This window comes from Hemitrygon akajei, chromosome 27 (assembly GCF_048418815.1).
Source record: "Hemitrygon akajei chromosome 27, sHemAka1.3, whole genome shotgun sequence".
NCBI classification, from domain to species: domain Eukaryota; kingdom Metazoa; phylum Chordata; class Chondrichthyes; order Myliobatiformes; family Dasyatidae; genus Hemitrygon; species Hemitrygon akajei.
The window spans coordinates 31,739,462-31,811,550 of record NC_133150.1 but is presented as its reverse complement, the minus strand read 5'-3'; the positions used below and the strand labels follow the sequence as shown (position 1 = coordinate 31,811,550).

The 72,089-nt window shown below is 42.3% G+C and overlaps 1 protein-coding gene across 1 annotated transcript; it reads right to left on the bottom strand.

The window, feature by feature from the left end:
• Positions 1 to 14,954: 14,954 nt before the first annotated feature.
• LOC140717230 (protein phosphatase 1H-like) lies at positions 14,955 to 65,658 on the bottom strand. Its single transcript, XM_073030572.1, has 10 exons — positions 65,347 to 65,658; positions 47,334 to 47,457; positions 44,953 to 45,279; positions 38,509 to 38,621; positions 31,893 to 31,977; positions 30,189 to 30,307; positions 29,384 to 29,447; positions 25,050 to 25,157; positions 19,941 to 20,092; positions 14,955 to 16,095 (listed from the first exon to the last, which is right to left on the bottom strand). Exons 1-10 carry the CDS (start codon positions 65,655 to 65,657, stop codon positions 15,957 to 15,959), a joined length of 1,542 nt encoding a protein of 513 aa, XP_072886673.1. The 5' UTR covers position 65,658; the 3' UTR covers positions 14,955 to 15,956.
• Between the last annotated feature and the right edge of the window lie 6,431 nt (positions 65,659 to 72,089).

Genomic DNA, 72,089 nt, shown 5'->3' with positions numbered 1-72,089 from the left:
CATGATTCCCCTCTCCCTGCCCCCTTCCCACTCTCCGCTCACAGTAGAGACCCGTATCAAAATCAGGTTTGCCATCACTCACAGCAGAGTGGCAGGGTAGCGTAGTGGTTAGCACAACGCTTTACTATACAGTGATCCGGGTTCAATTCCCATCACTGACTGGAAGGAGTCTGTACATTCTCCCCGTGACCGTGTGGGTTTCCTCTGAGTGCTCCAGTTTCCTCCCACACTCTAAAGACATACCGGTTGGTAGGCTAATTTGTCATTATATATTGTCCCGTGCTGGGCTAAGATTAAATTGGGGGATTGCTGAGTGGCGTGGCTTGAAGGGCCTAATTCATGCTGTATCTCAATAAATAAATATGTCATGAAATTTGTTTTTCTTTGCGGCAGCAGTACAGTGCAATACATAAAATTACTGCAGTACTGTGCAAAGATCTTAGGCACCCTAGAGAGAGATATATATATACGCCTAAGACTTTTGCACAGTACTGTATACTCGTACTATGTAAACACATCTATAACTGAAGCACCCAGATGCAATCGTAAAATAGTACCACTTCAAATGTATAAGCACCAGCTCAAAGAGAATGTTTTATAGATATCCAGATTTGATGGACGCAATTCCTGCCCTCCAACTAACTTCGATGCTTCTTGATACACTTAGGTGCCAACAATAGCTCAAAGGATAGATCTCGCACTTGATTCATAAGGTTGATTGTCAGAGAATGACACTCCAGAGACTTGAACATATATTCTAATCTGATAAGCCAAGGTGTACTCCATAGTTAAACTGCACATTTTTGGTTGTGGCATTAAATTATTCAATTTGTCTCCTATCAATTCCTAGGTGGAAGTAAAAACCCAAATAAGTTTTGAGGATCTACTTTTAATAATAGTGCATACAAGATGTCAAGTATGTTTTCAAAATTCTTCTTATTGATTACTACCTTCAGGGAAGAGAACCGACCATCCTTACACCAGGTCCTCCAATATAGTTGATTCTTATTTGCCTCAGCAGTTCAATTAGAGATAAATAATAAATGCTTATGTTGCCAGTAATGTTCACATCCCATAAAAGATATAAAAAATAACCTTTTTGGTAATATCTATCCACCAAAGGGCGTTAACTCTAAAGACTTATCTCTATCACAATGCTTTACAAAGTACAATGATGTTGTGGTTCTTTCATTGCAACTATTTCACCTCTGGCTGTAAAATGTAAGATGTTGTGAGATGTTTATGAAAAGCAAATTATAAGAGCATTTTCTGCCTCTTAAGTTATATGACTATTGATAGCAATAGTTATTTATGTTGAAATAACAACTAGTGGATATAGGTGTGTGATCATTATGATTTATATAAGACTACAATCCAGGATTGCCAAATACCAATTTCCATTTGTGATGGGAACCCATTGTAACATCTGCAAAATAGATATCTCCCATTCCCGTTCTGACGTGATGATCCATGGCCTCCTCTTGTACCTAGATGAGGTCACCCACAAGATGGAGGAGCCACACCTTATATTCAGTCTTGGTACCCTCCAACCTGATGGAACGAATATTGATTTCCCCTTCTGGTAAACAAATTCCCCTGCACCTTCCTTTATTCCCCACTCTGACCTTTTACTTTTCTCCACCTCTGATTACTTCCCCCCGGGTCCCCTCCTTCCCTTTCCCTTACGGTCCACTCCCCTCTCCTATCAGATTCTTTCTTCTGCAGCCCACCTGGCTTCACCTATCACCTTCCAGCTAGCCTCTTTCTCCTCCCCCCCCCCCCACCTTTTTATTCTGACATCTTCCCCCTTCCTTCTCAGTCCTGAAGAAGGATCTCGGCCCGAAACGCTGACTGCTTATTGTTTTCCAGGGGTGCTGCCTGACCTGCAGAGTTCCTCCAGTGTTTTGTGTCTGATAGTTTGGATTTCCAGCTTCCGCAGAGTTTCTCCAGTTTGAGGTATCTCCCACTCTCTCATTTGTACAAAATACCCCAGATGTTACCAATCCAAAGCACTGAGACAGTCGAGCTGAATCCGTGAAGCTCAGAATACGATGCAGAATAGGACTGATTTTGTGTGATCTGGCAAACAAATAAATGGAGTGATATCATAGATTGGGTCCCTTCGATGCTGAAAACGCATGAACAGTAGCACAGGTGGTCCGTGAATCCATGTCTGTGGCTGCGCAGACTGGATTCTGTTGGTTGCAGTAATTTCATGGTTGAGAGTGTCCAGCATTTCGATGGAGTGATGCGCTGGCATGACTATAGTCAGTTGACCCCCTTATATGTATGTTCCTGATTAACACTATTGAATGGTATTCATTTGTGGCTTTAATAATAAGCAAGCATCACTTCCTCAGGTCTGTGTACATTTCCCATTTTTTTAATTGTTCCACCATTGACAGGTGAAGCTTCTGTTGCCTGCAATTAATCTGATGTATGCAAAAGTTGGGTGCAGATTTCTAGGAAGAACACAATGTTCAAGGACTTTGAAAAGTCTGGACATGAGGAAATATTTTGCAAGGACAAAGAAAGGTAATGACAGCAGATGGAAGGGGAAGAGAGATCCTATATAATAAGAATGATTTTAAAAAAATTGTCACGAACAACATCATTAAGTTGTATGTCAGTTCATCTTATCTCATTTTTTTTTGGCTAAATTTCCCTATCCTTCTATAGCTCTTGATAGCTGCATCCCTTCAGTTCTGATAACATTCTCATGATTCTTATCTCCATACATTTTAATGCTTCACTGACCTTGCATTTTAAGTTGAAGATCAGAACTGCATGATCTAGACAAAGCTCTATGTATATTCATTGGTGTTGCATTCCTTTTGAAATCAGCGAGTGATTAGGAAAGTAAATAGTATGTTGGCCTTTATCACAAATGGATGTGAGTGCAGGACTAAAGACATCTCACCTCGGCGATGTATTACTGTAACGAGACTGCACCCACTGGTGAGAGTTTTCTTCTCCTTACCTTCAAAGTAATATCTTTGCCATAAAGTGTGTACAGCGAAGTTTCTCAGGTCTGCTTCAAAAATGGTGAGTTTGCCTTATGAGCCTGAAGTTGCTTTCTCTAAAATTCAAAGTAAAATTATTATCCAAGTAGGTGTATGTCATCATATACCAAAGTAGGTGTATCTTGCCGGTATTCAGAGTAGAAGACAGAAATACAACAGAATTAATGAAAAATACACGCAAAGTCTGGCAAACAAACTGTGCAAAAGAAGGCAATCTGTAAAAATATAAAAACAAAGAATAACTAATAAACAAGTGATGAGATCATGAGTGGTTAAATCCTTGAAAGTGAGTCCATAGATTGTGGAATCAGTACAGTGTTGAGATGAGCGAAGCTATCCACACTGGTTCAGGAGCCTGATGGTTGAAGAGTAGTATCTGTTCCTGAACCTGGTGGTGTGGGGGCCTCAGGCTCTTGTACCTCCTTCCAGACAGTGGTGGTAAGAAAAGATTAAGGGCTGGATGCTGAGGGTACTTGATAGGGATGCTGCTTTCTCGTGCCAGCACTGTATAGAGGGCTTTTCCTGTGATGGACTGGGGGCTATATCTGGTGTGAAGAATTTTGAAGAGATCACATTAAAACCTACAAAAATTTAAAAGGGTTTGGCAATGTGTTTCTCCTGGCTTAAGCTGGACCCAGTAAAGGGATGGGCCATTTGTTGCTGAGAAGTTGAATTCCTTCATACAGATGCTGGTGAATGTTTTGAATTCTTTACTATGGAGAGTTGCAGAAGTTCAGTCATCAAATTCAATCATCACAATGACTGATAGATTTCTGAATTTTTCAAGAGTCAAGCAATATGGGAATATCACTGGATAATGGTGGTGCGGTAGAAGAACAACTTAATTCTGCTACTATTTCTTAAGCAGAAGTTACTGTTGGGACTTTTTCACAGATTGATCATTTTTGCATTGATATTTGGAAATTGACTGTCAAATTTTCTAAACTACAAAGGCAACAATATTCAAATGTACTGTACTGGCTATAAAACATATAGGAAATTGGGGTTGCAGAAGTCGTATATAAGCATGGGTTCTTTCTTTATTCTTTCTTTATGGCTTCATTAGATGATATAATTTTTCAGTAATTTATTATAATCATGGTGCACTATAGCCTAGAAACAGGCCCTATAGTCCATCTTGTCTGTACCAAACCATTACTCTGCCTAGTCCCATCGATTGGCAGGCATATGGACCAGAGCCTCCGTGTCCCTCCCATCCATGTTCTTATCTAACCTCTCTTAAATGTTGTACTGAAATCCGCATCAATCATTTCTGTCAGCTTTTCTAACACTTAACTGCTGAAGGGTCTCAGCCCGAAACGTCGACTGTACTTTTTTCCGTAGATGCTGCCCGGCCTGCTGAGTTCCTCCAGCATTTTGTGTGTGTGGCTTAGATTGCCAGCATCTGCAGATTTCCTCTTGATCCCGAGTTCCTCCTCAGAAAAGGAGTTTCCCCTTTCCCTCTACATCTAGTTCTAATCTCACCCAATCTCAGTGGAAAAAGCCTGCTCGTATTTACCCTATTGATACCCCTCGTAATTTTGTATATCTCCATCAAATCCCCCCTCACTCCCCTACACTCCAGGGATTAAAGTCCTAACCTATTCAATGTTTCCATATAAATCAGATCCTTATGTCCCAACAACATCCTTGTAAAATTTATCTGTACTCTTTCAATCCTATATAATTTGCTCCTTTATTTCATCTTGAAGAACACTTAATTGGAAAAAACTAATTAAGTTATTGCATCTTTTAAAGGTTGCAAGCTCCTCACTTTTCATCTGCCACAGATCTTTACACAACCAATGTTTCCTGTTGAAAGTTAAATTTTGACTATAGTTACTCCCCTGCTTTACAAAACCATTGGATGATAGTGTGTCTCGGAATGATATATAACCTATTATGGTTGAAATGAGTTGCTATGGGCTGGTTAATTTTTATCCCTGGTAGGTTGCCCTGACCCTGGCGAAAATGCATTGCAAAGAAGTGAGAAAGGCACTACAATTTTAAGGGAGAAAGGAGGGGAAAGTTACCAAGTTGCAGGCCAGTGATTCCCACATACAACAAAATATGAGCCCGTTGAAAAACTTATACAGCATTGCTTCCTCAACTCTCTCCGAACCTGGGTGTGCCTGGTGCAACATAGCTAGTGCTCCGTCAAGCAAGCTGTGCACAAATATCAGTATAAGGCGCAATTTAAACTCGTGTTCCCAATTCAAATTCATAACCCGTTTGTCGCCAGAGTGCAGTACCCACATCCACATTAAAACTTTAACGCCTTATTTTAGAAATATCCGCAACACCTCTGCACACATGCAGGAAAGGACCCGCGTTACTCTCATTCTACAATCCTATTGGCTTGTCATTGCTGATTGACAGCAGCCAACCGGATCTATTGGTGTGGCGGCTGGTGGAGACGCTAGGTTATTGGAGCTGCTGCAGACCGATTGCTTGGGATAACTAGTTCTGCAACATTCTTTCCAGATGAGTCACTTTGTTTTGCTTGGCTTTATTTGGAAAACATGCAGCCTTATATAAATATAATTCTGATTCTGAAAAATTGATTTCTTCTCGAGGGCCTGTCGTCCAGTGAAAACAAGGAACTAAAACGAAACAGTTTAAGAAAAGGTATTTAAGAGATTGGTGAAACCGAAAGCCATTAGCTCCAAGAATCTGATGACCTACATCCGGTTTTGAGTGAGGTTTTTTCTCATAAAGTTCTAGTTTTTGCAGGCTGGAGTGTAGCATATGTGATTGGACTATGCAAGAAAGCAGAGGCAACGTCAGCAATAGGTAATGCTGGAATCTATAGAAACATAGAAAACCTACAGCAAAATACAGGCCCTTCGGCCCACAAAGCTGTGCCAGACATGTCCTCACCTTAGAAATTACCTAGTGTTACCCATAGCCCTCTACTTTTCTAAGCTCCATGTATCTATCCAGGAGTCTCTTAAAAGACCCTATTGTATCCGCCTCCACCACCATCACCAGCAGCCTATTCCACGCACTCACCACTCTCTGAGTAAAAAAACTTACCCCTGATATCTCCTCCGTACCTACTTGCAAGCACCTTAACACTGTGCCCTCTCGTGCTAGCCATTTCAGCCCTGGGAAAAAGCCTCTGACCATCCACACGCTCAATGCCTCTCATCATCTTATACACCTCTGTCAGGTCACCTCTCATCCTCCGTCGCTCCAAGGAAAAAAGGCCGAGTTCGCTCAACCTATTCTCATTTAATGGAAGGAATCCATAACAGAACATCAAGAGAAGAGCAATGGCACTGAGCACGTCTGACCAATCTAATGAATGTGCCAAAGAAAAGATTTAACGATTCAAACTAATAATGAAGAACCAGTGGATGTTGTATATTTTCAGAAGGCTTTTGACAGATTCCATGAAAGTGGTTGGTCAGCAAGAATGGACACTTGGAAATGGGCATAACACACTGGTGTGGATAACAAATTGCCAGAGAAACAGAAAGGCAAATGGGGTAACCTGTGACTAGAGATTGGTGCTTGGGCCTATTTTTCACAAGTTATATCAACGATCTGGCTAGGACCAAATGTCATATTTCTAGGTTTGCTGATGATGCTAAATTGGGTGTGATTGTGAATAGGAGCTAGGGTGTAAAGGGGTTTTGGGGCATGTAAGCAACACAAGTGTGCAACTGAGAAATTAGTTGATGGAATGTAATTGGGAAAAATGGAAGATAAAGAGCTTTGATCCAAATAGAAAGTACTTTAAAATGCTGATTTATTAGAGGTGTAAGGCGCTCCTTCCATCTGCTAGTTTGCAGGTCGCCCTTGGGCAAGGTGTAGCAACTGCTTGCCCCCCAATCAGGGCCATGTGAAGCCATGGGAGCAGGTGATGGATATCACAAGTCCTGGTTATGCCAGGCAGACAATCTCTGAAGAGTATGGCAAATAATCTCTGAATAATGGCAAATCACTCCTGTAGAAAAAACACCCACGATCTGTAGAAAGACCACCATCGCCCACATCATATGACACAGCACTTAACAAATGGATGATTGATTGGATAAGGTTTCTGTTCAAAGAGGCCAAGTCACTGAAAGACTACAATGCAGATGTTGCAAGCAAATGGTAATGTGGCCTTTAATGCAAGTGAACAGAACTACCAAAGTATATACGAGGGGTGATTGATAAGTTCGTGGCCTAAGGTAGAAGTAATCCATTTTAGAAAACCTAGCACATTTATTTTTCAACATAGTCCCCTCCTGCATGCACACACTTAGTCCAGCAGTCGTGGAGCATACGGATCCCTTCTTTGTAGAAGTGGTCCTCAGCAGGGGTGATTGATAAGTTTGTGGCCTAAGGTAGAAGGAGATGAGTTATTAACTTCAAACTTTCTGCATAATCACTCAACTCGAGATGAGTTATTAACTTCAAACTTTCTGCATAATCACTCAAAGAGTTGAACTGCACGTGCATGTAACGAGAGTGTCTTGGACCTCCAGGTGGTCCACTGCAGGGGTGATTGACAAGTTTGTGGCCTAAGGTAGGGTATGAGTTTTACAGATTTCATTACATGCACGTGCAGTTCAACTCTTTGAGTGCAAAATGCAGAAAATTTGAAGTTAATAACTCATCTCCTTCTACCTTAGGCCACAAACTTATCAATCACTCCTGCTGTGGACCACCTCTGGAGGTCCAAGACACCAACTTCTACAAAGAAGGGATCCGTATGCTCCACGACCGCTGGACTAAGTGTGTAAATGTAGGAAAAATAAATGGGGTAGGTTTTCTAGAATCGACTCCTTCTACCTTAGGCACAAGCTTATCAATCACCCCTCGTATGTCCTATTGCAATTATAAAAGGTCCTGATGAGAGGTCATGTGTATTGTTGTATAATCTTTAGGTTTCCTTATCTTAAAAAAGGATGCCCTTGCCAAAGAGGGAATTCAGCATATGTTCACCATACTGGTTCTTTGAATGGTGTTTTTACCATATCAGGAGAGAGGGAGGAGAATAGCCCCTCAGCCTCTAGGATTTAGTGGAATGAGAAGTTGCAATGAGAAGATAACAGAATTGTTACAGAGCTTAACAGGCTGGATGTAGGAAGACTACTTTCCAGGGCTGAGGAGTCTTAAACAAAGGTTCACAATCTCAGAATATATGGTCGACCATTTAAAGCTGAGAACAGAATCAGATTTATTATCACTGACGTATGCTTTGAAATGTGTTGTTTTGCAGCAGCAGTGTAGAGTGAGGCATAAAAGTACTACTAAATACAAAAATAAAGAGTGCAAAAGATGAATAATGAATTCACTGAATAAACAGATCAGGAATCTGATAGCAAAAAGAAAGAAGCTATGTTGAGTGTGGGTCTTCAAGCTTCAGTGCCTTTTCCCTGATGGTAGTAAAACAAAAAGGAGGTGTCCCAAATGGTAAGGGTCTTTTATAATGATTGCCACCTTCTTGAGGCACCACCTCTTGAAGACATCTTCGATGGTGGGATTGCATCCAGGATAGAACCTTGTTCGGCTTCTTGCAGTCCTGTGCTTTAGAGCCTCCATACCAGGCAGTGATGCCATCAGTCAGACTCTCCTCCACTGAATATCTGTAGAAAATTTGCAAGAGTCTTTGGTAACATACCAAATCTCCTGAATCTCCTAATGAGCTCGGGCAATGGCATGCCTTCATCATGAGATTGGGAGAAAGCTGTTCACTCTGGGGTGGGGAATCTTATTGATTTTTTTTCTCTCCCAGAAGTGTGGAGGGCTCAGAGATTGATAGACTTAAAGGAATCAAGGGATGGGGGACTGGTGAAGGGAAATAGCTTTGAGATAGAAGAGTGATCATGAGGTTGATGACTAGCAGAGCAACCTTGAAGGGCCAAATGGCCTATTTCTGTTCCTAATGAAAACCAAGGCACAGGAAACTTCAAGCCTTTCATTTACTACTTTACTAGAAATAATGGGATAAGAAAGGCAAATCCGGATTAGGAAATAATTCAGGCAAAAGCAGAGAAATTATCTGTCAGAAAGTTGGATTTATTTCTGGCTCAGTTTCATTGTTTGTGAAGTGGATGGATAATTTAAGGGAATTTTTTTTAAATTAATTAATTAATTATTGAGATACAGCCCTTTGAGCCTAGCCACCCAGCAATCCCCCGAATGAATCCCAGTCTAATCCCGGGACAATTTACAATGGCCATTTAACCTACCAACCAGTACTTGGACTGTGGCAGGAAACCGGAGCACCTGGAGGAAACCTACGTGGTCACAGGGAGAACATACAAACTCCTTACAAACAATGGCTGGAATGAATAAAGGCGGCTTCCAGAGTAAAATCTGACAATGACTGGAAAAGAATTTTTAAATAGAGAAATGAGAGGATATAAATTCCCTAATGTGTATTAGTGTTTTTTTTTTAAAGTTTGTCTACATATGTATAATATTAATGAGAGAAATCATTTTGTGTCCGGATCAACCCAGACTGCCTCAGCTGCCAGTTTAAGTGGCAGTTACTATTTGCATAAGGAAATAGCTTTCTATCCAAAAATGTCCTTTGAATGCAGTCAATAAAATCTTATCTTTTGTACCATGGATTTCAAAAAAAAAATTGTTTACACAAGGTATCTTTCTTCAGGCTGTTTTCCTATGGGGAAACGATATTTCAGGTGTCTTACTTCAACAGTGTTGATCAGCAGGATATTGGGCTCGGAAAGCCATTTTAGACTAACTTAAAAACGTAGTTGGAGGAATCAGAATCAGAGATACTATCACTGGCACATGTCATGCAATTTCTTGTTGTTTTATGGCAGTGCTTTACAATAAGTTTATATATATAAAAAAAAGAAAAATAATAAATTAAATAAGTAGTGCAATAAGAGAGGGAAGGTGGTCTTCATTGTCCATTCAGAAATCTGATGGTAGAGGGGAAGAAGCTGTTCCTGAAATGTTGAGTGTGTGTCTTCAGGCTCCTGTACCTCCTACTTGATGGTAGCAATGAGAAGAGGCACGAAGTAACTATACAGCAATTTGGAGGAAGTCTGGATGATTAGCAAATGTACTGTACAAGAAGAAGGAGAAAGCCCTTAACTCCAACTGGAGTCATCGGGACGCTGTCGTGACGGCATTTTTTTAGCAGGCTTTCTTATTTTTATGAGGCCAAGTTGCTAGCTCAACACTCAACCCAGCACGGATGGAAAGCGTGCAAGGGAGCTGGCTGGATTCGAACTCGGGAGCCTTCGCTCCAAAGTCCGGTGCTGATGCCACTACGCCACCAGCCAGAAAATGTATATAAATCGCATTCATATTGTTTATGGGTGTGACTCCCCATCACCACATTTACATCCATCCCATGAAAAGCAGTGTACAAGAAGCATAGCCAGAGTGGATAGTCAGAGTTTTTCCCGGGGGAAAATGGCTAAAATGAAGTGGCATAACCTTAAGGTGATTGGAGATAAGTATAGGGGGGCTATAAGAGAGTTTTTCGTTAAACACAGAGAGTGGTGGGTGCATGGAACACCCTGCCAGGGGTGGTGGTAGAGGAAGAGACATTTAAGAAGCTCATAGACAGTCACATGCATGAAAGAAAACTGGAGGTCTCTTTAGAAGGGAAAGGTTAGGTTGCTCTTATAGTGAGTTAAAAGGTTGGCACAACTTTGTGGGCCGAAGGGCCTGTACTGCGCTGTGGTGTTCAATGTTCTATGGTAAGTAATTGCTAAGCATTAAAATGTTGTCATTTGACTCAATGTGAGGGTGCTCTAATGAAGCACTGTCAACCAGCAAATTCTGTATTCGTGTATCTATGAATTTCCTGCAGCACAAAGGAGACCATTACTGCACATTTAGTACCATGACTTTGCAATTTTTCTGTTCCCTTTTTGGAAAGCTTCTATAATCCTTTCATACAGGGGCTACAGCCTCAAAGTCTAGAATTGAAATGATAGTTCCATAATTTTGGTTAAGCCAGTGGGTGATGAATCATTTAAATTTTCTGTCCAAGGGGGCTGTGGGGACTCGGTCACTGATTACATTTAAAGCAGAGACCAATAGGTTGCTTGCTATAAGAGCAGCCAGGGGATGTGGGGAAAGGCAGGTAGCTGATGTTGAGATAGAAGATCAGCTGCTTTTTATTGATTTGGCGGAGCAAACTCAAAAAACCAAATAGCTTGCTCTTTTTCCAGATTCTTCTATTCTTAAGTTCTTATGTGGACTCGTTTTGGAGAACTTTGAGGTTCATGCGGCAATCGTTCCTGGATGCTGTTTCTTTATCTCCCCGCTGATTTTGAGCAGTTTGACTGGGGCAATTGATGCAGATGGGGAGGCTTCGGCGAAGAGTGGGTCTGCGGTCTGCCTTGGCTAGCCAAGGGGCACCGAGCTGAACTAAGCTGAATACTGCTGGTTTAATGTTTGATATTCTATGTGTTGTTCGCTTACTTTTTGCCGTTTGCGCAATGTGTTCTTCATTTCGCAAGCCGGGTGTTTGGCATTTTTTTTCAGTGGGTCCTTGGTGTTTCTTTGCGGGAGGATAAATATCTGTGAACATAATTTGACAACAAGTGTACTTTGAATCTTATTTCAGATCATAACTTCCTGTGCATTACATCTCTGGATCTTCTGCCAATCAACTTAAATCAGGGAATTCTGTTTGCAGTCCCTTCGGCCATTGTAAACTGTTTCGTCAGATTTAAGGATGAGCTTCATGTACAATGAAACTCAGAGTGAAATGCATCAAATCAAATCAGTGAGGATTGGGCCGGGCAGCCTGCAAGTGTTGCCAATGTAGCATGCCCACAACTCACTAAGCCTAACCATACAAAGCGGGAGGAATCAGAGCACCCAGAGGGCACCTCCGCGACCCTGGGGAGAACGTACAAACTCCCTATGGTCAGCAGCGGGAACTAAATGCCAATTGGTGATCGGTAGTACTGTAGTAGTGTTTAGCTAACTACTGTAAGAAACTTAAGAGGAGCACCAGGTCATATGACTCTTCAAACTGCTCAATATAAAATTAGGCGGATCTAATTCTTGGCCTTAAATCCACTTTTTTACCCAGTCCTTATAGTCTTAATTCCCTTTAGTCAAAAAATCTGAACATTTCATCCTTGAACGGCAAAGTCGGGTCATTCTCATTTCTCTTTTACTGTACAAAGACATGAAGAATTCAGTTTGAGCCTTACTGCTACAGTCCTTTCCCATCTGAGCAAAGTCACTGCAGACAGTGTAGATTGATTTACTCTTTCTTATTATGCTGCTGACTAGGGAATTCTTTCTGTGACACTGTAAGACATAGGTGTAGAGTTAGGCTTTTCATCCCATTGAGTCCTCTCCACAATTCAACCATGGCTGATTTATTCTTCTTTTTGACCCCATTCTCTTGCCTTCTCCCCAAAACCTTTGACTGACACCCTGACTAATCAAGTACCTATCAACCTGTTTTAAATATACCCGTAGCATGGCCTCTATAGCAGTCTGGGGCAATGAATTCCACAGATTCACCACACTCTTGGCCACAGAATTTCCTCCTCATCTCAGTTCTAAAGGGCTGTCCTTCTATTCTGAGGCTGTGCCCTCTGGTCCTAGATTCCCCTATTATAGGAAACACCCTCTCCATGTCGATTCTATCTAAGCCTTTCAACATTCGATAGGTTTCAATGAGATCCCCCCCTCCCTATCCTTCTAAACTCCAGTGAATATAAGGGGCTTTCCTACAGTTCATCACAGGCAGAGCTCCCCATATTCCTTGAGCAGTTTCAGGGACTCCATATTTCCCTGCTGGAGATTACTGTACACTCCACTGCCTTGCCAGCATAAAAATTAAACTGTTGGCAAAATAGGAATAAGAGAGCTGGGAATCTCTCTGCCTTCTCAGGATAGTCTGAAGCCAAAGAAAAAAAAGGACAGAGAATGGATTTATGGGGAGCAACTTTTTATTTATATTCACTTACAGAAATTTTGCTGATCTTTGCTTAAAAAATTCTTCATTTTACCCCTATATATCTAAGTTCATAATTTTTGATTTAAAGGATTTTAGATTCTCATTACCTTATCAAACCATTAACATTTCATACACCTCCATTGAATCAATAATACTACTGCCATTCCTTCCCATCAAATTGTCAATGTTGAAGGGACTGTGTTTAAGTAAATGCAACCTGACTTTGTAATTTAATCCACTTCTAGGACCAGAAATTGTTTCTAGGAACCTGTCCTGTAGCCTCTCCTGTGCCAATGCTTCCTTCAAGGTAAAGATGTTGAAACTGAATGCAGTGCTCTTGATGTGAATCTGATCGCGATTCCATGCAGTGGGAGCATAACTTGTGCCTTGTGGAAACCAGATCCCATGGAGATAAAAGTAAAAATTACATTACCTTTTCCCATGAACTTTTGTAACTGCCCATTGGCTTTTAATGATTTCTGTACTTGGTCTTTTAAATCTCATAATAGTTCTGAGCTTCTTGTCAGCAGAAAGGAGGAAGAACAACCCCCTTTCTTTCATTTACACAGCCTGTTTAACACAATGAAAATATCCTAAGGCACTTTACATCATCAAAATAAATTGTTAATTGGATCCATATGGGAGATGTTAAGAATAGATGACCAAAAACTGTGAAAGGTTTTGGTTTTTGGAATTGTCTTAAAGGATTAAAGTGGTTGAGAGGCAAAGGCAAAAGGCAAGGAGTAAATGCACCACCTCAAACATCTTTCTTTGATGGCACTTGGCTGATCTACCACACACAACATCTCAGCCATTCTAAATCTCTCGTTTCCCATTTGGCATCCCAGGATGGTGAACAAGAGCTGCAATCCTAACTGTATTTCCAGCATACCCTTAAAATTAGAATTGATTCATTCACTGGCGATGTCAGGATTCATTTCTTCAAATAAAGAATGCTGAAAATCCAAACTGGCATCGCTGATGCAGCCACAAAGGAGTCCCAGTGGCGGCTTTTCAAATGAAATGTTTATTCAGGACTATTTTTACAACTCAGATAAGCGTAAAACATCCCATGGCTTATTTGAGAAAGCTGGGGAATTTCCCCTGCTGTTCTGATTGATGTTTATCCCTCAAGCAATGTCACTAAACCGGGTTAGAACCAGCATTGAACAAGCGCCTGTTGGCATTAAGCAAAATGAAAGCTCAAGAATCGTTGTTTAATGGCAATGATCTGCTGGAGGTATTCTGGGTAAAGTAGCCTCTGTGGGGTGAAGGAAATTGTCCAGTTTCAGGTCAAAGTCTTGCATCAGGACTATTGGTGCCAATACCCTCATCTGTTCACAGATGAACTGCAAACTGCTGAGTTCCTCTAACAGATTTTTTGTTGTCCCAGATCCCAGCACCCGCTGTCTTTTGTGTGATTATCATTTAACAGCTGGATCCTGCCTTGGGAAGGTGGGTGACAGGGGAAAGAAATTACATTAGGTCCTTCTGGCTGAATAAATGCCAAGACTCTTAACTATAGAGTTGCCACTTCCCTGTGCTCCTCATTTTAAACTACTCGTCCAGTCTTTTTCCTTACAATCTATATTTTTAGTAACGCATACAAAATGCTGGAGGAACTCAGCAGGTCAGGCAGGATCTATGGCAATGACTAGACTGTCGACATTTTGGGCTAAGTCCCTCCAGCATTGCATGTATGTTGCTTTCGATTTCCAGCATCTGCAGAATGTTAACATGCAAAATGTTAACATTTTTAGTAAGTTTTTAAAGTGCTCAAAGAAAAGAACATTATCCTTGCCCATTATAATTTTTCTCTTGGACATCTTGGTCAAAGACATATCCTGGATCTTCAATTCCTGGATATTCCAGGGGAAATTGTGGCTAGTCTAAATACACCTGTCATCTCCGGCATTTGTGTTAATGTTATATATTTACAGAGTGTCAATTGTCCCTCACTTCATTAATACCTATAAAGTCCAGAGATTGCAGGTTAGTCATAATAAAGCACGTAGATGAGGTCAGTTTGAAACTTTATTTTATTTCAGTAATTTTATTTCTACTTCAGATCTCCGGCATTGTCAGCACTTAGCTTTGAACTTGACTTTCTCAGAACATCGTGATCACCCAGCAGGGTACCGTGACCTCATCAGTAGCCAGTCTCAAGATATATTCTGAAAGATTTAGTTCTTTGCAGAAATTAGAAGTGTACGTAAGGAATTTGTCAGCATACCTCAGTGGAAAATCTCTTCCTTAACAGCCTCAGGATTGAGTGTTCATGCCCTGTTCCAGAGACCTGATAATCCAAACCACACCAGCTCTCAGTACAATACTGAAATGCAGTCTTTTGGATAAGATTTTGAACTGAAGCTCATCGCAGGTGGATATAAACTTGAAAAACTGCAGGAGTGTGCACGTGGTTGTTAATGCTTATATTTGGTCTTGACTAAGGCTCAATAATTTGATTTACTGTACCATTTATCACATTTTCTTAGGAATTTGTAATACGCAGGTTGAGAGACAGATTTCAGACATTCCTGCACTGACTACACAACCTTAAGACACTTTGGAATGCTGTGAGGTTATGAAAGGCACTCACAAGTGCAAGCTCCTGCTTTCAAGAGGGATTATACTGTATTATACTCGTGGGGAACAACCCAATTTAAAAAGGTTACTTAGAGATGCAGCAAAAATCAGCGGCAGGAATTCTGCACAATATCATGGGGCAAAGTGCCTGTTCCTGCGCTGTACTGTTCTGCAGTCTATGAACTCAATGGGTCAGACAGCATCAGGGGATGGAAATGGACGGTTGACGCTTCAGGCCAAGACCTTCGATCTGGACTGGTCTATTAACCAGATTGCCCATTTCCCTCCACAGATGGTGCCTGAGTTCCTCCACAACATTGTGGGTTTTTTTGCTCCAGATTCCAGCATACAGTCTCTTGTGCCTCCATTATTCACAGACGGATAGATCCATTTTCTAGTCTTTGCAGAGCTGAAGGATTGGTCGCCCCGAAGGCCAATCACGTGTGCCCATAAAGAGGAATGACAAACACGGATATGTCGTCACCTGAGCCCAGCCTGTCATTTGACAATCGCCACCCATGGTCCTTCAAAACTCCGCGGGATTTCATCACCAAGTCCTGGGCTGCCAGTGTGAACCTGTAGAGAGAATCACATGGAAACATATAGAAAGTAAAGCGCAAATTGGGCACTTAGCTATTTGGTGTTTATGCTCAACATAAGTTTCACTGCATGAATGGGAAGGGTATGGAGGGGTATGGTCCAGTGCAGGTCAATGGGGCTAGACAGAAGTAATAGATGGGCCAAAGGGCATGCTTCTGCGCTGAGGTACTGTACGACTTGTCCCAATTTTTCAATGTCCCCTTCTCCTTTATAAGGTTTATATTACAGCTTGATTCTAAGGACAATGCGTTAGGAGTACTTCACTCATTGTAAAATGCTTTGGGATTCTCTATAAGGAAACACTTAATCTACTTGATTTGACTAACACCTAGATAAAAAAAGTTTCATATTTCAGTAATTCTGAATAATGACATTTCTCATTAATTTTTCTCAGCAACATTCTAAATTCAATGGGGAATAGGATAAGAAATATATAAAAGAATAAATTCATTTAGAGGGAAGCAAATCAAGCTGGATTCTCAATTTGCAAAGAAATCTGTCAATTCGATTTGGACACATTCCAGGAGGTTTCCATTACAATGCTCCCCACCCTATAATCCCACCCATCCACTCCATATGGCCAATATTACAAGCCCTACACATGGTTTCAAACAGCCAACTGAAATTCAACCGAATATTTGCAGCTCAGTTGGATGATTTTTTGGTGCTCAGCCTAATATCCTTTCACCTTACCTCAAATATTTTTATAGCTGAAAGCAGTCAATACTTCTACTTCTCTCTCTACCAGATCCCTTGCAGTGTGCTGAAGATTAATTTGTCAGTTCCTAAATGGTTCCAGGAAAATGCTGGAGGCCTGGCAACTCTAATTATTGGTTATATTACGGAACCTTTTAAATACTTCCACCTCATTTAAAAATGGTTTATATTACGGTCTGATTACTAAGGGCAATATGTTAGGTGTGTTTCATTAATTGTAAAATGTTTTGGGATTCTCTAACTCAATGAAAATCTCTATATAGGTGCAAGCTTTTCCTTCGCCAGCAGTACTGCTGCGGAGTCTAGATAGTGAGTGGCAGTTGCATCAATAGCGGACCCACTCCTGACCTCTGCTTTACAAATATGAGACATTTTACCAAAACTGTACGCAAGATGAGAAGCTTCAGTTACTTGGCGAGACGCGAGGTGCTGAGATTCTTTTTGTCCCCTGAAGCTAAAGTTTGGAAGAGAGTTAATTGTGGAATATTGGGAATAATTTTAACGGAATAATTAGGCAAAAGCTGCTGCCAATGTACGGATGGATAATAAATCACAGGACGCTTAAACAAGGAGTAGATGAGGAGAATTATTTTTTTAATGCTGAAAGCTGTTTTTATATCGTTCACAGTCCAAATCAGTAGGGGAAGCAGATTCAATAGCAACTTTCAGAAAAGAATGAGATATGTATTTGGAAAGGATAAATTTGTTGGACTATGGGGAATAGGTGGAACTGGACTAATTGGATAACTCTTTCAAAGAGCTGGCACAGGCTAAAGGACCTCTGTCTGTTTTGTATGAATCCATAAAAGATTGTAATGACAAGGAGTGATTCAACTTTTTCCATGTTTATACTAAGCAGAGACTCATTGGCTGCTAGAATCTGATGACCACATAGGCTTCTGTTCCTTGTGTGAGTGTGCCGCAGATTGTGCTTACATGGAACGTTTGTTGTCCCAGTGGATGCTTATATGTTGGCTTTCTGGGTCATTATTTTTGGGCTAGAGTGCCTAAGTTCAGAGAACTATGAAAAGCTTAATGGAATTAAGAAATACACCACTAAAACTACACTCCGTTGTCTAAAGTAAAAGTCCAAACTGACATCCTTGATGTAGTCCTCAAGGAGTACAGCACTGCCCCTGGTGCTGACAGATTTTTAATTACGACTTGTTTTTTTCTCATTTCAGATGGTCAGTGAAAAAAAACCCTATTACTTATTTGAAAAAGCTGGGAAATTTTCCTTCAACACACACAAAATTCTGGTGGAACGCAGCAGGCCAGACAGCATCTATAGGAAGAAGTACAGTCAACGTTTCGGGCCGAGACCCTTCGTCAGGACTAACTGAAAGAAGAGATAGTAAGAGATTTGACAGTGGGAGGGGGTGGGGTGAAGCTAAGAGCTGGAAAGTTGATGGGCAAAAGGGATACACAGCTGGAGAAGGGAGAGGACAGGAGGCCTAGGGAGAAAGAAAGGGGGAGGGGAGCACCAGAGGGAGATGGAGAGCAGGCAAGGAGTTATTGTGAGAGGGACAGAGAGAGAGAAAAAAGGGGAAAATAATAAATAAACAAACAAATAAATAAATAAGAGATGGGGTAAGAAGGGGAGGAGGGGCATTCACGTAAGTTAATGTTCATGCCATCATGTTGGAGGCTATCCAGACAGAATATAAGGTGTTGTTCCTCCAACCTGAGTGTGGCTTCATCTTGACAGTAGAAGAGGCCATGGATTGACATATCAGAATGGGAATGGGATGTGGAATTAAAATGTGTGGCCACTGGGAGATCCTGCTTTCTCTGGCGGACAGAATGTAGGTGTTCAGCCAAACGGTCTCCCAGTCTGTGTCGGGTCTCACCAATATATAAAAGGCCACACCGGGAGCACCAGACGCAGTATATCACACCAGCCGACTCACAGGTGAAGTGTCGCCTCACCTGGAAGGACTGTCTGGGGCCCTGAATGGTGGCGAGGGAGGAAGAGTAAGGGCAGATGTAGCACTTGTTCTGCTTACAAGGGTAAGTGCCAGGTGGGAGATTGGTGGGAAGGGATGGGGGGTATGAATGGACAAGGGAGTCGCATAGGGAGCGATTCCTATGGAAAGCAGAAAGAGGGGGGGAAGGAAAGATGTGTTTGGTAGTGGGATCCCGTTGGAGGTGGCAGAAGGTACGGAGAATTATATGTTGGACACGGAGGCTGGTGGGGTTGTAGGTGAGGACAAGGGGAACCCTATCCCTAGTGGTGTGGTGGGAGGATGGGGTGAGGGCAGATGTGTGTGAAATGGGAGAGATGCGTTTGAGAGCAGAGTTGATGGTGGAGGAAGGGAAGCCCTTTTCTTTTAAAAAGGAAGACACCTCCTTCATCCTGGAATGGAAAGTCTCACCCTGAGAGCAGATGCGGCGGAGACGGAGGAATTGCGAGAAGGGGATGGCATTTTTGCAAGAGACAGGGTGGGAAGAGGAATAGTCCAGGTAGCTGTGAGAGTCCGTAGGCTTATAGTAGACATCAGCAGATAAGCTGTCTCCAGAGACAGAGACAGAAAGATCAAGAAAGGGAAGTGCCGGAAATGGACCAGGTAAATTTGAGGGCAGGGTGAAAGTTGGAGGCATGAAGGAAATTTTCCTTGATGTTCTGATCAACAGTTATCCCTCAGCTAAAGTCACCTAAACAGGTTATTTGGTTATTAATCTATTGGTGTTCATGAGAGCCTACTGTGCTCAAATTAGTAATTGCATTTCCTATGTTGCTACAGTGACCTACACTGCAGTTATTACTCAGCGTTTTAATACACACAGAGTGAAGGAGTCTTATTTTGCTCTGTTGTTGTTTCTGCTGCTTGTGTTGTCCTGTTGAACACTGTGAGTGTGATATTTTGGTGATGGAATGAGCGTCACAGTACATCCTTGGGCATGTTGGTCGTTAACACAAATGGCACATTTCACTCACAAACAAGAGTAAATCTACAGCTGCTGTGTCACATTTCACTGTATGTTTTGATGTGAATATGATAAGCAAATCTGAATCTGAAAGATGCTGAATAAGCCCATCCTCTCTTTTTAATTTCATGTCCTGAACCTTCGTTTTGTGAGAAAACCATATCAAGTTCACAAACCTGTTGGGGTCATCAGGATCACAGTTGGAAAGCACGTGAATGACTGTATCAGCCACCTCACGATCTGAGACCACGTCCCACAGGCCATCTGTCCCCATCACTATAACATCATCCATACTATGCTCATACTTTTTCACATCATAAACTTTCACCTGCCGGAATAACAAAAGATTTTATTGAACAAGTTGCACAGAGCTACACTGCTTACTGCTCACTGACAGGCCATTGAAGCCTGCAGGTTCATACAACTATTTGTCCCACCCACACAATGCAGCCTTTGATTTCTCTTTCCCCAACGTCATTATAGACTCCTATCAAACACAGCGATGCAATATACCTCGTCATTTGTGGCAGCTGGTTTACATTGTATAATTGCATTCTGGATGAAGGAGTTTCTCCTGAAATCCATAACGGATTCCCTTTATGACCACTAAATATTTAATTCACTTATTTCTTAATTTGACCGATGTGGAATTGATGGCAAAACCTCATGGCAATGGCAGAGTTAACCTCATTTTTGTGAAGACACTTTCACGATACTGTAGGGTAGGGAATTCCAGGATTTAGAACCAGGAACAAAAAGCATAATCGTAAATGAGGGTGGTATGTAAAATGGAAGGGACCTTGCACTCAGGAATGGTGCGGTAGCATAGTAGTTAGTGTAACATCCTACAACGCCAGTGACCCAAGTTCAATTCCAGCCGCTATCTGTAAAGAATCTGTACATTCTCTCCATGACCGCATGCATTTCCTTTAGGTGCCCTGGTTTACGCCCACATTCTAAAGACCTACAAGTTTGGTAGGTGAGTTGTGGGCATACTATGTTGGCACTGGAAGCATGGTGATGCTTGCAGGCTGCCCCCCCAGCACAGCCTCGGACTGTGCTGGTCGTTCACATAAATGACGGATTTCTTGGTATGTTTCAATATACACGTGACAATTAAAGTTAATCTTTGAAAAAGCAGTGGCCTTCCCAAGTTCATACAACCCGTTTTCTTCTTTCTATGTGGTAGAGACGAGTGAATGTTTAGGCACACCATGAAGCTAGTTACAATAACGTGGATCTTGAATATTGTTGGAAAATATTTTGTTACATGAACACCAGAAAATCTGCAGATGCTGAAAATCCAAAGCAACACACACAAAATGCTGATGGAACTCAGCAGGTCAGGCTGCGTGCATGGAAATGAATAGACAATTGATATTTCGAGCTGAGACCTTTCTGAAGGACCCACAATATTTTGGAAAGTACTATTTTGTTATACTCCTGACTCATGTTCACCAGATGGTGGACTTTGGGAGTCAAGTGACAATTCACTCACTGCAGGATATCCACCTCTGATCTGATCTCGTATCAACCTTATTTTATGTGCGTGGTCCAGTTAAGGTTTTGGCTGGGATGTTGATGGTGGGCAATCTGGTGATGTGCAGGTATCTTGGATGTCATGGGAAATTACTTCACCCACAAATGATTACATGGCTCAGTTGTAGATGTCAGCCATTTCTGAACGTTGTCAGCATATTGCTACAAGTAGGCACACATTAGATCATTATCTGTGGAGCTCCACTCCAAGTCCATGCATGCTCCCCACAGATCATCTGCTGCTGCCATCACTCCAATTCACTCATTTTCAGTTGCCCTCCCCACAACTCACTGATTTCATGACATCCTACCTTAAACTCTCCTCCACTTTATTCATTTACCTGCGTACCTCTACCAAATCAGTGATGCATTACACAAATACTTTCATCCACTGGCACCTTTCTCCAATTTGCTCACTAGCTGGTGGTCTGCTTCAATTCACCCATTTACTAACACAACACCACCCCCCCCCCCCCCCGCCACCAACTATCACCCAGGCTTTGGTTGCCTTCCCCAATTCACCCATTTACTTGTGTTCACTTCTAGTTCCCTCATTTATTGAACTGTCTGCTAATTCTCCACTTGCAGACGTAGGTCCCCTTCTTCAAATGAGAGAAGAGTTGGCTATTGGAAATGAAAAGATCAAGAGAGGGTAAAAAGCAGAAGGGTGAATACAATTAGAAGAGGAAGGTTGGAGATGGGAGAGGAGATTATCATGGGGAGTGGGGGTGAGGACTTCATGCTGAAGAAATAGGCAATGGAATAACTTGATATCGTGTCAGGCCTGGAACTCAATAAGATGCAGGCATTGGAATGCCAGAGGCAAGGCCTCTGCTATGGACAGACTGTTCAGCATTGAAGAGTGGGTGTTCAGGAGGGATGGTGAAGACAAGACAGTATTTGGAGCTAGGGTGAAATCAGAGGAGGGAGAGGAAAGAGAGACCGAGGGGAGTATTAGAGTAGGGAGAACAGAGAAATGTGGGATAGAATGGAGGTCCCTGGTGGGTACCAGAGGACTGGAAATGGGTGGAAGTGAGTTCCTTTGATACAGAGCAGTTTCTTTGGTCCTTGCCTTTCACCCCACCAGCCTCCAGATCTACAGGCCTTCTCTGATAGTCTTCAACATTTCATTAAATCAAATTCCCTGCTCCCGATTCTACCATGATCATCCAGTCTCTATACATCTCCGTTTGCATCAGTATGGTCTTAAGGTCTTCAATTTCATTCTTGCCCTCAACAACTTCTCTTAAAATTCCCTCCACTTCCTACTAAAAGCAAGTGGACACTCACATAGGCCCTAGATATACTTTAGCCTTTTTTGTTGGCCACATGGTATTGTCCTTATTGCAAGTTTTCTTTCCCGCATGCCTCCCAGCTCTTTATCTGTAACAGATGGGACATGTTCGGCACAACTTTGTGGGCCTAAGGGCCTGTATTGTGCTGTAGGTTTTCTATGTTTCTATTGATCACTGTATTGGTGCTGCTTCATGCTTTCATGCAGAGTTCAGCCATTTCATCATGTTCCCCACCCTACCCTCAAATTCACCTGACATTTCTCTTCCATTTCCAGATCTCTGTATCTCTACCTCAGGAGAATGACTTGTCACTGACATCCTTTATAAATCCACTGACTCATGCAACCACCTCAACTATACCTTCCTCCTGTAAGAATAACATCCCATTTTTCCTCTATTTCTCCATCTCTTCCATACCAGTTCTCAAGATGAGGCCTACTGCTCTTGCTGATGGAGCCTTCACAGTGGCCACTTTATTAGGTACCTTCGGTCACAGAGTGTACATTTGTGATCTTCTGCTGCTGTACCCCATCCACATCAAGGTTCGACTACGTTGTGAATTCAGAGATGTTCTTCTGCACACTACTGTGGTAACGCATGGTTATTTGATTTACTGTTGTCTTCCTGTCAGCTTGAACCAGTCTGGTCATTCTCCTCTGACCTCTCTCACTAACAAGGCATTTTCATCAACAGAACTGTCGCTCATTGGATGTTTTTTCGTTTTTCACACCATTCTCTGTAAACTCTCGAGACTGCCGTGTGTGAAAATCCCAGGTGATCAGCAGTTTCTGAGATACTCAAACCACCCTGTCTGCCACCAACAATCATTCAACAGTCAAAGTCACTTAGATCATATTTCTTCCCCATTCTGATATTTGGTCTGAACAACAACTGAACCTCTTGATCATGTCTGCATGCTTTTATGCATTAAGCTGCTGCCACATGATTGGCTGAGTAGATACTTGCATTAACAAACAGGAATACGATTGTACACAATAAAGTGGTCCTGAGTGTATTTCCTGAACATCTGCTCTGATTCACCACCACCACGCCTGTCTCCAGGCATATCAGCAATGCAGTCCACATCTATCTCCCCAACAGCCTCTGCATCCATCACATCACCCCTGTTCTCTAATTATTTCATTTAAAGGCTCCTCATTTTCAATTGTCCAGTTTATTGGTGCCCACCCACCAAATATCCATCTTCAACAGGATTTTCAAACAAGAATGGAATCATGGATGTTCTCAGGCTTTCTTGTGCCTTTCCAGGGAGTTCCTACGTCTGCAGAGCACGAGCTTTGTTCTGCTGATATTTCAGAAGAGAAGTGGACTGCTGCCAAGTGTAAGAAATACACAGCGCAGAAGACCCATCAAAAGTCCCCCACCTCCAGGAGGGTGATGACCTTATGACAGTGTAAAATTCAACCTGAATGCATTAGCAAAGCAGAACTGCTACTTAAAGTCCAGTCTAGCTCAAGTCCATTTCATGGCTTTCAATTGTGTCTTTGTTTCTTCTTGCACTAATATCTTGCTTGTTGTACAGTCTATCTTTAACTACATGGTATTTTTGTACAATTTATGTTTTTGTATGTTGTCTGTATCCATGTGCCCGTGATCCTGCTGCAAGTCTTTCGGTTTATCTGTACCTATCATCACACTTGTGCATACAACAAGGAGATTGACTTGAATTCCTGTTTCTCTCAGATCATCTGTTGCCCTCTGCTGGACCTTTGAAATAGAGGCAAATTGAGGCAACAAGATCAGATGTAACAGGGCAGCAGGAACTTGAAAAAAAGGCCTAGTTATGGCCTTCCCATGAATATCCAGATTGATAACTTGTCTCAGTCTAGTAGGGCTTCTTAGTACTGAAATATTTGGGGTGCCGTGGTAGTGTAGCAGTCAGCGTGGCACTATTATAGCTTGGGGGGTTGGAGCTCAGAGTTTGCAATTCCGGCATCGTCTGTAAGAAAGTTCTTCCCGTGCGCATGTGGGTTTCCTCCGGTTTCTTCCCTTAGTCCAAAGATGTACCGGTTAGTAGGTTACTGTAAATTGCCCTGTGATTAGGCTAGTGTAATCAGTGGGTTGCTAGGCAGCACAGCTTGGTGAGCCAGAGGGGCAAGTGTGATACTATTTGTGGACATGATATGTAGTCAGAAATCCACATTTACAGTTTGGCTATCAAATCAATATGCAACCAGAGTCTGAAATTTCCAAATGTTAAAAGGTAGAACCCCCTGGGTTTGAAAAAAAGGGAAATTCCAAGTATTTCTCACAAGCAAAGCCAACATTGGAATTCACCCCGTTATTTTGAATCCCTGATCTGCCTCAACTCAAGTACTGGACATGATGGGGAGAGTTTCAGATTCTCTTTATATATCTACTGAGTAACTCTGAGGTAATTATTTCCTGATACAATTAGTATTATTGACAGCATCTATCAATAGTTCTCACCTCTGGCATGCAGGACAAGAAAGGTTTGATGTGGATGTTGGAACAATGAACCTTCAAATCGTGATCTCCCAGTCCTCGAGTTACTCCTATAGTTGCCATGACACGTGCCTGTTGAGACAGTCAGTAATTCACAATCATTACTGAAAAGTTAAAGCAATGGGGCCCAGGCCTAAGAGCGAAAAATGACCCGATATTTATGTGCCGAGTCAGATGAAAAAGATTAAGGTGTCGAGGCTGAGGCCAAAGGATGAATCAGTGTTCGGCTCACTACATTGTAAAGCTTTATTCACTTCAGTGCTGAACTGACTCTCAGGTGTGACCTGTAGCCACTAGGCTCCTGTGTTACCTCAGTCCTGATTAACTCTGCAGCTGTGGCCTGGAGCCATCGGGCTCCTGTGTTACCTCAGCGTTGAACAGACTCTCAGCTGTGGCCTGCAGCCATCAGGCTCTTGTGTTATCTCAGCACCATCGGGCTCCTGTGTTACTTCAGCAGTGAACTGGCTCTCAGCTGTGGCCTGCAGCTACCGGGGCTCCTGTTACCTCAGCAGTGAACTGGCTCTCAGCTGTGGCCTGCAGCTACCGGGGCTCCTGTTACCTCAGCAGTGAACTGGCTCTCAGCTGTGGCCTGGAGCCATCGGGGCTCTTGTGTTACCTCAGCAGTGAACTGGCTCTCAGCTGTGGCCTGGACCGGGGCTCCTGTTACCTTAGCAGTGAACTGGCTCTCAGCTGTGGCCTGTAGCCATCGGGCTCCTGTGTTGCCTCAGCAGTGAACTGGCTCTGTGGCTGTGGACTCACTTTCAGAGACTCCATGGTTCAAAGACAACCAATTGTCTTTGTTTCCCCCATTTTGTGAACTCTAAACTGATTCTTACTCTAGGATAATCTAAACAGAGCAATTTAATGTGGACACAAGGAGCTTCAGGTAATGGCCTGCTAAACCCGAGACCGTTAGCTATTTATAATGTAAAGTGCCAGACCTACCAAAGAAGTAATCTGTAATCTCCCCATCCCTGATATACTTAGATTTTTCCCTCTCCCCCTTTTTTTCTCTCTAAGCCCATCACTCTGCCTGTTGTCAATCTCCCTCTGGTGCTCCCCTCCCACTTTCTTTCTCCCTAGACCTCCCATCCCATGATCCTTTCCCTTCTCCAGCTCTGTATCCCTTTTGCCAATCACCTTTCTGGCTCTCAGCTTCACCCCACCCCCTCCGGTCTTCTCCTATAATTTCACATTTCCCCCTCCGCTCCTACTTTCAAATCTCTTACTATCTTTCCTTTCAGTTAGTCCTGATGAACGGTCTCCGCCTGAAACGTCGGCAGTGCTTCTTCCTATAGATGCTGCCTGGCCTGCTGTGTTCTACCAGCATTTTGTGTGTGTTGCTAATCTGTATTCTCATTAGACTCAGTATCTGGGTTACTTAGATTGACTGATTTGAACCAGTCAGAGTTGAAAGGAACAAATACATGAGGCTAGGGGGCATAAATATAGAACAATGTTGGTTGTAGCCCTGGACTAGAGTCAGTAAGAAGGTGACCCAGGTAGGTCAGGTGACTTTGAGTCAAAGGGATGGAGTTCCATCAATTCAACTGATGAGGAACATTAAAAGAGTCAGGAAATCCATGTACAATAATTCCCCAGCAACCAGAGGCCAACCATTGCAGATGAGGAGGACTCCCACAGAAACATGGAGATCGGGACCACGAGGAATGCCTGGCCAGCTTAGACACCTCTTCTAGATAATATCCTTTTTCTTCATTGACTGTTCATAAAGCGTCAGGGAATTCCAGTGGGTGTGCACACAGGCAGTTAGTTTGTGAACCCATGTGCTTTTATTTGAGACAATAAAGGTTACGTGTCGGTAAATACAAATTCTCTCTGTGCCCCTCTGATCATTATTACAAGGGTAGAACCTTGTAACAGAATCAGTTCAGAGTTCACAAAATGGGGGAATCAAAGACAATTGGTTTGTCTACTTCCCCTGTCCCTGATTCATTCAAATCCACTAATTTGCAGACTGTAGTTCTTTCTGGCCAACCATTTCCATAATTTGGTTTTTTTTTGCACATTGGATGTTTGGTAGCATTTGTCATGTAGGGTTTTTTTGTGGATTCTGTTCTGGTTCTTTGTTTCGTGGCCGCCTGCAAGAGGATGAATCTCAAGGTTAAGCAGTATAGGGTATACATTCTTTGATAATAAATTTACTTTGAACTTTGAAGTCAAAGTAATGATCAAAGTTCATTTGCAATATGTTGTCATAAACTACCTAGAGAATCACTTTCTTGCAGGGACTTACAGAAAAATAACAAAATAGAATTTATGAAAAATTATAAATAAACAGAGACTGAAAACCAGGATACAGCAGATGACAACGCGTGGAGTCCATGAAAGCAAGTGTGCAGGTTTTGGAATCAGGTCAGGGTTGTGGTGCACGAGGTTATCCGAGCTGGATCGGGAGCCTGATGGTTGTAGGGTAATAACTGTTCCTGAACCAGGTGGTGGAAGACCCAAGCTGCTGTACTTTCTGCCCGATTGTCCTATTGAGAAGAAAGCATGGCCTGGATTGTGGGGGTCCTTGATGATGGATGTGGCTTAGTGAGGGGGAGGGCTTTGCCTGTGATGGACCAGGCTACATCCACCACTTTCTGTAGACTTTTCCATTCCTGGGCATTGTTGGTTCCACGCCAGGCCATGAAGCAACCAGTTAGTGTACCCTCTACTGGGCTTCTATGGAACTTCAGTCGTGCCTTCTTGGTGATGACGCTTACGTGCTGGTCACAGGGCAGATCCTCTGATATGAACACAGAACGTAGAAATCTACAGCACATTACAGGTCCTTCGGCCAACAATGTTGTGCCAACCATGTAACCCACTCTAGACACTGCCTAAAATTTCCCTTTCTATTTTTCTAGGCTCCATGTACCTAACTAAGAGGCTCTTAAAAGACCCTATTGTATCCACTTCCACCACCGCCTCTGGCAGTGCATTCCACGTACCCACCACTCTCTGTGTGGAAAAACTTACCGACATCCCCTAGGTACCTATTTCCAAGCATCTTAAAACTATGCCCCCTTGTGTTAGTCATTTCAGTTTTGGAAGAAGCATCTGGCTATCCACATGATCAATAGCTCTCATCATCTTAAACACCTCTATCGGGTCACCTCTCATCCTCCATCACTTCAAGGAGAAAAGGCCAAGTTCACTCAACCTATTCTCATAAGACATGCTCCCCAATCCAGGCAATATCCTTATAAATCACTTCTGCACCCTTTCTGTGGTTTCCACACCCTTCCTGTAATGAGGTGACCAGAACTGAGCACAGTACTCCAAGTGGGGTCTGACCAGGGTCCTATATAGCTGTAACATTACCTCATGGCTCTTGAACTCAATCCCATGGTTGATGAATGTCTTTTATCTGGAGGAAATGTTACTGTTTGTGTTGCTCCTCAACGCTTGTGGCTGGCCTTAGTTTTTACGGACAACTGAGTTCTCTTGGTGAACTCAAACCGGTTGTTATTCTGACACTGATTCAGGACTGAGAGTGTAGTGGGAAGACAGCCAATGTAAAGATGTGAGAGGAACGGGCAGGACAGAGGCTGGTCGGTGTTAGTGGAATCATAGGGAAAGGTGAATCAAAGGAGGAGAATCTCAGGTAGACAGGCAAATAGGTGCAGAGTAGATGGAAAGACAAAGTTCTGCAAATACTGGAAATCCAGAATAACACACACCAAATGCTGGAGGAACTCAGAAGGTCAGGTAGCATCTATGGAGAGGAATAAACAGTTGATGTTTCGAGCCAAGACCCTTCATCAGGACTGGAAAGGAAGGGGGTGGGGAACAGTCCGAATAAGAAGGCAGGGGAAGTGTGATGAGTCTAGCTAATGGAGGGGGAAGGTGGATGAGGAATGGAAATGGCAGACAAAGAGACTGAGAGACCTGTGTGGACTGGTAGGAATAGAAAAGGAACAAAGGGTGAGTGGGTTATTTAAAACTGATAATTCAATGCTCATTGATGTAACTCAATGTGAGATAAATTGATCTTCCCTACATCGCAATGCCTAAACTTCAATGACCATGGCTGTGAAGCGTTTTTTGGTTATGTCAAGAATACAAAAGGTGACTGTAGGCTATGGGCCAAGTGCTTATAAATGGGATTAGTATGGTCAGCATGGGCAAGGTGGGCTGGAAGGCCTGTTTCTGTGCTCCATGACGATGTTGTGAGAGTTTTGTTAACCTGTTGAAACACCAGAAATCTCTGGAATGCTCACCTCCAGAACACAAATGTGACATTGAATTATTGTAAGTGATCGCAGCTTGCTTTTAGTTGCACCACTTACCTTTTTGCCTTCCCCATACACCAATGGGAACTTCAAGTCGTCCTCTTCTATGGTCTTGTATGCCCTGCAAAAAGAACGGGGAGGAGATGCAGGAATACACATCGACTAGATCAGCGAGTCGGACAAATGCATTTTTTTTTGCAGAGGTAATAAACCATGGAAACATTCATCTCATCTCATGCGAGATCTCTGGAATAATCATTAACTAGTCTTATTTCCACTGTTCTATCCACTATTTTCTTTCAGTTCACATCCAACGCCAATCTGCCCAAATGTGCTCTCAAGGTGTTATTGGAAACTCACCCACCCTGCTGTCACCTACCAAACCCGTTTACTCCTCTATCTACCAGGAAGATTGCGGCAGGTCAAACGAAACAGCTTGTCACCACCCACTTGAGGGCAATTCAGAAAGAACAAAGGAGGTTGGTCTTGCCAGCAATGTTCAAATCCTGTCCACTCCCCTGTCCATTCAGATTCCTTTTTCTTCAACCCTTTACATTTTCCACCTATCACCTCCCAGCCTTTCACTTCATCACCCATCCCCTCCCCCCACCTACCTTCTCCCTCACCTGGCCTCACCTACCACCTGTCAGCTTGTACTCCTCAACCCCCCCCCCCCCACCTTCTTATTCTGGCTTCTTCCCCCTTCCTTTCCAGTCCTGATGAAGGGTCTTGGCTCAAAATGTCAACAGTTTACTCCTCTCTGTGGATGCTGCCTGATCTGCTTGCATTCCTCCAGCATTTTGTGTGCGATATTCAAATCTTGCAAAATGTCTCTAAAAATAAATTGTTGGTCAACTCTTACCAACCAGTCATGCTATAATCACGGAACAACATCTTGCGGCCAATTTCCCGGTGCTGAATTCTCCTTGGAAATTCCAAATGTGTGAACTCATTTCCAAGCAGATGTGGTTGTAAATATCCCTAGACAGAGAAAAAAATAATCTAGTAAAATCTTCCACAGGTTCAAATTTTTTCACCTAAGGTAGGATAAGTAATGGAGGACTGGTTTTTAAAGATAATTTTTAAGGAGGCATTGAAAACTGGAGATTTAGGGAGGGAATTCTAGGGCACAGATCTTGGCATCTGAAGACACCAATGGTGCTGTGAAGAACACTGGAGATGTGATAAAGGCCTGGAGCAGAAGCGATATGAGTGAGTTGGAGGTTTAAGCATTTTACATAGATAGATGGATCCATGGGGGTGGGGTATTGAACTATGAGAGACTTGCTTATAGCAGGATCACTGGCACATAGTATTAGAGACACATCATTCACAAGAGAAGCTTAAAATATACAAAATTATAAAGAATGAACATAATTTGAACAGAAAGAAAGCAATGTGCATTGTATCGCAAAAGCGGTCATAGTGTGGTTATACTGATTGAAGTTATGAAGATTGGTTCTTAAATCGATAAAGGGAAGTAACTATTATTGTGTTGGATTTTGGGCCTCTATACTTCCTACCTGATGGTAGCTATGAGAAGATGACATGGCCCAGATGGTGGGGATCTTTGATGATAGATATTACCTTCTTGAGGCATTGCCTCATGTAGATACTTTTGAGGATGGGGAGGGGTGACATTTTTAAAATGGGGGACGGTGAACCAATATTGAGCATTGTGCTTTGTGAGAAAATTGTAGTTTTACATATCAGTGACCATATACCTCCCGCACAACCAGCTGTCAGGTAGATGGTAGTTAGGTGAACAGGTTAATGGGGAGATTACAGAAACTGAGATTAGTTCCTAGACTGTGGCATATTATGCAGCTGTGGTGGGACTGCTAAAACAATGGACTTTTTGGAGTTAACAATGGTTTGGAAGTCAACTGAGGCAATATTCCTGATCATTTACCCATTATACCTCCACACTTAGGCAGAGCTCTTGGGGATCACCCACTATTGAAGATAAGATGGAAATCGATTCCTGACTCCTGCCCTCAATGAGTTATAGACTAATCTGGTCTGTGAGCCGGGGAGCTCTAGTTGTTCATCAATCTGATGGGGCAGAGAAAAACTGTGAAAGGGGCTGGATAGGATGGCTGGATCTACTCTCTTCTCCTATCACATTCCTTTCTCCCCAGCCCTTTATCTTTCCTACCCACCTGGCCTCACCTTCTAGCTATCTTCGTTCCACTCCCCCCTCCTTCTTACTCCGGTGTCTCCTCCCTTCCTTCCCAGTCCTGAAGGAGGGTCTCGGCCTGAAACATCGACTGTTTATTCATTTCTATAGCTGCTGCCCGACCTGCTGAGATCCTCCAGCATTTTGTGCATGGTTGCCAGGCAAAGTAGTGAGGTCATAATATGAGAGATGCTGCAGATGCTACAAATCCAAAGCAATACAGTTTGCCGAGCTTTTGTGTGTGAGTGTTGCTTCGGATTTCCAGCTTCTGCAGAGTTCCTTGTGTTTTTGTTTTGCTGCTTCCTGCCTTGTCGCACTAACTCATACATCAAAGAAATGCAGACCTATACAGAAGGCGGCAAGTAAAGACAGGAGATATCTCCTTACTAAATACTGCAGTCGCTGTCGCTCTGATTCAGGAGTGAATTCATTAGACAGTGGGATAACTTCTCCGTTACGGATTAGAATAGCCCTGGAATTAAAGATAACAAAAACATTAACAAACTCGGCAAAAGTATTTAGACAGACCAAGAGCTTAGGCACTTTGGGTCGAAACCTCAACCATCAGAACTGACGCAGGGTCCCGACTATCCCACTGCCTCCCCAGATGTTTCCTGACCTGCTAGGGACGTTCAGCAGCTTGATTTTGCTCCAGATCCCAGCATCTGCAGTCTCCTATATCGCTGTACATTAAGAGAAGCTGCTTCCAACAATTAGAGGGCTAATAACCAGAGGGCAGAGGGTTGAAGGTTGCCAGTTAAAAGGCAGAAGCAACATTAGAAAATGGAGCATTAAAGCCATTCAGCCCCTCCACGGCTGCTCCGAATTTAATTTTTATGACTTTTTATTTCACGTACATTACTGAGAACAACTTGTTCTCAATATTATTTATAATTATTGTTATTGTAGTTGCTCAGTTTGTCTTCTCATACATATTGGTTGTTTGCTCAACTTTGTGGGTAATTTTTCATTGATTCTGTAGTGCTTCTTTGTATCTGCTGTGAATGTGTGCAGGAAAATGAACCTCAGGGTAGAATATAGTGACATACAAGTACTTTGTTACTAAATTTACTTTGAATTTTGAATTGTCAGTGAGAATAAACGATTCTGGTTCAACTAGTTAACAACTGAACTGTTAACTCAGTGCCACTTTCCTGCATTAATTCGAAATCTTTCAATCGCTGTAACATCCAAAACATTCTTGGTTTTGAACCTACTCAGAGACTAAGCCTTTAAGTGCACTTGGGTGGATAATTTCAAAGCTTCACAGTACCGTGGGTGAAGAAAATTCTTTTTTATTTTGGTTCTGAAAGGACAACTCCCAGTGAACAACACTTTTGAACACCTCAACCACTTTTGAACAACACCACTCCATCACCCCTGCATCTATCTTGACAAGCAGTATATGTTTCAATGAGATCATCTCCCCTGTAAACCCCCAGTCAGTTTCTGAAATGAGAAATGCGGGGATATTGAGTGAGGACCTATGAGCTGTAGATGCACGATGTCTGGGAGAAGGTCCGTTTCCTGGAGGATAGTGAATTTGCTTGAGTGGAAGGCCGACACTCATTTGCCCAATTCCCTGAAATGTGAGTTGGATTTTATTTCATCTGTAGTGGTAAGTGGAAGAATGACAGAGGAAGAACAATATAGGCCATGAGGCATAGGAACAGAATTAGACATTTGGCCCTTCAAATCTGCTCTGCCATTCCATCATGGCTGATTTATTATTCCTGTCAACCTCATTCTCCTGCCTTCTTTTGACACCCTTACTAATCAAGAGTCAAACGAGCTCTGTTTTAAAAATACCCAATCTTTTTATTTATTTATTGAGACAGCGCAGCCCTTCGAGCTGTGCTCCCCAGCAATCCCCTGATTTTAACCCTAGCCTAGACATGGGACAATTTACAATGATGAGTTAACCTACTAACTGCTGCATCTTTGGACTGTGGGAGGAAACAGGAGCTCTCAGAGGAAACCCATACGGTCACAGGAAGAACATACAAACTTCTTACAGGCTGCGACGGGAACTCCACAGTCACCTGCGGCAATGCATTTCACAGATTCACGACTCTCCAGACTAAAAAAATCTGCATCATCTTCATTCTAAAGGAGTGTCCTTTTATTCTAAGGCTATGCGCTCTGGCCCTAGACTCCTCTACAATAGGAATCATCATCAACACGCTTACTCTATCTATGCCTTTCGATGTTCTAAACTCCAGCAAGTACAGATCCAGAGGCATCAGGTGCGCCTCATAAATTAACCCTTTCATTCCTGGGATCATTCTCCTGAACCTCCTCCGGACCCTCTCCAACGCCAGCACATCCTTTCCTAGATAATGGGCTCAAAACAGTTCACAACACTCCACTGCTGTCTGACCAAAGTCTTATAAAGCCTTAGTAATTAGCCAGAGGTTTTATCTAGTTTTATCTTTGCCTTTCCAAAGCAATCAAATGTTTTCTTTTGCATTGGCTAGGTACATGATATTGAGGGAGAGTGGCTGGTTAGAACAGAGGCTTTTGCTGTCATGTTAGCTAAGGTTTGGTAGATGGCATTACTGCACCAGAGTTGGAAGACTGCTAGTTGGTTGAAGACAACCATCTTAAGGTGTGTAACACCACCTACTCTCTGAGTGTTGCTATAGTGTTTCATGTGAAAAGTGCCAGAATCTGTCTCTGTGGAGAAAAGCTTTTCTTATATATTTATAAAGTCCATTTATCATTAATTTCAATTTCTGACCTTATTAGATAGAGAATTGGCTTCACTAACATCACTGTCTGTGGGAGCTAGCTGTGTATAAACAGTGTGCTACACTGCAGCTGTGACTTCTGAAGTATTTCAGTGGGATAGCCTATGATAGTGACGCAATGGTAAGACTCTCTTTTCATCACTTTAAGTCTGATTCGTGCAAAACATCCCAGAAATTTAAAAACTTACAATTGCACCACCCCTTCAGCTCCGTTCCCTCTCATGTGTACTGAAGCACACTAAAAACAGATCGTAGGCAAATGTGGCAACCATTTCCTGTATAGTGAGTGCCAAAGGGCAGGAACAAGATTACCAGCTGGTTGAACCGTCACAGTTGCTGGGAAGAAGTTCATGGACTCAGAATAGCATTCTGTTGAAAGCCTTTCAGCCTATTGACTCTGTGCTAGCTCATTTGAAGAGCAACTCTGTTGTGGATTTGATGTTTCAGTAGTATTTGAGTAATATCGTAAACATATTGTTTGAGTCGGCCTTGCATTCCTTAAATAACTCATTACAGGTTTTATGTATAAATACGTGAATTGCATACATCATCATGCTTCTACATGATACGTGTGCATCTCGCTTAAACTCGAAGTTAGACCACATTTCAGACTCCCGTGTCCTCCTGTTACAAAACATAATAAACTCCCCCAGTCTTTCTCCATATCCTTACAATCTAATTCCCTTTGGCAAGCTATTACTGGAATGATTTTTAAATATTCTCTGCAAATCATGTTCTCAGTGTTATTTATTTACTGTTATTTTTACTGATTTGCACAGATTGTCATCTTTTGCACATTGGCTGCTGGTCTGTCTTTGTTTTTGTGTAGCTTTTCATTTATTCCATTATATTTCTCAGGTCTACTGTGAATCCACATAAGAAAACGAATCCCAGTGTAGAATATGGTGATACATACGGTAAGTGCTTTGATAATAATTTTACTTTGAACTCTGAATATAGCGGGAATGATTTCAAAAACCCAATTTAATCACGTAAGAAAACATGTTCCCTTGTGCTTTTCCAGTTCTTTTGCCTGTCATCGTAAATCTGGGCTCTCTAGCTTTTGCTTCATCAGTTTCCTTTCATCTACTCTATCTGAAGTCTCCAAACGTCTTCATAAAATCCCTGCATGGCTTTCTTTGCTCCAAGGTGATCTATCATAGCTTCTTTAGTGATCCATTCCAGATAATCTCTCCACCGCTTGCTACAAAACTCCCCATTCTTTCTAAAGTTCAGTAGCCAGAAACACTGAGGGGATTAAGTATTTTTAAAACAGTTTTGGCCTGATCTCTTAAATGTTGTACTGTCTTTCCTATAAATTCTATTGTTCCATGACTGGGTGTATAAGTCATAGCATAGGAGATGACGAGCTATGCTGTTGATGGCAACTGAGTTTGGAGTTGTATGACAATTGGAGAGAGAAGGTCCATACTGTGGGTTAGTAGGCAAGAAGTGGAATAAGGGCTGCCAGATTCTATTGGGAGGACATGAGTGCAAAATAGCAGTTTCAATCATCAGCATTGTGCAATTAAGGGAAGACGACTGGAGTAAAGTTCTGGTCACCAACATACAGGAAAGATATCAATAAGTTTGAAAGAATGAAGAGCAGATTTGCAAGGGCTTTGCAGGGACTTGGGTTATAGGGAAAGGTTGAATGGATTAGGACTTTATCCCCTGGAGTGCAGGAGAATGAGGTGAGGTCTTATAGAGGTATACAAAATTATGAAGGGTATAGATAAAATCTCATCTATATCTATAAAAATTGATAAGGCTTTTTCCCCTCAGGTTGAGTGAGACTAGAATGAAGATCATTGGCTTAGGATGAAAGGTGAAATATACAAGGGAAATTTGAAGGGCAGCTTCTTCGCTTAGGGCAGTTTGAGTGTGGAATGAGCTGCCAGAAGAAGTGATAATGCGGAATCAACTTTAACATTCATGAAATCTTTGGATAGGTACATGAGTGGGGGTGGCTAGATGGATATTGTTCAGGTGCAGTTTGCTGGGATAGGCAGAGGATTGGGCTGGCATAGACAGGATGAGCTGAGTGGCCTGCTTTGTGCTGTAGTACTCTGTGATTCTAATAGGAAGAAATGTGGAGGCAGGGGTGTAGTAGGTGAAGGCCTGAACGTTGAGAGCAAGTATCTGGCAGCCCTCCAAGTCACATTTCCCAGCAATCCCACACCTTGATCAGTCCTAAGACGTCATGATCCAAGTTCATTGCACTAGAGAAAGATGCCATAATTTTCTGAAATGGAAATCACATCAGGAGTGCAAAGGTGACTCATCTCTAAAGGGCCCAGATGGATATGGTCATTAGTAAGTTCTACTCTGGGTAAACTAATTTTCAGTTGTATAACACTGTTCAAAAAGTCGAGATAATTTTAGCCTTCTTAACTGCTTTATCGACCTATTCGGTTTCCGTTATATTTCTGCACAAACAGCCCTGCTATCACATGGCATGCAGCTTCTTTAAACTGCTTCCATATTTATAATTTAGATCCTTATTTTTCTTCCAGAAACCAGCACCACATGAATTTACTAAGTACATTTTCATCAGCAATTACTCACTTCCAAATTTTGTGTCTTTCGTAAATACTGAAATTTTCAACAATGTATTCTCATCCATGTTATTAATGGATATCAAAAATAGCAATTAGTTTCAAGATTGGTATAACTCTATTCAAACTAAACCAAAGGTTAAAAAAAAAAGCTCAAAGGTTCATTTATTATCAAAACATGTATCCATATCCAGCTCTGAAATTTGTCTGCTCCAGATAGCCATGAAACAAGAAAAAACATGGAAGTCATTCAGCAAGAAACATCAAACTGACCCCTCCCCACACACAAACAAAAAAGAACGGTATCCCGATCACCACCCCCAAACAACCCCCTCCCCCGCACAAAACAGAAGAGGAACATCAAACCCTGCAAAAAACAACCCCTCCCTTGCATAAAAAACTAAAAGTACTTCAACCCCTCCCTCCCTTCGCACAACAAAAGAGAAAAGGAACGGGCAATAGAAAACAGTATATCAAACCTGTAAGTCTGAGAAAGTCCAGATTCCATAAAAGCAATAGTCCAATCATTTCGATTCATGGCTTTGTTGTCTCTTTTATCAGAAGAACCTCAATATCATAAAAATCATCTGAAACCCTTCATGGCTTCAGGACATCTGAAAGGACTTTACCACTAATTAAATATATTGTGAAGTGTGATCACTGCTATTTATCACACTGCTGCAAACTTATACAAACAGTGATGGGAGAAATAAAGGATTGAGTAATCATAATAATTTTATATAATTCTACATTGTAATACATGTAAATGTATATGGAAAATAAACTGATTCTTGATTCTATTAAGTAGGGATCAATAAGACTCAGTTCTCCACTGTGAGCATTGGACTGACTGACATAATCAAGTTTATGGAGACGACTCAAATCCATAGCCTCTTGCCTCAGAGGCTTCAGTGCCTCTTGGCATTAGAATGGCAAGGTGCATTGACCTTTTGGTAGATGGGTAAGAGAAAGACAGTATAACCTTAATGGCACAGTTCAAAGGAGTTTGCAGGAACAAAGGGATCTTACACTTCACATGCAAAGATCTTTGAAAGTGGTGGGAGTATTGACAGAAAGAAGTATGTGGGATCTATTCAGAAATAAAGGACTTAAGTCTGAAAGCCGAGAAATGATGCTGAACCCTTAAAAAGTTCTGGTTGGGCCTAACTAGAGTATTTCATCCATTTTGCAGCAGAAAGGATGCAAAGGCCCTTGAGGGAGTGCAGGGCAGTTTTATCAGTGTTTCCGGGAACGAGAGAGTCTAATTAAAAGGATGGACTGGAGGAGCGAGGATTGTTCTGAAGCAAAGGAAGTTCAGGAGATTGCAAGTTTAAATAATGTAGATAAAGGACTCCTCCACACATCAGCTAACGATATAACAGGGGGAAAATATTCAGGGTTGGGACAAGGGGTGGAGGGAATGTATGAAGGAACTTTGTCCTCACTGTCGTTGGCAATGACCTAGAATTCATTGCTTACAAAGTTATTGGAAATGATTGAAGAGTTCAAAATTAACCAGGATCAGCAATTGAAGGAATTAAATGCAGAGTCACAAAGACAGAACGGGACCTATTGGATTGCACTTGTTGGGCTGAATAGCCTCTTCCCATGTCAAAATGATTTAATTGACTCAAACTCTGATGCAGTTCTAGCACAATTTACTGTCGTCCAGGACTAGGAAGCTTGGCTCTGTACCTGCTGTCACCTGCATTTGCCACGTAGATTTTTCCCAGAATGTAGATCACTGCCAGTGCACAGCAGCCACCCACAATGCAGGAGGAGTTCCGCTCCTTTTCAATCTGTTTGTCCTGCAGCAACGAGAAAAGCCCATCCTTCAGACCATGTACAACAAGCATTCCAGAAACCCCAAGTACTAATCCCCTAACAGCAGATCCCTCTCGAAAGTGTCAGAGCATGCAAGGGACCTTGCCAAATGTTCCTTCCTCATGGTGGCAGGGCACTCTCTCTAATACATTCAGATATCTCTTCAAGTGTTGCTCATAATTAATAACACCTTTATCATGATATAAAACCAGCTTGCATTTCTATGATATCTTTCATTACCTTAACCAGAGCACTTCATAGAAAATGAAGTTCAGCCATGAGTGCAAAATAGAAGCACAACAGCAAGTTGGTGCACAATCAGCTCCAATGAGCAACATTGTATAATGAACAAATGTTCTGGGTTGAGGGTTTGAATCATTAAAATAATTGATCAGGATACCAAGGTCTCTCTAGCAAGGTCTATCTGGATACCTGCTCTCTCCGAATAGCATCTGTGTCCCAGTTACATGTCTTGCCTAGACTTTAGCTCCCTTGACAGTGTGCTACATTCACTAGCCAAGGTACTGTGAGTTTACCTGTGGCTTTGAGCTCTTGAACCCCTAACGATCTGGTTTAGGAGGTAAGGATACAACCAATGAGTAATGATTTTGCTGTTAAACTTGTGATCCAATAAATGCGAGTTAAAATCAGGCAGTTTGGAAGTTTGATTTAACTTTAGATGACTTCAGTAGGCTGTTGCAATGAATAACAATAACTTTTCAGGATGGCTCATTATCAGCTTCTTAGTCAAACATATGGCTTAGATATATAGAGTTGGGCGTTACGTCGGCAGGTGAAGGACGCAGGATACTCTGGCATCCTCCCTCAGCTCGTTATGGTACATAGAAGACAATTTTGATTATGTTTCCTAGATTCACACAGGCCTGGAGAATTTCAGTACTTTTGTTGCAACTCCATAGCCTGGATCATTTCTTTGGAAGTCAGCCTGATTGACAGATTTGACATCCAACAGTGGGGAAGACATTCTGGTGTAAGCACAGGATCAGGAGGACTGCATCGATACCCTCAGACTTGGAGTGTGATTTTGGAGGGTTTAAAGGACTAGGTGGGACCCATAAGCAAAATGTTTGAGTTGTTGGGGTTCCCAAGCACGGACCATCCAGCTATCCACTGTCAGGGGATGAAATTTGGCCTCTCAGGCCTCATTAATATTATTTAACATCCTATCTCTTGGGATTGGGTTTGCTGACCAGCCCTAATCTTACTATGATGGCAAAACCCAGAGCTTAAAGGGTTGAGAAAGTGCAAGACATATTCAGCAGGTCAGGCAGCATCTATACAGAGAAAAATGAAGTTACATTTTCAGATTAATGACTTTTCATCAGAACTGGTGATGTGAAAAATCCAAGCGTATTTAGAATTGTAGAGAGTGACGTGGTGGAGAAAGCAAAGGGAACATTTGCAAAGGGATAAGCTGAACTGTACAAGTAGACTCATTGCTTCTGCCTGTTCTTGTCCCATAGTTACTGTACTTCTTCCTGTCCTAAATATATTTTCCCTCTGTTCCACTTCAGTTCATGAATCTTTTGATGCCCTCCCTCACTTTGGCAGTGTCCGAGTTGGGACTAGGAAACTATTGACATTTCATCTCCTCATACCTCCATCTCACACCTGGAAGGTTGGAAGGCCCTGTATCTCTTCCCTGACCAAAAGACCAACTATTCCCTCTCCATCACCACACTCGTCGCATGTGTGAGTTCATTCTTATTTTAAACAACTTCTCCTTCAACTCTACTCACTTTCTCCAAGCCAAAGGTGTGGCCCTGGAAACCTGCTTTGCCCTAAGCTCGGTTGCCTCTTTGTTGGATATTTGGAATGTCCTTGTTTCAGTCTGACTCTGGCACTCTCTTGTTATGGTAGATGGAAGGTTGTTTTGATGATGTTCCCTAGGCTCACACAAGACTGGAAATTTCTGAAAGCTCTCAATTTCAAGGACCTAAACCTGATTCTGTACTTCCCCTTCTTGACTTCTACACCAGCCCAGCCTTACATGTAAAAGGGAGACCCTGTGACACAGCAGGTAATGCTGCTCCCACACAACTCAAATGACCCAGGTTTCATTCTGACCTCTGATGCTGTCTGTGTGGAGTTTGCACACCTTCCCTCTGACCACACTGGTTTCCCACAGGTGTTTGGGTTTCCTCCCATATCCCAAAGATATCTTGGTTGGTAGGCAATTGACGACTGTAAATTAGCTCTAGTGTAGGTGACTGCTTAGATAATCGGGTGTTGGGAGGGTGGAGCTAATGGGCATGTGAGTAGAGAACAGATTGCTGGGAAAGTGTGGGAGAACTGTGGCGAATTGTTCTCAGGGTCAGTATAGACTCAATGGTTGAATGGCCTCCTACATTGTATGGAAATTTGAAATCTATTCAAGCTTATTGATTCCCATGCACTCTGAACTATCTCATCTGACCCCGTTGCCTACAAGGATTTCTTTTCATTCTCCCAGTTTCGCGGTTTCCATCCCATCTCTTTGGATGATGATCACACCAGTGCCTCCGAGATGTCTTCATTTCTCCTTAAACATGGTTCCCCCCCCACCCCACCACCACAGATCAACAGGGTGCTCTGTTTCTGACACTCCTCTCCACCTACAGCCAAAACAAGGATAAGGTACTCGTCATCACTTTCACATTCAACCTCGAAATATTTTACCACTTCTTACAAGATTCTGTCTGTAGTCTCCTTTTCAGCATTCTGGAGAGAATGTTCCCTTAATGTCTCTCATGACCACCAACCCTTTTCATGGTACTTTCCCATTAAATTGTAAGAGGTGCATTACCAGCCCTCGTGCCACTTCCTTCCCCATTATTTAGAGACTCAATCTCTCAAGGTGAAGCAATGACATGCTTGCTCATTTTCCGATCTAACATATTAGACCAGAAGACCACAAGATATAGGAGCAGAATTAATTTATTTGGCCCATTGAGTCTGATCCGCCATTTCTTCATGGCTGATTCAATTTTCCTCTCAGCCCCAATCTCCTTCCTTCTCCCCGTATCCCTTCATGTCCTGACTAAACAAGAATCTATCCACCTCTGCCTTAAATATACATAAAGACTCAGCCTCCACAACTGCCTGTAGCAAAGAATTCCACAGATTCACCACTCCCTGGCTAAAGAAATTACTCCTCATCTCCATTGTAAAAGGATGCCCCTCTATTCTGAGGCTGTGTCCTTCGGTGTTAGACTCTCCCACTATTGGAAACATCCTCTCCACATCCACTCTATCAAGGCCATTCACCATTTGATAGGTTTCAGTTAGGTCACCCCTCTTCTTCTGTATTCTAGTGAATAGAGGGCTAGAACCATCAAACACTCTTCATATGACAAGGCATTCAATCCTGGAATCATTTTCGTGAACTTCGTTTGAACCCTCTCCAGTTTCAGCACATTCATTCTAAGATAAGGAACCTAAACCTGCTCACAATACTCCAAGTGAGTCCTCACCAGTGCTTTATAAAGTCTCAACATTACATCCTTGCTTTTATATTCTAGTCCTCTTGAAATGAATGCTAACATTGCATTTGCCTTCCTCACCACAGACTGAACCTGCAAATTAACCTTTAGGGAATCCTGCACAAGGACTCCCAAGTCCCTTTGTGCCTCTGTTTTTTGTATTTTCTCTTCATTTAGAAAATAGTCAGCTCTTTCATTTCTTTGAATGAAGTGCATGATCATACACTTCCTGATACTGTAATCCATCTGCCACGCCTTAGCCTATTCTCCTAATTTGTCTAAATCCTTCTATAGCCTCTCTACTTCCTCAAAACTACCTGTCCCTACACCTATCTTTATATCTTCTGCAAACTTTGCACAAAGCCATCAATTCCATCATTCAAATCATTGACATATAATGTAAAAGGAATCAGTCCCAACACAGACCCCATTGGAACTTCATTAGTCACTGGCAGCCAACCAGAAAATGCTCCCTTTATTCCCACTCATTGCCTCCTGCCGATCAGCCACTGCTTTATCCATGCTAGAATCTTTCCTGTAATACCATGGGATTGTAGCCTGTTAAGCAGGCTCATGTGTGACACCTTGTCAACAGCCTTCTGAAAATCCAAGTACACAACATCAATTGAATCTCCTTTGTCTATCTTGCTTGTTATTTTTTCAAAGAATTCCAATAGATTTGTAAGGCAAGATTTTCCTTGAGAAACGCTGCTGACTACGGCCTATTTTAACACGTGCCTCCAAGTACCCTGAGACCTCATCCTTAAAAATCGACTCCAACATCTTCCCAACAACTGAGGTCAGACTCTCTCTTCTATAGTTTCCTTTCTTCTGCCTGTCTTCCTTCTTGAAGACTGGAGTGACATTTGCAATTTTCTAGTCTTCCAGAACCATTCCAGAATCCAGTGATTCTTGAAAGATCATTACTAATGCCTCCATCATCTCTTCTGCCACTTCTTTCAGAACCCTGGGTTCCTAAACCATCTGGTCCAGGTGACTTATCTACCTTCAGCCCTTTCAATTTCCCAATAACCTTCTCTCTAGTCATGGTATCTTCATGCTCTTCATGTCCCTTGACACCTGGAACTTCCACCATACTGCTAGTGTCTTCCACAATGAGGACGGATGCAAAATACTGATTCAGTTCGTCTGCCATTTCCTTGTCCTCCATTACTACCTCTCCTGCATTGCTTTCCAGCAGTCCAATATCTATTCCTGTCTCTCTTTTACACTTTATGTATCTGAAGAAGCTTTTGTATTTAATATTATTAAATATTAATAGCTAGCTTACTTTTGTATTTCAGCTTTGTCTTTTTTAGTATTCCATATTGCATCAATTACTCTTGATATAATCTCCTCCACACTGACAAGCACAAACACAGATTGGGAAACACCTCCACTCATTCCATGAGGCAACCTCGACCTTTCAGTCACGTGCCCCTGTCCCTTTCTCATTATGAACTCTGTATTTGTTCCTGTACTATTCCAGCGATGCACAATGTAAGCCAAAGGAATGGCACTTTATCGTCTCGTTATGCATATTGTGGCCCTCAGCTATTTCAGATAACCAGTTTTTCCTGTTTGTGAGAACTGGTTATCAACTGGACAAGCTTGGCATTTTCTTCTCTCCAACCCTCCCCCCAATGCAACCTAACATGCACCTCTATAATTCTGATAAAGGACCACTAACCTGAAACATCATCACTGTTCCTCTTCGCACACAGTGTTACCTGACTTGCTGAACATTCATAATATTTTCTGTTTTCATTTCAGGTTTTCAGCATCTGCAGTTCTTTGATTCCCATTTAAGGGTTCCTACACATGCTATCAACGTCAGCAGAATTAGTCCTCTTTGCCTTTTTCCAAAATCCATACTTCCTGAATATAAAAATTCAACAATCCTGTCCTGCCTTCCCCTGCTTAACCAGATTGGTTTTCAGTTTAATTTCTTCAGATCTCAGATAGTTCATAGCTGTTTTGGTATTAGGTATGATACAGTGATGTAACAGGATAGAGTTTGAACTATATCATATCCAGGTATCTATTGATCAGATATGAGAAGTCATATCCACTGTAATAGCTAGTAACTACAATGAGCTAATCAAGAATTTAAACCAATCTGGAACAAAGTTAATATGAAACTACTGGATTATTTTAAAATTCCATCTCATTCATTAGTGGCCTCAGGCAATCTCGAGTGTTAATAACATTGGAACATTTAGAAAGTCATTCTTTTTTGCAGTAATTAGGAGTGGAAGCTGTTCCTCTCAGCAATGCAGCTAACCTAATCGAAAAACCCCACTGATCCCAGACATACTCCCTTCTCCTCCCTCCCTTTGAGAAGGTACAAAAGCCTGAAAGCGTGAAGCACCAGGCTCAAGAGAGCTTCTGTCCCTCTGTTATAAAACTATTGAATGGCAATAAGATGGACTCTTGACCTCACAATCTACCTGGTTATGACTCCACCTTATTGGCTGCCTGCACTGAACTTTCTCTGTGTGGCACTTTATTCTGCATTCTGTTATTGTTTCACCTTGTACTATCTCAATGCACTGTTGTAATGAATTGATTGTATGAATGGATGAAAGACAGGTTTCTCACTGTACCTCAGTACAACTGACAACAACCGACCTGTTTACCACTGCCCACAGCTTCCAAACAAAAGCAGGCATTAAATTGTTTTTGCATTCAAGTCTCTGAACCTGGACCTGAATCATCTGTTATCTATCTTATCTGACACTATGACCTCAGTGACGGCCAGAAGATACTTTTGGGAGCTGCTTAAAAAAAGGTAGAGCACCTAAGCTCAAGATGTTACGGTCCCATAGCTCACCATCTGCTTAAAGGCGCTTTCTATTGCACCAATGACCAGGTACTCATGCGAGATCTCCTTCTCCAGTTGGAACCGTGATTCACTGTCAGTGGGAGGCTCCCAGTCCCTCTGATGTTCTAGGCTTTTTGTGCCGTCTGCCGATACTGTCTCCGGGTCACTGGAAAGGCAGATCGGCGGTGGTACGTCACAGTCTTTCAGGATATCGACAATGTCACGCAGCTGTTCACAAATGTGGCTGTGGAGCAGTCTCGAGGCCATGACAGCAGCACCGGTACCCGCATGGCCATCAAACAACGCCCAGTAATGAAATGCAATTTCATTGCCTCCCTGGGGGGAGAAAAAACAATGACAGAAACAGAACAACTTAGGCTATACGGCGAAGGTTCCCATCCTCCAGGTTTGCATCTAGGATCTCAACCAATGCCAACAAGTGACATGGACGCTTAACTCACTCGCAGAGTTCATGATGTTCCCACTGCATCACATAACATATAGTTCAGACAATGCTTCTTTGCTCACAAGCTACTTTGCACAATTCAGGGCTCATGACTTTTGGATATTTTTGTTTCTTTTTGTTCTCAGTTATTTAAATCAGGGAACTCAAAGGAGGATGAAAAACCTGCATTCTGATGAGATCTTTCATAATCTTAAAACCTCACAAAGCACTTGACAACTAATTAAATAAATTCTGAAAGCAGGTTATTATCATGTAGGATGTACTGCAGCTAATTTATGCACTTCTGACTTCTCAAAATAATGTCTAGATCTTTTTTTTTTGTTTGTGGCAATGACAGGTAAATAATGGGCAGCACGCTCGAGAGGGAGTGCTCTTCAATGCAGCACGGTGCGATATTTTACATCCACCAGCTAACAGATGGGATCTGGGTTTAATATTACAATCAAAAGACTTAATACTGCATGCAAATTACACCTGAATTATAGTCTGATGTCCTGGACTAGGCCGCAAATGAATGAACTTCTATTCATATCTGACGAAACTTAATGGGATGTTCTAAATAGCATTAGGTTTTACAGAGATCTGATCCCTGGCATTGTCTGTTTCTCTTCTGTCATCTAGATGATTGTATTGTGATCACTCGAGTTCTCTGTACGACTGGGTATTAGGGGGAACCTCTGGAAATAAACTATTCAGTCTCGAAAGGAGGTCCCAGAGAATCAAATTGTTTGTAAGGTAGGAATACAAGATGAATACAATGGATAAGACAGAAATGACTTTTAAATCAGCACCGTCTACCAGTGAGAAGCACAGGGACAACAAGCACATGGGAATAGCATCATCTGTAAGTTAAATACCTTCCTGACTTGGAAAGATGTCTGGTCTATCTATTATACAGTCTAAGTTCCCAAACTCACTGCTGTTGGATTAGGGTTTACATTTTTAATTTTCTTTATATTTGCTGATAATGTAAGTGTAATCACTTGTTTGTTTGTAAATACGGTATTCAGTGGATTTTTAGTCATTTGTGATATAGCTGGTTCTGTGGCTTTTTATAGTTTCTTTGTCTGAAGTTGGTGTCACATGAGCGTAAGTCAAACTATCTCAGAGGTGGTTCTTATCAAAATAATTTCTCTCATCTATATGAGCTATTTTTCAGTATAAAGGCAAACATGAAGAAAGATTTTTTGACTTTGTTCAGTTTTTTCTTTGCTCTTTTGTACTTATTGTAGAGCGAGTTGGTTACTGTTACTTCCTTGTTATGAACGTCAAATAAAATGGCTGTAACCACAAGATTTATGCTTCATTCCTGACTTCCGAAGGACCTTCTGGACAGCAGCTTCTCCAGATCCAACAGTGCCAAACAGCAGGGTGATTCACCAGGACGGAGGCAGAGCAAGGCAGCAGCTGACCACCCGCTCAAAGGATGGGAAATATAACTTGGCTTTACCAGCAACACCCACATTGTGGGATTAATTAAAACTGAAGCATGACAACTGGTTCAGGGCCAAGGAGCTAAACTGGTAGGAGGCAAATCAAAAGACCCAATGACAATTGAAATGTCTTTATTTGCTGGAATACGTAATAGATTCAGTTGAGATTATTTATTTATCTACTGAGATACAGCACAGAATGGGCCCTTCTAGCCCTTTCAGTCATGGTGCCCAGCAACTACCCCCCACAATTTAATCAGGGGACAATTTACAATGACCAATTAACCTACCTACATCTTTGGAATGTGGGAGGAAACCGGAGCACCTGGAGGAAACCCACGTGGTCACAGGGAGAATGTGCAAACTCCTTACAGGCAGCGGTGGGAAAGGATTTAAGGATTTGTTGGAGAACTGGAATGAGAAGTAGGGGACTGAAGAATCAGACTGGATGGTAACAGCCAGACAGGTTGACATCCAACACCATCATTTACCTTGTCACTATCTTCATTGACCGCCTTGGCTCCTTTGCTGTTCTTCTGACTCCTACTCTCCACAACGACTACTTCACGGGTAGCTTGATCTTCATTCAGGGGACTTTTTCCGGCGTTAATCACCCTACAGAACAGAACCATACAGAAGTCATTACCGTGGCCATAAGACACAGAGCAGAATTAGGCTATTTGGCCCATCGAGTCTGCTTTGCCTTTCTATTATCACTGATTTATTATTCCTCTCAACCCCATTCTCCTTCCTTCTCCCCGTAACCTTTGATTCCCTTACTAATCAAGAGCCTATCAACTTCCTTTTTAATTATACCCAACAACTTGGCTTCCACAGCCTTCTCTGGCAATGAATTCCAGTTTTATAACCCTCTGGCTAAAGAAATTCATTGTCTCTGTTCTAAAGGGACATTGCCCTATTCTGAGGTGGTGCCCTCTGGTCTTGGACTCCCTCACTACAGCAAACATCCTCTCCATATCCACTCTATCAGGGATTTTCAATATTCAATAACTTTCAGTGAGATCCCCCCCCTCATTCTTCCAAACTCCAGCGAGTACAGTACAGGCCCAGAGCCATCAAAGCTCCTCATACATTGACCCTTTCATTCCCGAGGTAATTCTTGTGAACTTCCTGTAGGCCCTCTGGTGGCTGTGGCATTCAGTTCACAGTGACTGAGCAGTCTCTGTAGAAGAGAATATATATAAAGCAGTTGGTAGATTTGACAAACAGATTAGCCTGAAGTAACTTAATGGCAGAATAGGTTTGAGAGCCTGATTTCTGATGGAGCAAACTTTACCCTTCATCTGAGCCATTATACCCAGCAAAGATATGGGAATGATTACAATAGCAAATTGGCTGCCATGTTTCCTACTTTATAACAGTGGCCATACTTCAAAAGTTTATTTTATTGGATATGCGATGTACTGTGGTTATGGTGGGCACTCTATAAGTGCAAGTTATTTCTATCTCAATGAAGGGTTAGTTAATTGCTTTTCTTAGAAACAGATGGGCTTTCATAAACGTTAGCATTTAATGTTTTTAATCTTATCGACAATGTCGCATGAGCAAACATGTCTTGCAGATAAGTTTATTCATACTGGTATCTAAAGGAAGTGCTTGCTCACACATATCCTGGTGAAAATTAGAAAAGGGCCACTTGAGCTCAAATCATTTTCTTCTGCTGCAGTTCTGAACTTCTGACACTGTAAAGTTTTAATCCACCAGCCATTTAAAAAGATGGCTCCCAGAGGCATTAATTATGATATAACAATATATATATTTTTCAGGCAGAACTAGACCATATCTGAACATCTCGTTGCACAGAATATGTGCCCCATTTCCAGCTCCAGTGCTTTTGCCAATTTCTTTAAGTCTGGCATGAGGTCGCTGATTTGTTTGGCAGTGGGAACACATTTTCCATTCTGTTCTATCAAAGGTTGGCACCTTCTCAGTACAGTACTGATGGATCAGTCTAGATTTTGTGCTTAGGTCCTGGACAGGGACTCTAAAGCAAAGAGAGCTGCAGAAAGCAGAGAAACAAGGAAAGAATGAAAAACAAAGAACAAGAGGGTGGAAAGTGGAAATTGAAAAGAAAGAAACATACCAACAGATAATACCCAAGTGCATCAAAAGAGAATTTGCAAAGGAAATGATTGTGACCTTCAGGCTTTCTGGCTCTTCTCTGCTTCTGCAGGAAGTCTCGTTGCCCAACGTTAGTGTGTGGTTAGAGTTCAGTATTTGGGCCTCACGCCTGCTGGAGGGTTTGCTAACAATGTTGAGTGGAAGCTCCTATCTTTAAAAGTAAAATACAGGAGAGGAAACTAATCATTATTATTTACTGTCAATGAGTTTTCTTCTCTCACCATTAACAGGTTTCATGCAGCAAAGGGACAGAACAGAATAACAGAGACAGACTGATGCACCCTGCCTTTGGTACTAGAAACTGACGAGGGTGGCAACATGAAGCAAGGGGAAGGAGGCCAGCTTGACATCATCGTTTCTTCCCCCTCCCACCACCCCATCTTCATGCTGCTTTGTATTCAATAAAGGAAATCGGGTTTGAAGGATTTATGGCAAGCTGCCAGTATCAGCAAGTTATCAGAAAGCATCCTGACATCATTCCACTATCTTCAGTTCATAAACAACTAAAAATAAAAGTGCTAGAAATATTCAGTAGATAGATAGATAGCTAGAGATGTTGATCCCAAAGGAAATTACAGTGTCAAAGTAGCATAACAAGTGCACAAATAATTACAAATATTTGAAGAGAAGTAGGAAAGAATAAAAATTAAGTTATCTCAAACAGTCTAACAGGAGGGGGGTCATCATTTCCCTAGCTATAGGTTGACTCATTATAGAGCCTAATGGCTGAGGGTAAGAAAGACCTCATATTGCACTCTTTGGAGCAGCACTGTTGTCTTAGTCTATTACTAAAAGTGCTCCTCCGTTCAGCCAAGGTGGCCTGCAGAGGGTGAGCGACATTGCCCAGATTTGACAGGATTTTCCGTAGGATCCTTTGTTCTACATCAGGTGTAATTTGCAAAGAGAGAAATGCATCGTTGATACTTCATGTCACTGATCACCCTATTGCAATCATCTCTCAGTTAGGATCAAGACTCGGAGATCTGAAATGTTTACTGTTTCTCTCTCCTCATTAGCTGCCTGACCATTCCATATTCCCAGGACATGCCGGTTATTTGGATTTTCAGTATTTGCAGTATTTTGCTTTGGTATTTTAAATTTAATTTTAAAAACTTAAAAAGAAAAGTTGATTTCTGTTCCTTTCTGCTTCTGTCAAATTTTACATCCTGTACAAACCATGAGAGCCCACAGTTTCTGGAATATGAAACAAAAAAAATTGCTGGAAGAACTCAGCAGGTCAAGCAGCGTCTGTGGAGGGAAGTGCACTGTTAATGTTTTGGGTCAAGACCCTTCATCAGGACTATTTCATCTAATCAAAATATTAACTATATTTTAGCCTTTGGTATGCTTTGGGTATGCATGGTCTTACCAGCCAGTCTGGAATATGTTCTTGCTTATTTTTCCATCTCTCTGTCTCTATTTCAGTTTGGTTTTACCTTTTATGATGCATCCCTGATATCAGAAAGGTTGCTTTTTTTTAAAACCTTGTGCTGTTCTTATCAAAACCCACAATTAATGCTATTTTAAACATGCATGATATTGCAAGTTATTCTACAGAGGCACAGGAAGTGGAAAGTTAACACTGTGGGTTTAGATACTAGGTAAAAGGGTAAAAGGGTTGCATTTAAGGTTGAATCATAAGAGCTAGGAGTATGAAATCCTGAGACTAAAGCATCAACGATGGATGGAATAATCACCAAGGGAACAAGAGATCACAGTTGTATATAGTGTCCCCTAGATTTAGGTTTCCCTATGAAAAGAAAGGGTTTCTTTTAGCAACACTATTGAATTACATTACATCACTCCTTGAGCATCTAAACATAGTAGGATAGAAAACCAGGACACACATTTGGGCACCTCCAGAGGCATTGATCCACAAATGGAACAGGACTCATTGCAGGAGATTATCTGTCTAAACGTGGACAGATTGGGCTGGAAGCAGGCAAAGTTTTCTTACCAGGACATGAGCTGGTGGTGGAATCATTTCATCGGTGATTGAAGAATGATGAAGAGGCTCACTCGTCATGATCACATAAAGAGTCTACATAAAGTTTAGAAGAATGGGTGGGGGGGAACTCATTGACACTTATTGAATATTGGAAGGCCTAGATAGCGTGGACAATCAGAAGATGATTCACATAATGGGGAAGTCTAGGACTGGAGGGCCCAGCTTGAAAAGAGAAGGACGTTCCTTTAGAACAGACGAGGAGAAATTTCGTTAGAAAGAGGGTAGTGATTCTGTGGAATTCATTGCCACAGACAGCTGAGAAGACCAAATCATTAATTATAATTAAAGTGGAGTTTGATAGGTACTCAATTAGTAAGGGAGTAAAAGGCTATGAAGAGAAGACAGCAGAAAGGGGTTGAGAGGGTTAATAAATCGGCCATGATGCAATGGCAGAGCAGACCCAATGTGCCGAATAGCCTAATTCTGCTCCTATGTCTTATGAGTTTAATTATGGCTCTTTCAGAGTTAATTGGTGGATTTTAAAAATCAAATTGCACGAAGGATGGGATGCATTTGGGAGGGGTTGGCATATTCAAGGACACTGGAAGAGAGGAAGTTTGGGCAACAAGCCGTCAAATATTTCACCAAGAGGTTAAGCTTCAATACACGGGAATTGTGGCTGGCTGACTGAAATTGACATTTGTGGTGGTGCACGTGTTGGGAAATCGTAAATTGCAGCAGTCCTCCTCACTTCCTTCGGGCTCGCACTCTGCCAGTAATTTACCAGCTTCATTAAATGCCTTACACTGAGTGACCTGACCAGAGCTTACAAGTTTCACCACAACTTCTCACCTTGCCCCGTGAACACTAATCACGCTCTGTACCAGACCAGTGTCCCATGAGAAGTGCATGCCGGATTGCATTACAGAGACGAGTCACATACCCACTCGTAACAGACCATTTCAATCTGCACCCTCTCTGCACCAACTCACATCAACACCACAGCCTGAATGATTTTAAAAATAGTACGAATCTGGCTGGAAGTTCTTGCAATATACAATACCTCAATGCAAAACCATTGATATTTATCACAGAAACCTGAAGCTAGTTATCTGTTCTGCATTGGGAGTTTCATGACAGCACTGCAACATTGGACTCCATACGGACTAGAATTAGGGCACACATTTGACGCCATTCCACTACACAATTTACTTGCCAAACCTCTTGGGCACAGAAAACCAATTTACTGCAATTGAGGGAAATAGCCGTGATGGAGTTGGGCAAAAGTTGAAACTTTTCAATAGATTGTGTTGAATATTTGTTTAATTTAGTTTAGGTTTTCATTTTTTTAAATAGTTGATTGATTAAAGTCATAGTTTACCACAGCACAGAAACAGGCCATTCAGCCCATTGAGTCCATGCTGGCATGGCCTTCCCCCAGTCTCATCTGCTTGTACCCAGACACAGCCTTTTATTCCCCCCCCCCCCAATACTTTTAAATTCAGAAGTATTATAAGCACTTGACAGGCTTGACAGCTGTAAAAACGAGTAGGATTCATTAACCAGCTGTCAAAGTGTTCTTGACAGGAGCTTGTGGATGGGGGTTATTCTGCTTCACCCACATGCTACCTGTATTTCTACTTGCTGGAAACAAGTCCGGAGTTATAGCGCAGCACAGTACAGAAACAGGCCCTTTGGTCTTTCTGGCCCTTGCCAAACTATGAAGCTGCCTAGTTCCAGCAACCACAGCAACCCGTACCCCTCCCATGCACGTACTTATCCAAACTTCTCTTAAATGTTGAAGTCAAACCACTTCCGCTGGCAGCGCACTCCACATTCTCACCACCCTCCGAGTGAAGAATTTCCCTTTCATGTTCCCTTTAAGTATTTCACCTTTCACACTTAACATGTGACCTCCAATTCCAGTCTCACCGACTCTCAGTGGAAAAAGCTTGCACTTACCCTATCTATATCCCTCATAATGTTGTATACCTCTATCAAATCACCCCTCATTTCCTACACTCTTGGAAATAAAGTCCTAACCCAGTCAACCTTTCCCTATAACTCAGGTCCTCAGGTCGTGGCACCATCCTTGTAAATTTTGTCTGCACTTTTTTCAATTCTGCCACAGTTCATTTACCACTATTTCTGCGAGCTTGTTTAACACAAAACTGACTTCTGCTTTACAAGGGGGCCCATAATTCAGAAAAATAGTCCGCTGACAGCAGTGCACTATAGAGCTTCCTGAAGTTTTGATGAGCTGGGAAGAAATACTGTGGTATATTAGAAGTTGCCAGCACCAGCAACAAAGGGTCTGTGTAAATCAAACTTGAGACCAGTTTTAATTGATTTTTCCATGGATGAATAGGAAGGGAAGCATGCTTTCACACTGGAAACTGAAACAGAAAAATAAGAATTGGAAAATGGAGAAGTTTTTGGTTCCTCAGTTCAGTATTTTTTACTTTATCTGGATGTTACACATCAGCAAATTAATTATTCATCAGTTTTGCTTAAGGTACACGGCCACTATGAATTGTCTCTTGTGTGTAGGCGACTGGTAGAATCCAGAGGGAGTTAACGAAAATGTGTAGAAAATAAAACGTGGGATTGATAGCAGGTTGGTGTAATTGAGTGGTAATGGTCAGCATTGATCCGATGGGCTGAATGGCCTGTTTCTGTGTGGTTTCATTCCATGACTGTGAAAATTTTATGGAGAAAACAAGGAGCTTAGGATTCTGGACAGGTAAAGATGTGATTCTGACCATTAAAACTACCTTTTGACTTTAAAGTAACACACACAAAATGAGGGAGGAACTCAGCAGGTCATGCAGCATCTGTGGAAATGAATAAACAGTTGATGTTTCAGGTTGGGATGATGCCAGAATAAAAAGGTGGGGGGAGGGGAAGGAGGATAGCTGAAAGATGATAGGTGAAGCCAGGTGGGTGGGAAAGGTCAAGAGCTGGAGAGGAAGGAATCTGATAGGAGAGGAGAATAAAAGGGAAGAAGGGGACCTGGAGTAAGTGAGAGGCAGGTGAGAAGAGGAAAAAGGCCAAAGTAGGGAATACAGGAACAGGAGAGGGAGAGGGAATTTTTTTACTGGAAGGAGAAATCAATATTCATGCTGTCACGTTAGAGCCTACTCAAACAGGATATAAGGTATTACTCCTCTGCCCCGAGAGTGGCATGCTTTCAGATTATCCAGTTACTGTTTGCACCCCTAAACTTTCAGCTCATTCTGTGGAAATAAGCCCAGCAGCAGCCAAGGCATAGAAATGGAAGACAAATCTAAAACTGGGTCATGCAGATTAGTGGTGATTGATTTCATTCTTAATTTTTTTAAAAGTCAGAACTGAACATTTGCACTAAAAGCATTTCCAAACTCAAATCTACCCCACCACATATCTACGATGAAATTTACCATCCTCTTCAATGTGCCAGCCCAAACTCTGGTCAATTCAGGAAATAGGTATTTGAAGATCAAAATCTCAGACTTGGAACAAAGTTCGTGTGTTGTGGAAAGTCTGCCCTCCTGTACGTTTCTGAGGCCTTGAGTTGTCTATAGAAGACTATTCAAGAAACTGGGAAAATATCACCAATGTCATCCCTTCAGAATCACTTAACAAACTAACCAAAACCAGCATTATCTCCCAAGCCATCACACGAACAGTGAGGCCCTAGTTACTCTCGGTTAACGACACTGAACTGGTAATACCATTCGTGTGACACACAATTTCCCATAACAGACACACTATTCCAAAGTAACACACACAAAATGCTGGAGGAACTCTCCAGGTCAGGCAGTATCTATGGAGAGAAATAAACAGTCGAGACCCTTCATCAGCATGTGTTACTCTGGATTTCCAGCATCTGCAAAATCATCTTGCATTTATGATTTTCTACTCTATTCCAAACTTTGTAATCAGAGGACCTTGCTAGGTGGATAGAAGAAATAGTTCAAGGATGTGCTCAAAGTTTCCTTGAAGAATTGCAACCTTCCCATTGACTCCTGGTAACTCTGGTCTATGACCTTCAAGGTGGAGAAGCAACATTTCAGAAGGCACTTAGAAACTCAAGGCCATTGTAAGCAATGATATGAGAACCCCATCTGACAAGCTACCAATTTGTCTTGCCCCATCTGTGGAATAGCCCATATTGGTCATATTCACTCTCTCAGAATGACTAAAGCCAGAGTGGAGCAAAGTCATCCTTGATGCCCAAGGACTGCCTAAGAAAAAGTTACAGTTTGAGCAAGCAAGATCCCAAGCTTCCTGGTCATCTGTTCCTAAAGAGTTGAAACACTTGATTATTAGCTGGGACCGGCTCTCCTGCGTTATTTAAGTTCAAATGTGGCTGAGAAGAAGGGGGGGGGGGGGGGAAGAAAGAATGAGATAAAAAGAGAGAAATAAAAGAGGAGAGTGAGATAAAGAAAGAGAAGGAAAAATGAGAGAGAGAGCAAGGAAAGTGGAGATAGAGGTAAAGAGAAAGTGGGTTAAGTTAGACAGAGGATTACATGAGGGTTTTCTGCAATGATTACTCACACTCATTGACAAGGAAAGACTGATCTCCATGGATACATTGCTCTTCAGCTCCAGGGGACAAGAAATGAAAATAAAGTAAATGAAGGCAATACTTCCATCTCAGGAAACTCCGAGAGTTGCAATCAAATGATTTCCTGCATTAAACACGATCTATCAACTAAAAACACAGGTAGCTTGAAAGATTAACTGAATGTTGACCTGCCTTCACCTTGTGCTGTGCTTACACAGAGCAAGCCAGTCCTGCAGGTAGTCACTGTGCCACAGAAACAGAAAAAAAACGATTTTCAGTTGCACATGTAGTGACTGTTTAGATAATGACACTTTAAAAATAGCGCTGAGGAGTTTTCTTTTATCCTTTAACTATAGCTTACACTCAACCAAAATCATCAGCGGCCTCAACCACATCGATTCTATTTCCAACACCTTTCTTTTCACCCCTCTCCTCCAACCCAGAGCAAGGAAAGTTTAATCTTGCCTTTCACACTTTCAGAAGAACACACTATTTGTACTTCTGATTACTTTGCTGGGTCTGTGCATCCCAGCAATAGGTTTACAAAGAAATCCAGTTCCCTTCAAACACTAACGCCTTTCAATCTCTCTCAATTTAAAAAGTACTCTGTCTTTATACTTTATCTACAAAAGTGGATGACCTCATATTTTCCCACAATATGTTCACCGGCTGTTTTCTCACCCATTTACTTAGCCTATCTATATCCGCCAGAGGACTCTCTGCATTATATTCACAACTCTCATTGCCAAACTTTGAAGAGTCAGCAGACTTGGATAGCTAGCTTGGCACTTTCCAGTCCGGTGCCCTTGGGATCCATCTTTTGTTAGACCACAGAAAATGCCAGAAATTGCCCCCATTCCTTTTTCCCTGAACAGAAGAACAGTTCACATTTAAGTACTGGACACCCCATGCGTTTCATGAGGGCTCCATCTTTGAAAACCACCGGTAACCTAAAGTTTCAGTAAGTCAGAAATACTAAACACGTGAGATTCTGCAGATCCTGGAAGTCTGGAGCAATACACACAAAATGGTCAAGGAACTCAGCAGATCAGTCAGAACCACTGTTGGCTTAGCTAACAAAAGTTACACTGACAGATTAATTAAGTACACAACTGCGCTACATATCAAACACATGCCAGACATAGAATGCTGAACCAGAGATTCAACCTGTACAACACTTGATCCTCTAAACCACAGCATTGATATTGATTGTAAGAATTTCCAGTTTCATGCCCATCCCCCATTTCCTTCATCAAACATCAGCGGCTGCGATGTTAACAGTTTAGATCCTTATCTCCACACTTCCCTTGACAACCTGTGCCACCTCTATAGACATTTCCTCAATGATGCTCCTTAAACACCAACTCTCTGATCCACCTTCAAATGCCTATCATCTTCTAGCGTGACTCTGTGGGAAATCTTCCATCTCCAGAAACCATTTTGCATTGAGAGCAGCACAAATATACAAGATGACCTCTCAAGTCCTTCAGGATGCTTGAGCTAATTTAGAATTGGAAGTTATTCAAATGGTTTGTGGGACGAGCAAGTAAAAATAGCTGTTATGATGCACACTACCACCTCTAAATATGTCTGAGACATGGCGTGGTCGAAGTGTTTTCGTATTGCCATCGCTGCCACACCTGAAGGGCAGCAGACACAACGGGGAGAACATGATGGGGGAAAGCAAGTGGTGATAGCACGTTGGTAACAACTTCAATAGTGGGTTTGAGTTCGCAAGCGATTGCATGAATGGGCTTAATTCAACTCCTCACGCGACTTGCCTCAGCATTTGCAGAGGACTGTAGGCGTTCAGTCATTAACTATGATCAGCACTTACCGAATCAATGAGTGTTAAGTGAGAAAGACTGCATTCATGCACATCATTGGCCAGGGTAATGAATAATGGAGCAACTTTGAGTGGGTCTATGGCTTTCATTTGTATCCTTTGGAAGTAATACAGAATTATCGCTTTGGGTGAATGAAATTTCATCTGAAGTGAGAAAACTCTGATGGTAAACAAATTTTTAAATCGAGAAGAGAGCGTTAGTCTATGAATGTATGTGATGTGATTTTATTTCCCCTCCCTGATAGCATTGCAGATTGCTCTTAAATCACAGTTGAAAATACAAACTTAGTCTTTGCACCGCAAACAACAAAGTTCTTGTCGTACAAGTCAGTGATAATAAACCTGATTTTGAATAGCATATGGTACCCAATATGCACTGAGCAGGTGATGTGCATTGCAGATGGAAACATTTTACGTTGGCATTTGTGCAAACTAATGGAGCAATTGAGAACGGCAAGCACCAAGATCATAAGAAGAATGAGACAATTACAAGGACTGGAAGAACAAAGTGATCACAATGACTGTTACTGGAGCTTGTGAATATGATCCTGTCCCATTAACATTCTTCTGTTATATGAGCTTCATTCCCCATAGCTCGCTGCACTATCTTGAAATTGGCTTCGCCAGGGATGAGTGAAGTGGCTTCTTTACACGAAATCAAATCTATTGCAATAAAGTATTCATAACCTAATCAAACCCACAGTGTCCCTTGGGCTAACTTCAATTTTCGAAGAGCAATTCTGTATTTCACTTCTCAGATATCTGAAGGTGATTCCCATTTAGCAGATTGACAGACAGTGAACATGTATATTGACAGTCATCACATTAGCCCCACATCCTTCAGCATCTCCTTTGCCTTGCTGTCAGGTGGTTTGTCTGAATTGGATGAGCTGCAATTTGTTCTAGCAGAATAGCGAGAAGGACAAAGACACACCCCACCCCTCAAAAGCTTCCCATCCAACAGATAAATTTCAGTTCCCTGTCTGACCTGTGTCTGAGGCTGAACTTGCTAGCCTGTATCTTTGACGTTATAGTGGTATTATTACTTATCACCACCTTGGAATTGTGTGCTTTCAAACCCGCACTAACCATTAACTTTTAGACTTGACTGCTCCAATCCTTTCCTTATTGACACCCAATTCCCTAACTTCCAAAAACTTATACAAAACAGCCTGCAGCCCCTCTCACTCACCATCCACCCATTTCACTATACTGCTCTTACATTCCTCAGGGACCTAGGTTTGTCTCATGCCTATGTTCGAATCCCTCTACACTCTTCCCTCTGGCCCCATAATCTTCTCCATCCCTGAAGCCCCATTGAAACTCCGCCTTTACTGATGAATCCTCCACTCCTGACTGTAGCCACGTGGCAGGCCTTTTAGCCAACAAGAGCCCAACTTTGTCCCTAAATAGATGACTCCCTACATCCCCCATAGCCCTTGATCTGACCGAGATTTTGTTAACATCCACCCAATCAATCACTCTCGGTAATGGCTTCTTCGGCTCAGATTCCAACTTTTAAAAAATTACCGCAAAGGAATATTTTGAGGTAATCTTGGTTCCTATTTCCTTAAACAATAAGATTCTGCTTTTCCAACAAAATTCTAGTTTCTGGTAGTCATTTAAGTAGCTACTTTTCAATCCTGTCAGCTGTTAATAAAACATTTTGATTCCTGAAGTAAGCTATTGAAGATAAGGTGAATGTGGAACAATAAACACTCTGTGTAAGTGGCCTCATGAATGTTCTACATGAGCCTCTAAAAAAGGATTTTCACTAGATCTCATATTTACTGAGAAACGTTCTGGAGCAGGTCAAAGGGGCAATTATAAAGCAAAAGGAAGAGATTCAATCAGCATTTTAAAATACATTTCTAAATGAGGAATCTCAAAGTGATGAGACTGCAACTATTAAATCCCATTGAAAACTCAAGAGGAACATAGAATAGCTATAATGTGAAATCTGTCGGAACATGGAAGTGACCATACAGGACATATACCAGAAGCGTTGTGTTCACAGAGCCTGATAACAGCCCCTCCCATCGTCCAACAATCTCTTTGACCTCCTACCCCAAGCGGAAGGTACCGCAGTTAAGGGGTAACACGAAGGGGAACTTCTTTACTTAGAGAGTGGTAGCTGTGTGGAATGAGCTTCCAGTAGAAGTAGTAGAGGCAGATTCGATTTTGACATTTTAAAATAATTGGATAGGTATATGGACAGGAAAGGAATGGAGGGTTATGGGCTGAGTGCAGGTAGGTGGGACTAGGTGAGAGTAAGTGTTCGGCACGGACTAGAAGGGCCGAGATGACCTGATTCATAGAACATAGAACATAGAACAGTACAGCATAGTACAGGCTCTTCGGCCCACAATGTTGTGCCGACCCTCAAACCCTGCCTCCCATATAACCCCCTACCTTCAATTTCTCCATATACCTGTCTAGTAGTCTCTTAAACTGTGCCGTGTTTCTGTGCTGTAATTGTTATATGGTTATAAGAACAAGGGCTGTCAGGCTGGGTAACAGCTTCTTGCCCCAGGCTGAGAGACTTCTGAACAACCTGTCACCACCCAGTACACATTACTTATGACAGCGCCTGTAGCATTATACTGTCGTATAATTAACTTTATGTCATATATGCAGTTTATGTCAACTTGTACATCTACATACTTATTTCAATTACCTGTTAATATTATCATGCTAATATTACTTTATGTGATACATGTACTGTGTTTTGCACCTTAGTCCCAGAGGAACATTGTTTTGCTTTGCTGTATACGTGTGTTTGGTTGAATAACAGTTAACTTGAACTTGAAGTTGAGTTGAGGAGAAAAGCAGTGACATGTTCTAAGGGAAAGTGAGATGATCGAGTAAGGAATTCTAGGTTCTGTATATCAATGCAGATATTTGTTCAGGACAGGGGTTCATGGACCCCTTGGTTAACGTTAAGGGTCTGAGGCTTAAAAAAGGCTGAGAACTCTTGGTTTAGGAAGTGCTTCTGTGGAATATAAACACTGCATGAACCCAGTAGATCCAAAAGGCTGCTTGCACATTGTGCTTTCTATGTAAAAGGAAAAGTTCAGAAGATATCACAGCAGGGCCAAAAACAGGATGCCAGCTCAGAACTACTGCTTCCATTCCATTCCCAAGGGGTCTTATCGTCCCCAAATTCGGGATAACCACAGAGTAAGGAAAATAAATCTTGAGCATTTTTAAAATGGTGTGGTGACTATCTGTATGCCTGGCGCCCTAAGCAGATCCTGAAAGGATAAACAGCATATGCTTAATATCCTCTCTGAAAGGTAGCACTTGAGACAGTGCGCAGTCCCTCAGAAATGCACTGGACTGTTCAACCTGCATTACTCCCTCAAGCCTTTGAAGTGTTACTCAAACACATGATTTTCTGATTCTAACAAGAAACATGTCTGCTAATGAACAGAAGACTACCTATTTATAAAGTAATAAATCCATTTATTATTGGGGGTGGGAGTGTAAAATAAAATTAGTGATGCAGCAAATAATTGTTCCATGTCATGTTGGAATCAACATTAAATACTTCCCACTGAAATTCATCCTTCCTATTATTTGCAATGTCATCAAACTTTCTCAAGGTACTAATCAAATCAGATCTTTTCATCCATTGGATTCAGAAGGGTTTGGTACAAAGAAAGAATGTCTCATGAGGACTCTTTGAAGAATCTTATGAAGACACTCAATCCAATGAACCTGGCACTATGTCTCCTTAGTAATCAGTCACCAATTCATTTGGCAAACAACAGGCCATCAAAGATAGTATTTCATAATCAATCACCTCATTACTCCCTGATTTATCCTATCTCTAGTCATGCTCTTTTGAACCTTGAACTTTTGAACCAGGTCTTGAAACCATGGATTCAAGTTTCTCAGAAATAATGATCTCATGGACTGGACTTGGCTCTGAATCAAAACGCTGAAAAAAAAAAATGATTTCGTATCTTGCCTGCATCTGAACATTGGTCTTTTGTGATAACGGAATAAGGAAAGATGTTTGATTCATGCTTTCCATTATCACCTGCTCCACCCACATCCTCACCAACTCCACTGGCATGAGAACCATGTTTCGCTGTCCGTGGGTGAAGCTTAGAATTACATATTACTGTAGTATAGATTCTTGCTGCCCTGATAAAAGAGACATATCCAGATTCTTGTGATGCAATCAGTTACTGGATCCATGGCAGAACACATGATTGCTCACGTAATAGAACAGAAGTCCAGTTGGATGGAGAGAATATGCTCTCGATTTCTGGTTACTTGTTTTGCTGCCAAAGGAAATTCATTGAAAAGCAATCTATTTCCTGGTAGATCATTGCAATTCACCAAGATTGCAACATACCTAAGCTTTGGGAAGTTTGCAGTCAGGATGCCAAATAACATCATTGCCTCTGAAGTACACTTTGTGCAACCTCCAGTGAAAAAGATATAAACCTGATAATCTCAATAATGTGAAGGAGTGGTAGAATGGGTTAAATCACAACGATAGATCGCATTATTAGATTTGCAACCTCTTAATCATGGAAGCTTAGGGATTAATGAGATTAAAGTGTTGATGACAATGGAAGGAATTGTTGACATAATGAAAAAACTTTTTTCTTTAATGGCAGATCCAGATTAAGGTATTGTATAATTACAGGCAGTCATTCAATAGGGATTTGTGGAAGGTTTTGCTCATGCCAAGTGAAGTGGACATTGACCTCTCTCCCTTGAAACATTTCTACTTTGGGACTTTCTGCTTTCTAAGTCTGCCCTGAGGCCCATCCCCAAAAGTCATTAGTCTACAATTCCCAGCTTTCCATCACCTGACCATTTGCCACCCCGCTGTAAAATTTAAATTTCTACAGATGTCCTGTTAAAACAGTTCTTATTGGCAAACATCATGGCCTGCTTATGGCAATTCCAATGTACAGGAACGTCAGAAGCTGTAGAGAGAAATGGACTCTGCACAACACATCGCCTTCCCACCATTGGTAGTATCTGCAGCAGGCACTGCCACAAGAAGATAATAACCAATATCAAAGATCCCCACCACCTGGGCCATGCCATCTTCTCACAGCTGCCATTGGGCAGGTGGTACAGAAGCTTGAAGACCCAACCCACCAGCCTTAAGAACAACTTCTCCCCTTCAGCCATTTGGTTCTTGAACCAACTATCACTACACTAAGACTATTTTGACCACTTGGTATTAAAACGTACGGTGTTTTTTGTTCTAATTGTGTTCTTTCTTGTATAATGGTATTTATGTTTACATTAATGTTTTTCTGTGCACACCACTTAAATAGTGACATTTATTTCATGGGGAATAGAATATAAAAGCAAGGAGATAATACTAAGCCCTTATAAGACACTAGTCAGGCTGCACTTAGAGTATTGTCAACAGTTTTGGGCCCCATATCTCAGAAAGGATGTGCTGTCATTGGAGAGAGTCCAGAGGATGATTCCGGGAATGAAGGGGTTAACATATGAGGAGTGTTTGGCAGATTTGGGCCTGTACTCACTGGAATTTAGAAGAATGTGTGTTGGGGGGGGGGGGGGGAGCTCATTGAAACCTACCGAATGTTGAAAGGACTAGATAGGGTGGATGTGGAGAGGATGTTTCCTCTGATGGGGGTGTCCAGAACTAGAGGGCACAACCTTCAAACTGGGGGCCGACCCTTTAGAACAGATGTAAGGAGGATTTTTTTTAGCCGGACATTAGTCATCTGCGGAATTCCCTGCCACAGACTGCGGTGGAAGCCAAGTCCATGCATATATTTAAAGTTGATCATTTCCTGATCGGTCAGGGCATCAAAGGATATGGCGAGAAGGCAGATGTACGGGTTTGAGTAGGATCCGGGATCGGCCATGACGGAATGGCAGAGCAGACTCGATGGGCTGAATGGCCTAATTCTGTTCCTATGCCTTATGGTCTTCTGATGCCATGTGCTTGTGATGTCGCTGAATAAGTTTTTCATTGGACTTTTATATCGTATTTCTGCATATGGCAATAACCTCTACCATATCTCTGAGGTTGTGATGAAATTATCTGTACGGATAGCAGGCAAAATACAAATTTTCATTGTATCTAGGTGACGATAAAAGTTAGCAATTTAATGGCAGGACCCTTAACACTTATACAGTGCACAGCAGAATCCTTAACAACTTTGATGTGCAGAGGGATCTCAGGGTTCAAGTTCATACCTTCCTGAAAGTGGCAACACAAGTAGATAGTTGGTAAAGGGGGTGTGTGACCGTGCTTGTCTGCATGGGTTGGGGCATTGAGTATAACAGTCGGAGAGTCATGTTGCAGTTGCTCGGTAGTTCACTTGGAGTTTTGTGTACAGTAATGGGTGCCCTATTTCAAGAAGGATGTGGAGTCTTTGGAGAGAATATATAAGTAAGGAGGTAATGCTGAGACTATACGGCATTGGCCAGACCACATTTGGAGTATTGTAAGCAGTTTTGGTACAAAAAGATGTGCTGGCATTCGAGAGGGTCCAGGGGAGGTTCATGAGAATGATCCCAGGAGTGTCCGATTGGTCTATATTTGTACTCACTGGAGTTTAGAAGAATGAGGAGGGAATCTCACTGAACCCTATCATATATTAAGGCCGAGATAGATAAGATGTGAAGAAGATGGTTCGAATAGTGGGAGAGTCTAAAACCAGAGGGCACAGCCTTGGAATATAAGGACATCCCTTTAGAACAGAGATGAGGAGAAATTTCTCTAGCCAGAGTCTGGTGAATCTGTGAAATTCAATCTCACAGACAGCTGTGGAGGCCAAGTCATTGGGTACATTTAAAGCTGAGGTTGACAGATACTCATTTAGTAAGGATGGCGAAGGCTATGCAGAGAAGACAGCAGAATGGGGTTGAGAGGGATAATAAATCAACCATGATGGAATGGTGGAGCATACATGATGGGATGAATGGCCTAATTCTGCCCCTATGTCTTATGGTCCTATTTCTTAGTGCAGAGGAGGTTTACCAGTACTCTGCTTGGATTAGAGGGTATGAGCTATTAGGAGAAGTTGGGTCAAACTTGGACTTTTTTTTCTGGAACACAGGAGGCTGAGGGGAAACGATAGACATTTATACAATTATAAGATGTCTAGGTAGAGTAGATAGTCAAAATCCTTTTGATCCCAGAGTAGAAATGTCAAATACTAGAGATCACATCTTTAACGTGAGATGGGGGAACGCTTATAGGAGATTTAGAGGGCATTTTTTAAAAAAAAATAGAGAAGTGGTAGGTGTGTAAATAATTGCTGTTTGAGAGATTATATTGTGTTTCTTGGATTCACTGCATACTGTATGCCCGCAAGAAAATCAGTCTCGGGGTTGTATATGTTGACATATACGTACTCTGAGGATAGACTTGCTTTGGACTTTTAGACAGGGACGTGAAGGTGTAGGGAATGGAGGGATGTGGATCACGTGCAGGCAGGTGGGTAGTTTAATTGGCCGTTAGGTTCAGCACAGAGACTGCCGGCCTTTTCCTGAGCTGTACCAGTACTGTTCAAGCGCAGGTCAGAATTGAAACCCCGTCGCTGAAGCAGAGCCTCTACTTGATGTACCTACTGTGCCCCCCCACCCCCTTGTTTTGTTAAACGGTGGCTAAATTATTTCTTAATTGGACAAGGGAGAGATTCATGTGCGAACAGGTGTCCGGGCCAATATTTATCCTACTGCAAGGAGACTGCTCAGATCATGACACTGGCGTTCAGAATGAATATTCGAGTCCAAACTGACTGTTGCGTTTCCTATATGGTTAACAACGACTACCCTTCTAAAATAGTTACATGAAAAGTAATCGAGATCGTAAAGTGCGCTAAGTGAAAGCAAATGGTTAAGTGCGATTAGCAACTTTTTTTTCTGTTTTCACGCCTCCCAACTTCGTCCGTGGTTACTGTCTGAGTTGAGAGAGCAAGTTCAATGCTCGCCACCCACTTATCCTAACATTAGTGAGGATGCAGCTATTGAGACCCCTCCAGTGGGGGTGATTGTACTCACTCTGCATATCCCGTGTCCCAGGGTAGCAACTTCTTCCTGCCTTGCCCAGGTACCAGGATCGGTCTGCTATTGTGATCCACCGCCCGCTGCGCTTCCTCGGGGCTCAGGAGCAGGAACAGCGGCCGTGAATACGGAAATCTGGTATGGCACCCCGCACCGCTACTGGGGTTCGAGCTGGAGCCGGTGCTAGGAGCGATACCGCTGACCAGCTGAGCGACCGTCGCTTTCATCCGGCTGATCATCGTAAGTCCGTCCGCGCCGCGCTGCCAAGGTAGCGAACGCACCTCCCGCTCCACCCGACAGCCGCGCATAAGGCGGGGACAACGGAGCGCAAGCCGGCGTAAGACCCGCCTCCCAGTAACAACACAGAGAGACTGGGAGTAGCGAAGTGTTAACATGGGGGAAGAGGGATGTGTTAGAAAGTGTGGCGATTAAAGCGCGAATGGAGACACATTAGAACATAATATATCGAGGCGTAGGACGCCGAGGTGTTTAAAATTATGAGGAGAAAGTTAGGTCTACTGAAGCTGGTGGATACAGCCCAGTCCATCACAGACATAGTCCTCCCCACCATTGAGCGCAAGTACCAGGGGCGCTGCCACAAAGAAAGCAGCAAAGACTCCTACCATCCAGGCCATATGTTCCTTTCGCTACTACCACCGCGCAGCAAATGCATCCTGCACATCACCAGGGGCAGGAACAGTTACTGTATTACCCTCCATCAGGTTCCTGAACCAAAGCGGATACCTCATTTACCACAATTCTCAACTGATTCTACTACCTACAGTCTGTTTCAATGACTCTCTACCACTCGTCTTTGCCCACTTTTGCACAACAGTTGTTCGTCAGTCTTTGTTTATATATCTCTCCCCTCTCTGAAGCCTATCACTCCCACTGGGGCACAGGCCCGCCGGCAGCCGTTCGCTAGAATCCTCTATCCTGGGCCAGTCTTTCAAGCTGTCCCCGGGTGTAGCCCATCTTCAAAGATTCTTCCTCTCCTAGGGTGAGGTCTTTGGGGCTCCTGATGGTGTTACTTCCGCTCTGGATTCTTGCGGGATGCGATTGCTCGCGCTGTGCTCAGTCCTCCTTGCACAGCTGTCGATGGCAGAGTTCTGTTTACATATAGCTTTCTCCAAAATCTTATTGTACTTTTCTGCTCTAACTGCCCGAAAGAAAATGAATTTTATGTAGCAATATACACAAAATGCTGGAGGAACTCAGCAGGCCAGGCGGTATCGATGGGGGGGAAAAAGTACAGTCGACGCTTCGGGCCGAAACCCCAAGGTGTGTTCTCGGATTTCCAGCGTCTGCAGATTTTCTCTTGTACGTGATATGTCTGAATCAGATTTAATATCACCGGCATATATGTCGTGAAATTTTTGTTAAGCAGTCCAATGAAATGTATGATAAATATAGAGAAAAAAACTGAGGTACATTAAGTGTATGTGTGGCAATTTAACAGTTAAGTTAAAATAAGTAGGGCAAAATAATACACGTAACGAAGTAGTGAGGTCATATTCAAGGATTCACTGTCCATTTAAAAACCGGATGGCAGAGGGGAAGAAGTTGTTCCTGAATTGCCGACAGTGTGCCTTCAGGCTTCTGTACCTTCTTGCCGACGGTAACAGTGTGAAGAGGGCATGTCCTGCAGGGTGGGGATCCTTAATGATGGACGCCGCCTTCCTAAGGCGCCGCTCCTTTAAGATGTCTTGGATACTACGGAGGCTGGTAACATGTTCCTCAAGGTTGTTATAGCCAGGGGTGGTAATGGGGGCAAGCTACTACCTGTGAAATGTTCCCAATGGCATGCGCCTCAAATAGCTCCTGACAGCCAAGTCTAGCTCCTTCACCTGTAGTTTAGCTACCAAGCCCGGCGGAGCCGTTTCTATTGACAGGAAGAAGGGGCAGAGGCCGGTTACCGGCGCCTCAGTAGCTTCGGGCAGGTGGGGCTCGTCAACCGTGGTTGGGAGCTCATCTCGGGAAAGCAAGACTGCTGCCTTGCGGCTGTACCCAGTCCTGGCGAGGGCTTCAGGATTAAGACCCCGATGGAAAAAATCCGGAGCTGGAGTCCCTCAGGCAGTGAGTCCTACATTGAGTTCAATGCGCTCTGGCAGCTCCTGCGACGTGGTATCGGTGTCTGCCGTCCCTTTGGGTTTATCAGATGCGTGGAGAGGGGGAGCTTGCTCTCCATTATCGAACTGCCCAGACTTGTGTACCTGGGCAGCGAGGACGCAATATCCACGGTCGACTCCGACCGACGGAGGCCTCAACTCAACTCAACAACTCAATACATGTGCTTTGATCAGGAACTTAAGTTGAACTTTGAACTCTGAGATGGAGTGAATATACCAAGTCTGGTACCCTCGTTGGAAAATCAAAAACCAGAAGGCAAAGATTCAAGGTGAGAGGGGAGAGATTTAGTAGGAACCCCAAAGGAAGTTTTTCCAAGAGGGTGTTCTGTATATGAAATGAATGCCAAACAAAGTGGTTGAGACATGTGCATATGCAACATTCAAAAGGAACGTGTACAGGTACAGAGATTGGAAAGGTTTAAAGGCATGTAGGCCAATCGAGATCAAGTGGGACTATCTTGGACTACCTTGCTCAGCATGGAATGGTTGGGCGGAAGGACCAGTTTCCCTACTGTGAGAGGTTTGGGGAAGTTGGTTAATAGGGTTTAATTTAAATGACACGCATTTAAAGTGAGGAGGGGACATCTTACAGAAGATATACTCGGTGAGTGGTGGGTTTCTGGAATGGGCTGTGAGGGGTGCAGTGGAAACAGATACAACAGTGGTGTTTAAGAGGCTTTTAAAGGGATCGGGAGGATATGGATCACGATACAGGCAGAACAGATTTAGTTTAATTTGGCATCCTGTATAGTGGCATCAGTACAGGACTTCAAGGCAGATGGTCCTGACTCCAAACCCAGCCAGGTCCCAACCTGGACAGCAGCAGTAACTGCGCGGCCTGGCAGTCTACTTCTGTAACCTGCCATGAAAACCCTATGGTTCATGAGGTCACGAAGAGCCGGACTCGACTAAGCGACTGAACGACAAAAATAATAGCACAGACATCGTGGGCGGGAAGGCCTGGTCCATATTTATATATTCTAGGATGGTATGACTGTTTGGGAAGAAGAAACATCATATGATGAGCAAAAAGACTGCTGGAGGGGCTCAGAGGGTCATGGGAGAATGGGATAGTGGCCATTTCAGTTCGATAGTGCCCATCTGGACTGAAAGAGTTGAGGGGAGATAGTCAGTTTAAAGAGTAGAGGAGGAGAAGAGGGACAAGAGCTGGCAGGGGCGGATCTGGATGAGGTGGGAATTGAGTGACGAATGGAAAGGTAGGCAGGAATGAATGGAAGCAATGTTCCCTCTGAGGGGTGCACATTTGCCTGCGCACACTTTCTTTTTGCTACTAGCACTCAAAGGAATTTAAAGTGCGCACAAAATGTTGTCATCATCTACCTCGTAGGTAAGTTTAGTATGTTTCACAATCATAGATAATCACTTTCCTTTTCCGGCTTCGGATGCGGACGGTGTTGTCAAGGTGAAGTCTGCGATGATTTGTCTGCAGAACTGGCTTATTTATACTGTTTTTTTGTATTTATTGAAGTAATTATTGTTTCACCATGTCAAATTCCAAAGAAGCAATGTGCAAAAGAACTGCTAGTTCATTTAAAGCAGAATGGCTTAATGAAACAGTAGAAATTGTATACTCCAAAAGGTCATGAGGTCAGGGACGTACAGTTACGAGAAATATTTACATACAATACAGAAAGTGTATTGTGGCGATGCAAAAGTTGCTGGAGAATTTGCAAGTGGGAAGAAGTAGAGTGATATTTGGAAACTTAATTTTTTTGAAGTGTCTTTTAGCAAGCAAATCACATATGGACAGTGTGCAAAAGCTCCCGCGAGAAAACCCTTCATTACCCGCTACAGGCCTGCTACATGTGTTTTGTTAGAGTGCAGATAAACAAGAGCGAAAATGATCAAACCCAGAGGAGGTCAAAGTTCTAATTGGCAGCGTTTTGCTAGCTGTTAAAATTAATACCTCCATATATATAATTCAGTGCGCACATGTTGTCACTGGGGGAAAATTGCACAGCACAAACTTTTTGCAAACATTGGTCATTATAAATCAGAGTGAATGTTCCATGGAAGGATGAGGGGAAAAACAGTGGGGCTGGGGAGAATTTGGTTGGGGTTAAGAGATAGGGAAGGGAAAGAATTACAAGGGCAGAAGATTGTGGGCTTGAATGTAGGTGAGGGATTGAAGGGGTTGCACAAGGCGCACTGAGCAAAGGAACAGGCAAAATGGAGAGATGTTACAGGAAAGGGGTGGTGGAGGAAAGAGACGAAGTGGTATAGGAAATGAAGGTGACATTCTTCATTAGGGATCCTCACCATCCAGAACATGACTTCTTCTCATTGCTGTCATCAGGAAAGAAGTACAGGAGCCTGAAGGCACATACTCAATGTTTTAGGGACAGCTTTTTCTCCTCATGAACACTACCTCACCATTCTGCTCTCTTTTTGCACTACTTAATTCTTTTTTATATATTTCTTGTTGTAAATTATAGTAACTGTTTTATGTATTTCACTGTCCTGCTGCCCCAAAACACTAGATTTCCGGATATTTGTCAGTGATAATAAACCTCATTCTGGTTCTGAAAGGAAAGAGGGAGAGAGTGAGGGTATGAAAGAACCTGTAACAAAATTGGGGTAGGACAGATTGAGGAGTGAGGGAAAAGCAGAGAGGCTCCGCAAACAGTAGACTTCACTATATTGTGATAGCCGCTGGACTCCTTGCTGACCTTCAGTTTTTGGCCATTTGTGGGATGCTTACAATTCCCATAACTGAGATCTGAGAATTGGGAGAACACTGAACAGTCACAATATTGCATTTGAGATAGTTAGTGTTCCTCTTTTGAGAACCCAGTTGCAACAGAAAGTATTTTTACATTTTCAGAGCAAGAAACCTTTTCTGCAGGAAATTTTTCCTTTGGCTGTTCGACAAATTGAGAATAAACAGCAAATTCCAAATAGCCCTGAATTCCTCAGTCACTGTAGCATCAACTGAACTCTGGACACTCGGTGGAAAATATCCGAAATTGTTATTTTGATTGAGGAGGCTTATTGGAAATGTTCAAAGAGGAACTATTAGAATTCAGTGGGGTAGTCATTCTTTGCCTCGTGTTGGAATCTCAAAGCAATTTTCACTTCCCTTTTTAACTTCTTGGTTCTTTGTTTCCTCTCGTACCCTTCTCTCCTCGGGGAAGTCAATCGCTAAGTTACATCTTATCCTAATGCTCTTTTGATTTATGTGACGTAGACAACAAAATAGATTGCCCCACCTCTCCTGGTTTCATGTATCACCTACTATCTTGTACTTCTTCCTCCCCCCTCCTCCACCCCATCTTCTTGCTCTGACTTCTCATCTTTTTTTTCCCAGTCCTGATGGAGGGTTTTAGCCCGAAACATCAACTGCTTACTCATTTCCATAGATACTGTCAGGCCTACTGAGTTCCTCCAGCATTTTCTGTGTGTTGCCAACAATATAGTTTAATTATTTGTATTACTTATATTGTATATTATTAAGTACCTCCTGTACCTAATAAAGTGGGCACTGAGTGTACAAATGTGGACTTCTGTTACTGTAGCTCATCCACATCAAGGTTTGATATGTTGTGCATTCAGAGATGCTCTTCTCCACATCACTGTTGTAATGAGTGTTCATTTGAGTTACTGCTGCCTTCCTCTTAAATTGAACCAGTCTGGCCATTCTCCTCTAATGTCTCTCATTAACAAAGCAATTTTGCCCATAGTTCAGTCACTTTGCCGTTTTTTTTTTGCTCCCTTCACAACCCAAGAAAATGAATCTTAGGGTTGTATATGGTGACGTAAATGTATTTTGATAATAAATTTACTTTGTACTTCTGTATTTTGTATTTTCTATCATCTCTAGAGACTTTTGTGTGCGAAAATCCCAGGAGATCAGCAGTTTCTGAGATCCTCAAACCACCCCTTCTGGCACCTACAACTATTTCACAGTCAAAGTCACTTACAGTGTCTATAAAAAGTATTCCAAAGTATTCCCCCCCCCAGAAGTTTTCATGTTTTATTGTTTTACAACATTGAATCACAGTGGATTTAATTTGGCTTTTTTGACACTGATAACAGAAAAAGACTCTATCGTGTCAAAGTAAAAACAGATCTCTACAAAGTGATCTAAATTAATTACAAATATAAAACATAAATAATTGATTACGTAAGTATTCACCTCCCTTTAATATGACACACCAAATCATCACTGGTTTAGCCAATTAGTTTTAAAAGTCATATAATTAGTTAAATGGAGATCTGTTTTTGGAGACCTGTGCGCAATCAATGTGTTTCAATTGATTGTAGTAAAAACATACCTGTATCTGGATGGTCCAACAGCAGCATGAAGACAAAAAAAACACTCCAAGCAAAATGATTATTGAAAAGCACAAGTCAGGAGATGGATACGGGAAAATTTCCAAGTCACTGAATATCCCTTCAAGTACCGTTAAGTCAATCATCAAGAAATGGAAAGAATATGACACAGCTGTAAATCTGCCAATAGCAAGCTGTCCTCCAAAACTGAGGGACCATGCAAAAAAGGGACTAGCGAGGGAAGCCACCAAGAGACCTATGACAACTCTGGAGGAGTAACAAGCTTCAGTGGCTGTGATGGGAAACAACTGTTGCCCC

Excerpts from the sequence above, each read along its gene's own strand:
- LOC140717230 (XM_073030572.1), bottom strand. The coding sequence starts at position 65,657 with ATGCGCGGCTGTCGGGTGGAGCGGGAGGTGCGTTCGCTACCTTGGCAG. Across the intron at positions 38,622-44,952 it reads AAAGCGCCTTTAAGCAGATG|GACAAACAGATTGAAAAGGA; the intron begins GTGAGCTATGGG and ends TCGTTGCTGCAG. Across the intron at positions 30,308-31,892 it reads GACAGCGACTGCAGTATTTA|GGATATTTACAACCACATCT; the intron begins GTAAGGAGATAT and ends TTCTCTGTCTAG.